Source organism: Mixophyes fleayi, chromosome 12, assembly GCF_038048845.1.
Source record: "Mixophyes fleayi isolate aMixFle1 chromosome 12, aMixFle1.hap1, whole genome shotgun sequence".
Lineage (NCBI taxonomy): Eukaryota > Metazoa > Chordata > Amphibia > Anura > Limnodynastidae > Mixophyes > Mixophyes fleayi.
This window is the reverse complement of record NC_134413.1, coordinates 84322253-84389537: the sequence shown is the minus strand read 5'-3', so window position 1 is coordinate 84389537 and position 67285 is coordinate 84322253. Positions and strand designations below refer to the sequence as shown.

Here is a 67285-nt window from a genome sequence, read left to right as displayed (position 1 = left end):
TCAGCACAGACTGCCGTCACCTCCCCCCAATATTCCCCCAGCACAGACTGCCGTCACCTTCTTCCCAATATTCCCCCAGCACAGACTGCCGTCACCTTCTTCCCAATATTCCCCCAGCACAGACTGCCGTCACCTTCTTCCTAATATTCCCCCAGCACAGACTGCCGTCACCTTCTTCCCAATATTCCCCCAGCACAGACTGCCGTCACCTTCTTCCTAATATTCCCCCAGCATAGACTGCCGTCACCTCCCCCCAATATTCCCCCAGCACAAACTGCCGTCCCCTCCCCAATATTCCCCCAGCACAGACTGCCGTCCCCTCCCCCCAATATTCCCCCAGCACAGACTGCCGTCCCCTCCCAATATTCCCCCAGCACAGACTGCCGTCACCTCCTCCCCAATATTACCCCAGCACAGACTGCCGTCACCTCCTCCCCAATATTCCCCCAGCACAGACTGCCGTCACCTCCTCCCCAATATTACCCCAGCACAGACTGCCGTCACCTCCTCCCCAATATTCCCACAGCCCAGGCTGCCGTCACCTCCCCCCAATATTCCCCCAGCACAAACTGCCGTCACCACCTCCCCAATATTCCCCCAGCATAGACTGCCGTCACCTCCTCCCCAATATTCCCCCAGCACAGACTGCCGTCCCCTCCCCAATATTCCCCCAGCACAGACTGCCGTCCCCTCCCCCCAATATTCCCCCAGCATAGACTGCCGTCCCCTCCTCCCCAATATTCCCCCAGCATAGACTGCCGTCACCACCTCCCCAATATTCCCCCAGCATAGACTGCCGTCACCACCTCCCCAATATTCCCCCAGCATAGACTGCCGTCACCACCTCCCCAATATTCCCCCAGCACAGTCTGCCGTCCCCTCCCCAATATTCCCCCAGCACAGACTGCCGTCACCTCCCCCCAATATTCCCCCAGCACAGACTGCCGTCACCTTCTTCCCAATATTCCCCCAGCACAGACTGCCGTCACCTTCTTCCCAATATTCCCCCAGCACAGACTGCCGTCACCTTCTTCCTAATATTCCCCCAGCACAGACTGCCGTCACCTTCTTCCCAATATTCCCCCAGCACAGACTGCCGTCACCTTCTTCCTAATATTCCCCCAGCATAGACTGCCGTCACCTCCCCCCAATATTCCCCCAGCACAAACTGCCGTCCCCTCCCCAATATTCCCCCAGCACAGACTGCCGTCCCCTCCCCCCAATATTCCCCCAGCACAGACTGCCGTCCCCTCCCCAATATTCCCCCAGCACAGACTGCCGTCACCTCCTCCCCAATATTACCCCAGCACAGACTGCCGTCACCTCCTCCCCAATATTCCCCCAGCACAGACTGCCGTCACCTCCTCCCCAATATTACCCCAGCACAGACTGCCGTCACCTCCTCCCCAATATTCCCACAGCCCAGGCTGCCGTCACCTCCCCCCAATATTCCCCCAGCACAAACTGCCGTCCCCTCCCCAATATTCCCCCAGCACAGACTGCCGTCCCCTCCCCCCAATATTCCCCCAGCACAGACTGCCGTCCCCTCCCCAATATTCCCCCAGCACAGACTGCCGTCACCTCCTCCCCAATATTACCCCAGCACAGACTGCCGTCACCTCCTCCCCAATATTCCCCCAGCACAGACTGCCGTCACCTCCTCCCCAATATTACCCCAGCACAGACTGCCGTCACCTCCTCCCCAATATTCCCACAGCCCAGGCTGCCGTCACCTCCCCCCAATATTCCCCCAGCACAAACTGCCGTCACCACCTCCCCAATATTCCCCCAGCATAGACTGCCGTCACCTCCTCCCCAATATTCCCCCAGCACAGACTGCCGTCCCCTCCCCAATATTCCCCCAGCACAGACTGCCGTCCCCTCCCCCCAATATTCCCCCAGCACAGACTGCCGTCACCTCCCCCCCAATATTCCCCCAGCACAGACGGCCGTCACCTTCTTCCCAATATTCCCCCAGCACAGACTGCCGTCACCTCCTCCCCAATATTCCCCCAGCATAGACTGCCGTCCCCTCCCCCAATTTTCCCCCAGCCCAGACTGCCGTCACCTCCCCCCAATATTCCCCCAGTATAGTTTGCCGTCACCTCCCCCCATTATTTCCCCAGTCCAGGCTTCCGTCACATCCCCCCAATATTCCCCCAGAACAGACTGCCGTCACCTCCTCCCCAATATTCCCCCAGCACAGACTGCCGTCACCTTCTTCCCAATATTTCCCCAGCATAGACTGCCATCACCTCCCCCCAATATTCCCCCAGCACAGACTGCCGTCACCTCCTCCCCAATATTCCCCCAGCACAGACTGCCGTCACCTCCCCCCAATATTCCCCCAGCACAGACTGCCGTCACCTTCTTCCCAATATTTCCCCAGCATAGACTGCCATCACCTCCCCCCAATATTCCCCCAGCACAGACTGCCGTCACCTTCTTTCCAATATTTCCCCAGCATAGACTGCCATCACCTCCCCCCAATATTCCCCCAGCACAGACTGCCGTCACCTCCTCCCCAATATTCCCCCAGCACAGACTGCCGTCACCTCCTCCCCAATATTCCCCCATTACAGACTGCCGTCACCTCCTTCCCAATATTCCCCCAGCACAGACTGCCGTCCCCTCCCCAATATTCCCCCAGCACAGACTGCCGTCACCTCCCCCCCAATATTCCCCCAGCACAGACGGCCGTCACCTCCCCCCCAATATTCCCCCAGCACAGACTGCCGTCACCTCCTCCCCAATATTCCCCCAGCACAGACTGCCGTCACCTCCTCCCCAATATTCCCCCAGCCCAGACTGCCGTCACCTCCTCCCCAATATTCCCCCAGCCCAGACGGCCGTCACCTCCTCCCCAATATTCCCCCAGCACAGACGGCCGTCACCTCCTCCCCAATATTCCCCCAGCACAGACTGCCGTCCCCTCCCCAATATTCCCCCAGCACAGACTGCCGTCACCTCCTCCCCAATATTCCCCCAGCACAGACTGCCGTCACCTCCTCCCCAATATTCACCCAGCCCAGACTGCCGTCACCTCCTCCCCAATATTCCCCCAGCCCAGACTGCCGTCACCTCCTCCCTAATATTCCCCCAGCCCAGACTGCTGTCACCTCCTCCCCAATATTCCCCTAGCACAGACTGCCGTCACCTCCCCCCAATATTCCCCCAGCACAGACTGCCGTCACCACCTCCCCAATATTCCCCCAGCATAGACTGCCGTCACCTCCTCCCCAATATTCCCCTAGCACAGACTGCCGTCACCTCCCCCCAATATTCCCCCAGCATAGACTGCCGTCACCACCTCCCCAATATTCCCCCAGCATAGACTGCCGTCACCTCCTCCCCAATATTCCCCCAGCATAGACTGCCGTCACCTCCCCCCAATATTCCCCCATTACAGACTGCCGTCACCTTCTTCCCAATATTCCCCCAGCACAGACTGCCGTCACCTCCTCCCCAATATTCCCCCAGCACAGACTGCCGTCACCTCCTCCCCAATATTCCCCCAGCCCAGACTGCCGTCACCTCCTCCCCAATATTCCCCCAGCCCAGACGGCCGTCACCTCCTCCCCAATATTCCCCCAGCACAGACGGCCGTCACCTCCTCCCCAATATTCCCCCAGCACAGACTGCCGTCACCTCCTCCCCAATATTCCCCCAGCACAGACTGCCGTCACCTCCTCCCCAATATTCACCCAGCCCAGACTGCCGTCACCTCCTCCCCAATATTCCCCCAGCCCAGACTGCCGTCACCTCCTCCCTAATATTCCCCCAGCCCAGACTGCCGTCACCTCCTCCCCAATATTCCCCTAGCACAGACTGCCGTCACCTCCCCCCAATATTCCCCCAGCACAGACTGCCGTCACCACCTCCCCAATATTCCCCCAGCATAGACTGCTGTCACCTCCTCCCCAATATTCCCCTAGCACAGACTGCCGTCACCTCCCCCCAATATTCCCCCAGCACAGACTGCCGTCACCTCCTCCCCAATATTCCCCCAGCATAGACTGCCGTCACCTCCCCCCAATATTCCCCCATTACAGACTGCCGTCACCTTCTTCCCAATATTCCCCCAGCACAGACTGCCGTCACCTCCTCCCCAATATTCCCCCAGCACAGACTGCCGTCACCTCCTCCCCAATATTCCCCCAGCACAGACTGCCGTCACCTCCTCCCCAATATTCCCCCAGCACAGACTGCCGTCACCTCCTCCCCAATATTCCCCCAGCACAGACTGCCGTCACCTCCTCCGCAATATTCCCACAGCACAGACTGCCGTCACCTCCTCCCCAATATTCCCACAGCCCAGGCTGCCGTCACCTCCCCCCAATATTCCCCCAGCACAAACTGCCGTTCCCTCCCCCCAATATTCCCCCAGCACAGACTGCCGTCACCTCCTCCCCAATATTCCCACAGCCCAGGCTGCCGTCACCTCCCCCCAATATTCCCCCAGCACAAACTGCCGTTCCCTCCCCCCAATATTCCCCCAGCACAGACTGCCGTCACCTCCTCCCCAATATTCCCACAGCCCAGGCTGCCGTCACCTCCCCCCAATATTCCCCCAGCACAAACTGCCGTTCCCTCCCCCCAATATTCCCCCAGCACAGACTGCCGTCACCTCCTCCCCAATATTCCCACAGCCCAGGCTGCCGTCACCTCCCCCCAATATTCCCCACAGCACAGACTGCCGTCACCTTCTTCCCAATATTCCCCCAGCACAGACTGCCGTCACCTCCTCCCCAATATTCCCCCAGCACAGACTGCCGTCACCTTCTTCCCAATATTCCCCCAGCACAGACTGCCGTCACCTTCTTCCCAATATTCCCCCAGCACAGACTGCCGTCACCTCCTCCCCAATATTCCCCCAGCACAGACTGCCGTCACCACCTCCCTAATATTCCCCCAGCATAGACTGCCGTCACCTCCTCCCCAATATTCCCCCAGCACAGACTGCCGTCACCTCCCCCCAATATTCCCCCAGCACAGACTGCTGTCCCCTCCCCCCAATATTCCCCCAGCATAGACTGCCGTCACCTCCTCCCCAATATTCCCCCAGCACAGACTGCCGTCACCTCCCCCCAATATTCCCCCAGCATAGACTGCCGTCCCCTCCCCCCAATATTCCCCCAGCCCAGACTGCCGTCACCTCCTCTCCAATATTCCCCCAGCCCAGACTGCCGTCACCTCCCCCCAATATTCCCCCAGCATAGACTGCCGTCCCCTCCCCCCAATATTCCCCCAGCACAGACTGCCGTCACCTTCTTCCCAATATTCCCCCAGCACAGACTGCCGTCACCTCCTCCCCAATATTCCCCCAGCACAGACTGCCGTCACCACCTCCCTAATATTCCCCCAGCATAGACTGCCGTCACCTCCTCCCCAATATTCCCCCAGCACAGACTGCCGTCACCTCCCCCCAATATTCCCCCAGCACAGACTGCTGTCCCCTCCCCCCAATATTCCCCCAGCACAGACTGCTGTCCCCTCCCCCCAATATTCCCCCAGCATAGACTGCCGTCACCTCCTCCCCAATATTCCCCCAGCACAGACTGCCGTCACCTCCCCCCAATATTCCCCCAGCATAGACTGCCGTCCCCTCCCCCCAATATTCCCCCAGCCCAGACTGCCGTCACCTCCTCTCCAATATTCCCCCAGCCCAGACTGCCGTCACCTCCCCCCAATATTCCCCCAGCATAGACTGCCGTCCCCTCCCCCCAATATTCCCCCAGCCCAGACTGCCGTCACCTCCTCCCCAATATTCCCCCAGCCCAGACTGCCGTCACCTCCTCTCCAATATTCCCCCAGCCCAGACTGCCGTCACCTCCTCTCCAATATTCCCCCAGCCCAGACTGCCATCACCTCCCCCCAATATTCCCATAGTTTAGACTGCCGTCACCTCCCCCCAGCCCAGGTCAGGAGAGGCGATGGGCAGAGCGTAGTGGTCCGGTGACAAGGTCAGAGATATATGGGGGAGATGAGGTTGGATACTAAATGCCGACACTTTCATTCCGGTGACAGCTTGAAAATGTTGAGTGTGTGTTGGTGAGGGCTTTGTAAATAGGGATCAGGAGGTTGAAGTGAATTGTGGAACAGATACTGAGAGTAAAGGGGATCTACGGAGAGGATGATGCACCTACTCACAGCATTCTGGATGGATGAGACATTATGAGCAAGTGGAAGAGGCAGATTATAGTAATGTCACAGAGACTTGACGGGGGCCTGTAAAGGCTTTCTGATCATATCATATTCTCCCTAGACAGCAGCAATTACGGGATTTACTCTCTGATTAACGGGTTTCTGATACCAGCTACTGACCTTGTATATGAGCTTCACTTGATGGTGTTTTGTTAGTCTGTTGTGCATTACTTTCCCTCGTTGTCACACGTATCTGATAATACCCGGTCATTGGTTATTACACATCTAATGTGCGGCATATAACGGACATGCTTTATACACCCCTAAACTAGTCCAGCATGTTTTGTGATCGTCAACATGGACTCGCTTCTCTGCATTATTTTAGGGTAGTGGAAAAGTCTGAGTGATAAGCTTGCAGTAACCTAGGTAACAAATGCCTCATACACGTTGTTGGATTCAGCCAGGGTTACATTAAGGATTACTGACATGCTATGCTTTACCATTTTGCATTTTTCTCTTGCATTAGCAGCAACCTTCATTTGCTCTGTAAGAGCCTCGTTCACAAACATGATATGATCAGCTCTTTCAGACGTCCGCACACGCTTGTGGCTACCTTCAGAAAACAACGTGCACTAAATGTACCACTGTTTATATGGAAGTGTTCTCCTTCCATTACAGATGAAGCAAAGGAATTTCCCTACCTTACGAATACGGTCTCCAAACTAAGAATCCACGTCTGATTTTTGTGGTTTTATTTATTTTATAGATTAACAGCATTTTATGAAAATCACAGCCAAAGCAGTTCATTAAAAAGATCAGTCTGATATTTATTCTCTGAAAAGTGTCTGTGCATTGCATAGGTGGAAATTTGCCTTCATAGAAGACAACGAAGGAACCACATTAATCTATTTACAGCTCGGTCGGAAGGGACAATTGTACACCTGCTATGTATACGTTGATAGAAGGACCGTATACAGATAGCGATAGATATGTCTATATACAAACACCGTCCTGTCCACCAGGGAGAAAGCCAGCACTGTCCGGAGGTCCGCGCTCGGCCCAACTACGCCTCCACACTCTCCTGACAAGGTTTAGGTGATGAATAGAGTTCTTCAATGTTGCACAAGATGTTGTTGGTGTTTGGGTCACTCCTGGCCGAAGGACATCTAAAATATTGCATTAATAATCATGTTGTACCTGGGGGACATCCTACCATTGTCCATCCCTGTGGCTCTTGCTTCGCACAGGGAACAAGGCAAACCAGGGACCGTTTCTGGTCTGTAAAGCAGGGTAAACTTGCACCAATCGTCTCTCCATGTTTACAGCCCATATTGTAGACAACCCCCAAATCATCTTCACTTCTCTCGTTATTTTCTCTCAAAATCAGACGTGTGACATTTTTGTTTACAGTCATTGTTTTTTCTTGTTAGTTGTAGTATCCTTAATAAACACCTTTTTTTATCCCACTTTACGGAATACCGCCCATTATATGACCAGGATTATGTGACCGATTTAGGGACATGTAGAACAGTGGTAATTTATTGTAGTGCAACTTATAACTAAATTGTAACTTAGTGTTGTCATTTAATTAGGTTCACATTAACAGTACTGTCATGTGTGTCTGCGTGTTACACGTGTCCCCTCCATGCTGCCCCTAAGGGGTCTCCCTAAACTGCGGATGATTATAGTTGTAGTGTGAGTGTGAGGCCATCCATTCCTCACGATGGCAGCACTGAGGGATACGGTGCATCCCGGAGTCCATAGACAACGTAACTCAGTCCTGGGCTCTGGCCGCAGACACTTGGATGCAGTCCTACTATCCATGGCACTGGGTCAGTTGGGTGTTACAATATATTCGGTTAGTACACGATTGGCACCAGAAGAGTGGATAAGATTACTGGGGGTGGGAAGAGGGGGTTACAGCTGCACATTTGGTATGGAAAGGGGTTTTGCTACTGTGCTAAAAACGCACTTGGGCCCATTAAATCCATGAGGTCTTGCAGTCCACCGAGCGAGAGATCAGACGGTAATGAGATACGAAAAGGGGACAATGTATCACAGGGAGCTGAGAACGTGTCCAGGCAAGTGAGGAATGTAGGGGGAACAGTAAGGCCGACTAACAAGATGGGCTGTTGACACCCCAAAGAGGGCGTAGGCACTCAAGAAAAAAATAAAATAACCAAACAGCCCAGTTATGGCTGCCACGTCTACATATGGGGCTGTAACTGAGAAGTCCATCTCCTGGGCCAACGTGGCAGGAGGTCACCGCTGCCCCCACCTTGATGAAATCGCTGGACAGTGTCCACTGGTGTCTTGTAGTGTTCTAGTGCCACAGGTAGAAAACACGGAGGACAGGAGGTCGTCCTCATCAAGCGGTGATGGATCCTGCTCCGTACCGAGTTCTTACTGTGGAGTTTGTAGTCCAGTTACAAGGCTTCCAGCCATAGGAAAACTAAGACGCCAAGAGTGTCATTATAAGGAGACACACGGCCACAGTCAAATGTAAGTGTTCCCGCTTCGGACTCGTCCCACTGATGCTCTTCTCCAACTTGGGGATTTCTGGGTTAAAGTTACCTGAAAGGATAGAGAGAGATGGTGTTAAAGTCTGACGTATGAACTGAGCGCCCTCTTGTGGTGTAAGTGATAATCTCAGAGGAACATCTGCTAATTCCTATACATGCAATAGCGTTGTGCTTTCATGAAGGGGGAGACAGGAGATTCATAGACTAAACCTGGCATTTAAGGCTAATTTTTACTGAAGTATAAATGCTTTCAAGTTACATTTTAATACACTAAAAATGCTTTATTATATATTGTCCTCTTAGAGAGTTAGATAGAATTATATACATATACAGAGCAAGTTATATTGTTCATTCTCAAAAGCCTGAGTTGAGCCAGAATATGAGAATATCATGGGAGATTAATGCAAGTAATATTGTATGTTATTTTGTTACAAGATGTCCAAGCCTTCCTTGAATCTGATACTTGTGTCATTATTTCCATCAATTCACTGCTCTTACTGTAAAGAACCCTTTTGATAGCTGGAGATGAACCCTCTGTTCTTCCAGCTGCAAGGGGGGGGGGGTTACCTCATTTTCTGGGTGAGAACCTTCTACGGACTGTTCATAGATGGATTATATCCTTCCGTTGACTTCTCTCTAGTGGAGTGGTTCTTCTCGTATAACCCAGATATTCTATACCCCGTATCCCTGTATTCATCTCTGCACTCTCTCCAGATCATCCATCCAAAATGGAACAAAAGTCAAGGAGACTAGTGCAGTGTAGGCAAATATCTAGTCATATCTCAGTCATTCCACATGCAGTCTCCCACACTGATCTAGTTGTAGATCATTCATTCCCCATCCAGTCTCCCACATTGATCTAGTTGTAGATCATTCATTCCCCATCCAGTCTCCCACACTGATCTAGTTGTAGATCATTCATTCCCCATCCAGTCTCCCACACTGATCTAGGCATATCTCAGTCATTCCCCATCCAGTCTCCCACATTGATCTAGTTGTAGATCATTCATTCCCCATCCAGTCTCCCAAACTGATCTAGTCGTAGATCAGGCCTGTCCAACCTGCGGCCCTCCAGGTGTTGTGAAACTACAAGCCCCAGCATGCTTAGCAGGTAGACAACCAGTTGATAACTGGAAAGGAATGCTGGGACTTGTAGTTTCACAACATCTGGAGGGCCGCAGGTTGGACAGGCCTGTCGTAGACCATTCATTCCACATTCAGTCTCCCACACTGATCTAGTCGTAGATCGTTCATTCCACATCCAGTCTCCCACACTGATCTAGTCGTAGATCATTCATTCTCCATCCAGTCTCCCAGACTGATCTAGTCGTAGATTATTCATTCCACATCCAGTCTCCCACACTGATCTAGTTTTAGATCATTCATTCCCCATCCAGTCTCCCAGACTGATCTAGTCGTAGATCATTCATTCCCCATCCAGTCTCCCAGACTGATCTAGTCATATCTCATTCATTCCCCATCCAGTCTCCCGCATTGATCTAGTCGTAGATCATTCATTCTCCATCCAGTCTCCCACACTGATCTAGTTTTAGATCATTCATTCCACATCCAGTCTCCCACACTGATCTAGTTGTAGATCATTCATTCCCCATCCAGTCTCCCACACTGATCTAGTCATATCTCATTCATTCCCCATCCAGTCTCCCACACTGATCTAGTCATATCTCATTCATTCCCCATCCAGTCTCCCACATTGATCTAGTCGTAGATCAGGCCTGTCCAACCTGTGGCCCTCCAGGTGTTGTGAAACTACAAGCCCCAGCATGCTTAGCAGGTAGACAACCAGTTGATAGCTGGAAAGGAATGCTGGGACTTGTAGTTTCACAACATCTGGAGGGCCGCAGGTTGGACAGGCCTGTCGTAGACCATTCATTCTCCATCCAGTCTCCCAGACTGATCTAGTCGTAGATCGTTCATTCCACATCCAGTCTCCCAGACTGATCTAGGGAAGGACTGGCTAACCTGTGACACTCCAGGTATTGTGAAACTACAAGTCCCAGCATACCCTTCCAGCAATAAGCTGCTGTATATTGGCAAAACAAGCTCGTAGCTTCACAACACCTGGAGTGTCACAGGTTAGCCAACACTGGGCTAGGGCCTTATAAAGGGGAGACTGTATTGCGTATAAAAGAGAGAGACGTACAGTCTCCTGGCTCTGGAGAAGCTACAATCTACAACTATACCTAAGCTCATTGTCCGTCACATGGCCATCCTGGCTGTTGTTAAATATGTTTATTCCCCAAAGGAGTCGCCTACATTACAACCTCATCCGCTATGTTTCTGCCCGATCGCCCAACTCATCCACTTCCATCTTCTACTCTAACCAATCAGCTTTACTATACTGTAACTCTTATTGGATTTGACGTAGTTCGAGTCCTGGCAGTTTGTCCCTATTTTCATCTATGCTTAGTGGGAACAACATTCATTTTCATTTCATTCTTCTCTACTTGTTCATCACAGGAATTAAACTGGTAAATGTATTTCTGGTAAAGACTTCCAGTTATGTTTTGTTGCCCTTTCTTGGTCTACGAGCCGAGCTAATGACCTCGGCAGGGGGGAATTTGCCTTCTTGAAGTTAAGTGTTTTTGTCAAACCAACATTCGCTTCTTTCCTGGAGATTAAATCAAAGAGGAGACTAAACACCGAGCGCTAGTCCCAGGTTCTTCTGATCCCAACAATACAAAGCTTTTTACTCCAGATCCAACAAAGCAGCTTTCATAGTTGTAACTTCTACCAAGTGACCCATGAAATTGTCCTGCCGAAGCCTAATCACTTTACCCCCTGTGGTGTGATGGGGCGCTAACACTGCCCATTTCAACAAGGGGCTTATAACATACTCCAGAAACTGTCCGTTCACTAACTTACTTAGTAAACATCGGCACAATGTAACCGTTAGAGACATTTACGATGAATTGGAGTAAACAGCAGCTTACAGCGATGAGTTACATCCAATCTGATTCTGTAATTGTGGTTAGAACGTGTTATAATAACCTTCCCCCCCGAACACCTGCTTTTATAAATAAACAACCTCTTACACAAAGCTGCAGCCCCCGTTTCAGGGATAGACATCGGAGAGACTAGGCACAGAATGTGGCCGTAGGGCCCTTCCCACTTAAGAGTTCCGTTAGATACACACGGCTAGAGAGTGTACCCAACACAAAAAGTCAGACAGGGACTTCTAATCACAAAATTCCTTTGAGCCTTATAAGTCCAACATATGGAGGAAGGATGAGAAGCCAAAAGAGACTACTGGTTTATTGTATAGAAACTCTTCCTTCACTTAAGGAGATCGGGGCAATTGAAGGTCCAGAAACATTTTTATCCTTGGGAGCAGTCGGTTCTCTTAGACCCCAACAAAATGACAGTTCCAAGTCAACCGGGGAAGCCACATTAAACGTGATAAGAGGGGAAATAGAGGAGGTGTTGGAAGACTGCCGACTCCAACAAGCTCCAAGTGTGGGTGCGGTTCTGACCCTATTGTAGAGGAAGGAGAATTAGATCCCACATACCAGCAATTTTTTCACTTCTTTTCAGAAGAGCCCACGTCTTGGTAACACACTACCAAACCTGACTGACGCAGCACCGACTACCACCCCCCCTCGATTTGGCTGCAATCATCGAGAACAGAGAAGCTGCACAACTGACTAAAGTCCTTCAACTCCTTGACTGGCAACGGAAATAAAAGTTTCCTGAACACAACACTGTAGAATTTACGCAACACAGACATGTTTCATGTCCATTTACAGCGACAAATCCAGGCCTGTATGAGAGAGATGCCATTATAACAAGCTAACTTGCAGTGAAAATGTTATATTCAGAGTTCTATGTATCATCTGCCCTGGTAAGTAATCTACTTCCTGATCCTCCTACTGAAGAAGCGTTCTGTACCTGAAGACTGCTGATGTCAGAATCATAACTGCGACACAACGTTTCTGGTATGTATACCCACTAGAAAACTAATTCCCCCTCTCATTAAAGTGCATAACGTTACTGCATGAAATACCTCTTCCCAATGAGTGCAGTTAGCTCCTAAGTACCTCCAAAACTGTACACCTTTCATTTCACTGTGTTGCCTGTAGGTGGCGGTATGGGCCTTGCTATTAACATTTAAGGAAAAGGAAACTTTCTATAGAAATTAGCAAACGGCTAAATGTCACAGGCCGAAAACAATACGTGTTACTAAACTGGAAATTTCCTCTTAATGCAAAAATTCACGTTTCAATTAATACTTTTACAGCATCAAATAAAAACAAGAAAAATTTGTAAATGAAGATAGTTTTCAGGGAAATGCCTATTCCCCGATTGTCCTGCAGAGGGAGCCAGATCAACACAAATGTTCACTTACCTAGATCCTCGATCTTCACCTCAGGTTCTATCGTGAACTGGGGCAGCGTAGGAGACTGTTTCTCCCCTGAATGAGCTGCTGCGCAGAAGAAAAAGCATTGTTACTACTGCCGAATATCTATCTAACAACACCAAACACAAGGAATTACCCCCATAGGCTTCTGAAATCCTGATCCATCCCCCTCCTCCTATCTTCCGTATTAAACACTGGAATTACCCCGTATGAGTGATAAACACCCTAGTTTAAGGCCCCCTGTTTTACAGACACTAGATACCCAGCAATACTCACTGGTCGCACAGCAGACAAACACTTTCATCTTGAGGCAGGAGTGCCGGTGGTTGTGGGACGGAGTGGCTGAAACAAACAAGACGACAGTCAGGGCAGAAATCTGGGATTTACGTTAAGCTGCTCCGTATTCTCCGGCAGTTTTGCAGATCTCCGCTGGGCCAGCTGCACCGCATCCTCCAGATACGGCCTAACCCAATCACGGGTCACAAATTGGGCATCATTAGGTTTGAACTGGGCAAGGTGCAAAGCTTTTTGCCACACTGTTCAATCCATGGATGCCGGGAAGAGGACGCAGCAGCAGCGTTCACCCTGTGAGGAGCTGAAAACTGCAGAAGAGGAAAGGCTAGATACCCTCTAGGTCAGTGTATCTGACTAGAGTCAAAGGGTTTACTTTGAAATATCATCATCATCACCATTTATTTATATAGCGCCACTGATTCCGCAGCGCTGTACAGAGAACTCACTCACTTCAGTCCCTGCTCCATTGGGGGCTTACAGTCTAAATTCCCTAACATACACACAGAGACTAGGGTCAATTTTGATAACAGCCAATTAACCTACTAGTATGTTTTTGGAGTGTGGGAGGAAACCGGAGCACCCGGAGGAAACCCACGCAAACACGGGGAGAACATACAAACTCCACACAGATAAGGCCATGGTCGGGAATTGAACTCCTGACACCAGTGCTGTAAAGCAGAAGTGCTAACCACTTAGCCACCGTGCTGCCCAAATATAACACCTATTCTGTTTCTTTTGCACATTTATATACATATTTATGGAAGGAAATTAGTGGTGATTTCTCTCCACTGCAGCAGGCTGCCATGTTAAGAGGGAGCGGCTTCACTAACAGCAGCTTAAATAACTGTAATCTCAACTTTAACCTGTACAAGATATTAGGACATAGCTGTCTGTAACTGAAGGAAATGACATTATACGTTGTACCAGAGGTATGTCAGGGTAACATTGAACAGTGTAAATTACCTATCTGAAAATGAGACATGCATTGTACATATTACTTGGTCATGCAAGTCATTTGTTAATGCAAATAATGGATAATGCAGCCAATTTGTATATTTGACACTGGGGGGAGCTGTTGAGCAGAATGGCAACATTAACTAAAGGGACTCCTCAGATTTGTCTAATGTGAATTACTGAGGGATAACGGCATACAAATATTCTATGACGGTGCTAGTAACATCATGAAAGTAGCAGAAGGTAAGAAAGCAGAGTGGCTGGTGCCGTACTTACAGATGTAGTAGTACTCTTGCCCAGCGTGGAACTCGTACCCCAGGGAGAAGGCGCTGTAGCGCTGGAATTTCTCTGAGAATTTGATGGGGCTGTGAGGCGAGTGCGGCCGGTTACACTCCCAGCGTTTGAAGCCCTGTCTGATGTCGCAGGTTCGGTATCCCTCGTAATTCACCATGTACAGAATGTATTGCTCCATCCTGTGCTCCGCCATCGTCTCGTTGTAGTGGGGACAGTAGATGTCTAGGTAATCGTTGACATTCACTTGTACCGTGTAACCATCGCGCCGCAAGCTGAAAACAGACAGAGAAGAGACATCAGTACAGGGCCACACTAAGCGCATCCGCTCCAGCGGCTCCACGCAGTACGGCCAACGTTCACCAACAACAACATTCAGGATCCCCGATAGTCCCACATTATAAACTAGAACACCACAAGCTCAGCCTGGCTTTCCATGGAGTCTGATGGAAAGCCTGGGATTGGCTAAGCCTGGTCACATGCGTCAGTCAATACGTTGCACGCACGGCTGATCTGTAATTTGGGTTTTTTCTCTAATCTCTGCTCTCGAGGCTAAGAATTAATTAGGAAATATCGAGCTGGCCAAAAGCACTTAGTAACGTTCACGTCCTCCCAGTAACACACACCCATACTGTGCCAGGACATCCAAGGGATAAACTAATCAAAGGTAACAGATTCAATTAAAACAAAAGGAAAGACACCTGTGAGGTTTATATAGCACAGGACACATGAAAAGGAGACCTGTGAGGTTTATAGAGTGCTGGACACATGAAGAAGAGACCTGTGAGGTTTATATAGTGCTGGACACATAAAGAAGAGACCTGTGAGGTTTATAGAGTGCTGGACACATGAAGAAGAGACCTGTGAGGTTTATAAAGCGCTGGACACATGAAGAAGAGACCTGTGAGGTTTATATAGCACAGGACACATGAAGAGGAGACCTGTGAGGTTTATATAGCACAGGACACATGAAGAGGAGACCTGTGAGATTTATATAGCGCAGGGTACATGAATCATAGACCTGTGAGGTATATATAGTGCTGGACACATGAAGAGACCTGTGCGGTTTATATAGCACAGGACACATGAAGAGGAGACCTGTGAGGTTTATATAGCACAGGACACATGAAGAGGAGACCTGTGAGGTTTATATAGTGCTGGACACATGAAGAGACCTGTGAGATTTATATAGCACAGGACACATGAAGAGGAGACCTGTGAGGTTTATATAGCGCAGGACACATGAAGAGACCTGTGAGGTTTATATAGCGCTGGACACATGAAGAGGAGACCTGTGAGGTTTATATAGCGCTGGACACATGAAGAGGAGACCTGTGAGGTATATATAGTGCTGGACACATGAAGAAAAGACCTGTGAGGTTTATATAGTGCTGGACACATGCAGAGACCGTATAAACACCGCACTGTCCCCTCCGGAGAGGCGTGTACCTGGGTCTGTATTAATATAGTGCACTGTCCTTCCTTCTCTGGTCAGCAGGATAATTAGTGTTGTCCTTGTGAAGGACAAGACATACGTGATGGCATATGGAAAGCAGGAGGCACAGATCTGTAATGTCCAACCTTGCCCTCTCCGGCTATAACTCTTCCCTCCAGGCATTGCAATCACAGGGCCAGACCCGCCGCAGGCACAGATGCAGCGTAGCCGTTGCCAGAGGTCAGGATCGCTCCAGTGCAGACACAGGCTGGGCCTGACCTGTTATAAGGAGTCATTTAGTGTGCGCACTGCCAAACAGCTGGGATAGCGGAGAGAAGACCCCAAAACATACTCAAGAAGAATGGATTTCACCAACATGCCATATTGTATAAATGTGGCAGAAACACGGGATGTATAGGCCATGCCGAGCATTCAAAAAGACTCCCGACTGCACCTGCCTCCCGAAATACGCAGCTCCCACCTCTTCAATTCAGAACATTGTATCCCGCCAACGCAGGGGCTCATTTCTGCATTTGGTGCAGAGTCTACAACATAACAGTGTCTCGCCCGCACAGCCCCGCGGTTAGATCGGTACCCCCATCAGAAGCAGCAATGTCATGTTGGCACAATAATCCCGCCAAGTACCAGCATTAATGAAAGCAAAGGGCAGATGTAGAAGCCGGGCGTTGGGTAAGGAACGCCGCGGTTATATATGACCTATCATACAGCGCAGTCCTGGCCATGTTGGTTTTAGAAGGGAATGTTTAATATGGCAGAGATTGGCGCCTTTGTGAATGGAAAGAGCCGCACTGGCGCTGCAGGGGTAGAGACATGCCCTATTGACATGTTCCAGACAGAGACAAGAGACAGCTAATAGAGAGGCAGTTTGTCAGGATTAATGTAGACTTTGCCTAGAGGAATCTCTTTAGCCGGCAAGCGACATTATAAAAATACAGCTGTCAGAGGCGCTCTGCTCCCAGCCACTAGATATTTTTAGCAAGTGGGTCCCATTTATACTAATTAAGAGGCAGCTCTCTGCACCCCCACACAAGCAGACAGCTACTTCAGCCAGCCCCAGTCACTTACACGGATGAGTCGAGTACACCAGAGAGAACTGGATGCCGCACACTTCATCCTCTGCTCCCAGCTGTCACATCTACTGGATCAGCAAAGTAACCAGTCTATCAGCTTCACCGACCTGTGTACTGTGCTGCCGTGCCCAACACCCACCACTTCATGTACCTGTGTACTGTGCTGCCGTGCCCAACACCCACACCCACCACTTCATGTATCTGTGTACTGTGCTTGCCCTGCCCAACACCCACCACTTCATGTATCTGTGTACTGTGCTTGCCCTGCCCAACACCCACCACTTCATGTACCTGTGTACTGTGCTGCCGTGCCCAACACCCACTACCCACCACCCACCACTTCATGTATCTGTGTACTGTGCTTGCCCTGCCCAACACCCACCACTTCATGTATCTGTGTACTGTGCTTGCCCTGCCCAACACCCACCACTTCATGTATCTGTACCTCTCATCTCAGCAACATCTACCCCCCCCCCCCACGTCTCCTCCATCATTTCATGTATCTATGCATCTCTCACATCAGCAATGTCCCCCCCCCCAAGGCACTGCCATCAATTCACGTACCCAAACACCCCCACTTCCAAAGAGCATCTCTAATTGTAGGCACTACTACCCCTATTATTGTGCACTATCATCTCTATGCCACAAACCTACCAGTCTCACTTTTGTAAACTTCTTCCCAACCGCCGATAGATACACACACCCCCCACCCCCGCCCAATTCAGTGCAGCCTTAGCTCACTGTGTAATATTCTACGTCTCCTGCCTTCACCACTAACTAAATAATACTGCACAATACTCCCTCCTCCATGCCAGTCACACACCCTTGCACATTGCCACCATCCCCAGCCCTAGACCACCATCCTCTCCTGGTATGCAAATATCTAGTCCAGCTTCATCTCTGCAGAGAATCACAGCTGGATCGGATTTTCCATATATGCCCAAGAAATTCCTCAGCAGAAGTAGCTATTTAGTAGACGGGCTTATTAGGAAAATAGTTAACGGTAGTAGTAGATTCTGGGGATAGCTACTGAGCAGAGGTGGTACGGTGTTCAGGAACAAAGCTTAATGCTGCTTATGGTTAACATTTGGCTGAGGGTTGATGGAGAAGATTGATTGACGGGGCCTAGTCGTGATCATCTGGAGTCCCATCAGATTCTATGCAAATGAGAGTTCTACAGGCAGAGAAATCCTTCTCCCCAAACTCAGCATCTGTCCTACATGAGAAGCCAAGAGAGCGGAGAACAGAAGGTCTGCTCCGCTCCCGGCAGCAACAATCACCGTGACGACAGCGAGAATAACAAGGAACCAGGCGCGGACAGCAGGCCCTAGGCTATCGGCGTGACATATCTGGGACAGATGAGAAAAGGCGCTGGGGTGGGGGCTTACACGGGAGTGGGGTGAGCAGTATGGTGAGACTAGCCACCCCAGAGAAAATCTGGTCACACCACTTCATCAGTGATATAGGGAAGCCAGGGGGTGCGATGAGAGGCGTTTGTACGACCAGTTACGACGTCGCCCAGGACCGACATGGCCATGCTAACATCTAAAGTGTGATTCAGGGCATCAGGTTATATGACAAGCACATGCAGTATTAAATATGCATTTTTTTTTCCACACAAGATTTAAAGGAAATAAGACGGTGTGGGCAGAAAGGCTTACTATCTAAACTGGGACCGTCAAAGTTCAGGCAGGAGGTAATTGTATTTCCCACAGAACTGTAGCGATGCTTCACACACACACAGCCCTGGTCCCCATTTGTCAGAGAGGTTTTGCCTTCCTTCCCAGAGACCAAATCCACTGAGATTGCTCCACGTCGCCCTCCCACCAGCCCGTCTGCCATCTCCGCAGCCTCCTCCCGGAGACGCAGGCTTTTCAGTGGGACTAATTTCAGCCGGCAGGCACACAAAGCTGCACATGGCAGAGGAAATGGAAGGCTTTACATGAGGCAGGAAGAGAGAAGGGAGAACAATAAGGAAATAAAGAGAAGGACATCATAGGTATCTACAGAAAGGGAAGAGTATGGAGACCGGTGAGATAGAGAGGAGGTACAGTGAGGTATAGAAGGGGGGGCCTAGGTGAATATAGTCCAAGGAGAAGACACTTATAAGTATAGTGACAATGAGGATTTATAGTGTGATGAAGGTGCGAGACTCACATCACTAGGATATAACACTATTATATATATGATAAACCATTGCACTCTCACATCTCCCCGGCACTCTATACACACTACCAAATCTAATGCTCAATGTGGAACCCTAGGCTGGTGGAAGTACCCCGGGGTCACAGGATGTAGTACAGGTTGGGGTATATATGCAGGGGTGACTTATGGAAGACTGGGTGTCTGTGTCCTAGATAAGACAATCCACTACACACAATACCGCAGATCTCCTGCGCTCCAGCAAACACTGAACTGGCCCATAAATAATTGAGAGAGCATTAGACGGACGATACATCAGCCAGGCAGCTGTGAGCCTGAATGACGCGCTGAGGAATCGTTCAGGACGGGAGCATCAGCTGAAATGGTCCCAACACTGCTGACCCCCTGACGTCTGAGAGACAGCGTGGTCCGCCTACAGCTGCGGCCACGTGTCTAATGGACGGATGGATAGAGAAAGCCCTCACCCAGACAACACCAATTATCATAAACACAGAACGTAGAAAACACATCCGTAGGGGTGGTTCATCTGACCTTCCCAAGGCCGGGTGACAGACTAATAACAGCACATTTTACTTTTGTTTATACGCTACAGAACTGCACAAGCCTAAAGTCGTCTGAAGAGAACCAGAATCAATGTTGGTCTGAGGTCATAAAACCCATGTTCGGCCCACAACAGAGACGCATTCAACAGAGGTCCCATCTTCTGAACATTAGAGACACCACAGGCAGTGTGAACGACAATGCCTAGATCATGTGGACCAGGATACCAGCCATGCATTGGGTTTGTAGCTGAAACGGTGACTGAGGGACCCCAGAGTGCCCTCCTCATATACCCCACCTTCCCTCCGGGTAGTGACGTACCACCACGAGCAGGTCACGGGCCGACAGTGAGGAATCTTTGGAGGCCTCGGCCTGGTACATACTAATGGTTCCGTCTTGTAGAACAGCGTGTAACAGGCTCCTGCAGATGAGGGGAATCCATTGTACAGAAAATAACTATTGTCCAACTGTCAGGTGCTATCGATTGGCACATCACGTGTATTGTGGAGGCAGAGGGCTGTGATCAGCATCACAAACACGGCTCCATCTGAGCGAGCCCAGGACCACCAAGGCAGACCTCCGCATTACTATAGACCTCTACCTTAGGAATAAAAGATCAGCTCTTCTGCTCAGTTACAGCAAGCATTCCCGTGAGGGGGGAAAAAAGAACAGATTACATCAGCTTCATAATTATGGAGCCTCACAGACCACATTGTAAGGAATGAGCTTCTCTAGCACATAAATCTGACCATTGTATCCTGAAGAAAGCGCCTCGGCAAGTTATGCACCGCCAGACGACTTATTTCTAAGATCATGGCCGAGGTGCGTTACATGTTCCGTCATCGGACACATGCTAATAAAGTCCACAGGGTTACAGGCGAGTGCATTACCCACCCCCGCATGAATTGTGCTCCGGCAGCGTTTCATGGATATGATGCGTGGACACAATGTAATCAGTTCTGGTGAAAGCTGGATACTCAGCAATATCATGGTACACAGTGGTCTGCAATGAACACTACGGCAGGGGTCTTATCTGTGTGCACTACAGCCTGCGGGACAGACATACAATCCTGTTTAGGGTTTACTGTTAACTAATCAGAGACAAAAATAGAAAAGCGCAAAGACAGTTTCCTCCACTCGCCCCTCTCTCTCCACCCTGCAGAGAACTCATCAGTGATTTCTGCTGCTGGAAATAGACAGATATAACATTAGAAAGCTTTATTTATTGTATAACTGACAGGCTGTGGCCTCAATCTGTTCTCTTGCTTCTATTGTCCCTGTGAAAGCAGAAGGGGGAACAGAGATGGTGATCCGTCTACTGGAAGAAGCCATGCAGAAAAGTGACAATTTCCATAGTAATATTAGCCAGCAATGTCCACTGACCAGAAACATCAGGGGATACTCTATTGGCGGGAAGATTCTCCGAGACATTCTAGTCTCATGCCTCAGGGAGCCTGAACCGCTGGTGTCACGTCCTCACCTCCAGCAGAAAATAGCTGGCCCTACTATCAAAGCATCTGGACCAAAGCTCGTCACTTCTTACTCTATGATATGGTGAACCTGTACCAGGAGGGTGTTGGGAGGTAAGCGGTAAGAAGTACGGCAGGAGAGAAGGGCGAGAAGTAATAAGCGATGGTAGCTATAGCATCCAGCTGCATTGTACTAGATTCACAGTGTGGTTTATACAGTTTGGATGTAACCCTAATTGTTAATGCAATGTCCATAAACACCAACAGTGGAGTACCGATTGTGCCCAGAAAGCTTCTTGTAGTATTTATAAGAGGCATCAGTTTTACCAAAGTTAGGCGGGTAGCAACAGTAAAGAAGGGGCAAAATGGGTGAGCAGGATCTTTAGTAGGCAGCGAGGAGGATACAGCCAGAGTGACCATCAGTGAAGACTATACTTCCAATATCTGGGGGCTCCACATTAGTGGGCAGTTGATAAGTCTGAGTGGCTGGTTACCTGCGCCATGTTTGACAGAGGAAAGGGGTGAGCAGAAAAAAAGAGACAGAAGGATAATGTGTAAGGCAGGAGAAAAAAAAAAAAAAAAAGAGACAGAAGGATAAGGTGTAAGGCAGGAGAAGGAGACAGAAGGATAAGGTGTAAGGCAGGAGAAGGAGACAGAAGGATAAGGTGTAAGGCAGGAGAAGGAGACAGAAGGATAAGGTGTAAGGCAGGAGAAAGAGACAGAAGGATAAGGTGTAAGGCAGGAGAAAGAGACAGAAGGATAAGGTGTAAGGCAGGAGAAGGAGACAGAAGGATAAGGTGTAAGGCAGGAGAAAGAGACAGAAGGATAAGGTGTAAGGCAGGAGAAAGAGACAGAAGGATAAGGTGTAAGGCAGGAGAAAGAGACAGAAGGATAAGGTGTAAGGCAGGAGAAAGAGACAGAAGGATAAGGTGTAAGGCAGGAGACAGAAGGATAAGGTGTAAAGCAAGAGAAGGAGACAGAAGGATAAGGTGTAAAGCAGGAGAAGGAGACAGAAGGATAAGGTGTAAGGCAGGAGAAAGAGACAGAAGGATAAGGTGTAAAGCAAGAGAAGGAGACAGAAGGATAAGGTGTAAAGCAAGAGAAGGAGACAGAAGGATAAGGTGTAAGGCAAGAGAAGGAGACAGAAGGATAAGGTGTAAAGCAAGAGAAGGAGACAGAAGGATAAGGTGTAAGGCAGGAGAAAGAGACAGAAGGATAAGGTGTAAGGCAGGAGAAGGAGACAGAAGGATAAGGTGTAAGGCAGGAGAAGGAGACAGAAGGATAAGGTGTAAAGCAAGAGAAGGAGACAGAAGGATAAGGTGTAAAGCAAGAGAAGGAGACAGAAGGATAAGGTGTAAAGCAAGAGAAGGAGACAGAAGGATAAGGTGTAAGGCAGGAGAAGGAGACAGAAGGATAAGGTGTAAGGCAGGAGAAAGAGAGAAGGATAAGGTGTAAGGTAGGAGAAAGACAGCAGGGTAAGGTGTAAGGGAGGTGATGAGTGATTAGGGCAGGAGAGAGATATCAATACAGATAAAAGCCAGGAGAAAGAGAGATGGACTAAAGCAAGAGAGAGAGAACAAGAAAGAGGGGTGGATGGCAAGAGAGTGACGGAGGAAGAGGAAGCTCCTATTCAACGAGACGCGGGTGTGACAGAAGTGGGTATTTATAATAATAAAAATAAGAAACCATCACAGTGAGCAAAAATATATAACAATGTTTGTCCTCAAGTCCACCAAAATTAGAGAGCAGACAGCCCGGCCACTGTCCAGATGGCCTGAACTCAACAATGTACTTTTTATCATCAATACAACACGCCCAGTCTGTAAACTGTGTAGGTTTGGCCATATCAATGTGGTGGATTTAGCCTTGTGATTTTACAACATCCCTTGAAAGGAGATTGAAAACCTGGGTAGAGCGAAGACAGACGCAATTAGTTATCAGGTGTAAAAATCAGTATGGGGAATAAACATCTATACAGAACATAATCTAATATCTACAATGGTTTAGCTGAAACAAATATGCATACATAGGAAAGCAAAACTTAGCTCGGTGTTAAATCACAAAAGTAAGGTGGATATTTTGTTGATAGTGTCCGTTAAAACATTATACATGTAGGACCTCTTCTGGACCCAAAACTTAGAGGAAAGGGATGTCTGGAGCAAATATTAATGAATAAGGTTCCTCTACTGCTGTATATTCACATTGTCCTATATGACCTTCAGTAGCCTCTCACTTTGTGGTGGAGTCACCGGGGACAGCAGGAATAAACTCTTCATCGGATGGAGCAGATTCTGCACTTTTAAAGGTTGTTCTTTCTATTATTACATTGCACCTGGCTTTGAGCAGCACAAGACCATTGGACGCAAATCCTTCCTGCGAGTATTTCATCAGGTCTCTATGATCGCAATAACCTACTGAATAAAATATCGCTCTATATCATACAAATCCTACCAACGCCGGGTGCATAATTTTACTTTCAAGGTCCGGAGAATATCTGGCCTCCGACATGAAAATATGACAGTAACTGATGTTCATGACACATTTAATAATTTATGTGGACAGCTCTGGACTTAATAAACAGAATTTAGTGAAGGCGAATAGTCTTCGACCTTCACTGAATCACAAGCTTGTAAAGAGCAGACCAAAAACCCTTCTCAGATACATATATATATATATATATATATATATATATATATCACACAATGACGCACAGATGGACGATTAGTGGGGAGCAGTGTGGACGTTCGGGATGGTAAATTGAAAGTAGGCGAAAGAGAGAGGTGAAACATAGAAGACTTTCTCCTACACGGGGCAGTTTCCCATGATTTTAGATATACAAAGAAAGAAAAAAAAATGCTGGGATGAAAATATATTTGCGAAGCAAAAGAAGAAACCTGGCACTGACAGCAGGCTTATACCCCAGGAAAGAGCACGGCAGGCGGCTGCCATCTTTAACACAAACTCATTACCCTGTTGGCACGACTTTAGGAGACAAATCATTGCCAAGTCGCTCGGATCTGTCAGACAGCTCTCGGAGAGCCTCCCCGTCAGGTGTTCAAGACAGACGTGGAGAATCCTCCCGGGAGGAATCACAAAGTGAGCGAGCAAAGCATCGGTGGGAGAGACAAAGGGATTACATCCCAGGAGAGGGAGCTGGAAGATAGGAGGGAGCTTCCATTTTTATCACAGTCAAGCTCTCCCCTCTCGTTGCGACGCCCTCACATTATCACTCTACAGCTGCCTTTTTATTTTTTCTTTCCCCAAACCGATATGAATCCAGGGAAAGGAAAGTCTGGCATGTTCAAAAACAAGAGTAGTGGATATTGCCGTAAATCTGGATAGAACTTCTGCCACTAGAAAAGCAAAATAAGGTCTCAAAAAGGCAGAAATATCTTCATGAGCACATAGGTCTGGTGTTGGATCGATGGCAGCGATGGAATTAGGCCTCTCACACGTGTCTTACAGCCACTGTCTACTGAGAGCAGGGTTGGGGATGCACACGTATGGGGCAAGATGCTGTCCCTCCAGTATACGACCCAGGACGACATCCACCATTAACCTCATACTGTGCAGACCATTCATCAAGAGAAGCGAGATCAGGCAAAATATAAACATGCAAATTTATTCCTTCCAGCAGATCAATAACACATTCAGTATCATCACGGTATCGAGTTACAAAACGGTACACGAGAGATTTACGACATAACAAGATCCATCTGACAGAGCAGCTCCCTAGTTTGTCTCATCCCCATCTAGGTCATCTACCCCAAGCGCCCATCACATCGCCGACCCTTTTATCCCAAGCAGCCGCTATCCATACAGCCTGTGGGCAGTGTGCAGCCTTCACTCACCATCCAGCCTAAAGTGTTAATATTCATATCATATATTTACTTGGAACGAGGGACATCATTAAGGCACAAAGCAAAAAGTGCCTTATGCCTCAATAAAGTCCATAGGGAACAAATAGGCTACATTCTCATAAATATTAGGTTAGTCCACAAAATGGCTACCTCTACTGTGCAAATGTACACTTCATTTAATAAGCAATTAGGATGAGATGCGCCTACAGAACCTTACAGGACAGGATCTATTGCCGACCTGAACTCTCAGGAGGTTGGAGACTTCACCTGGGAAATTCTCACAGACGACCGTGCAGCATAACCTTCCTGAGCACCTTACAGCTCAGCAGCCCTGCCAGCCATCGTACCAGCCAGATGTGCATTTATTTAAGCAAAACGGTCTCCAGAGAAAGAACAGAAAACTGCACATTATGCCAATCCTATCAGAGGTCAGCGAGCTCAGAGATAAATATATTCAGTTATTCACTGCAGGAAAACTCAGAGTTGAAGACAAGTGATGCGGCAGCCAGTCCTCCAGATACGAGGCTTGCTTTATCTTACGCTGATTTAACGCATAGCCTGGCCTAGATCAGAAACATGACCTTCCATGTACAGAGATCTCAGCTGCACAGACCATGCACAATGTCCCCGATTTTAATGATAAATTAGCTAGTTGTGAACCAGTACAAGATACTGGATTCTAGTGATTAATGGGTGAGCAGAAGACAAGGGGAAGCTTCCTCTGCTGGCTCACAGATCAGAAATATTCCCAAAGGAATGGTGTTTATTCCCAACTTCCCAATTAAATCATCACATCAGTATTCAGCAGAGAGGAGCGGGGTCATCAGAGAAACCTCTCTTAATTCAATCAATCACAATTCTGACCAACTCGAGGGCTTTTTCAGAAAGACTTCAGTTTCGCTCTTCCCCATCCAGCCCTCCATCCTAATGAGTCCGTTCATCCCATTCATGTAGCCGGAACAGCACATAAGTAAAATCATTCACAAATAAAAACACAGCACAAGATATAATGTGCTTTATATCAATAATGTCATTTATATAGTGTCCCAGTATTACACAGCTGGTTCTCAGATGTCTTCTTACAAACCCCTCATCCCGCAGTAGATGGAAGATTGGGTTTACCCATCAGAGATGGAGAATTAGGACACAATTTCAGGCCTTGCATCTGTGTATATGGAGAGAAGTCTCTGGCTAAACAAATTCACGTGTGATACCATTAGACCCAGCTAATTGCTATTAAGCCAGCTCCCCCCAACGACTCCCCATACTGATAAGAGGACATCTTGTTGATCAGAAGGTATCACCAGCTGCTCGTCACTCCATCGGCAGCACGCCCAAATAGCTCATCACATTGCTTGACAAAACCAAACCCAAAGACAGATGTAATATTCTGCCATTTCTCAAAGGCCAGAGGAAGAGGAAAGAAAAAAAGGGGAAATGTCTTATTAATATGGGTTTGGCCCCCTGGGGGACAAACATGCAGCAGATTAGGCAACTTGTTGTCAGGTCTCTGCTCCCACAGGAGACACTGCTGCCCTGTGAACAACAAGAGCTTCCCTCAGGAGATGCACGGAGCAGATGTGACCAGCTCAAACCTCCGGGGGGTTAGAATTATAAACAAGGAAGTCCTGGAGCCAGTAAACACGGGTCAGGTGTGAGCAGCATTGCATTGGAACCCGAGAGCCCGGGACACTGGGGATGGTAACTTTGAGAAACCTGGTTATCTTCAAGAAACTTGTGCGGCTCTGTATCAACAGGTTAGATTAAGAGAAAACATACAACGCACACTCACATCAGACCTCCATGCCTTATACACCTTGTGTTTCAATCTAGTTTCCATCTAAGACTCGAAGTTTTTATTTGTATGGTTCCTACATGCTTGTTTGAATGCTCTGTATATATAAGTTTATACTCATAATAATGCCATAAAGTCTTCTTCTAAGTCAAGGATACACCTCATGCGTCTCGCCGAGCCTTTACCTGCGCCCCCCAGCTCCTTCCTGCTTTATTGTCAGATTTGTTTGTCCACCCCATGACGTCGTTCAGACAGATCTCTCCCCATCTCTTTGATACCCCACATGCAGTCGTAACCTCTACAGAAATCTGTAGGATTGAATTGTTTCCGTTACACACCACGATTCTCGTTTAGTGGTGAATTAACAGGAGCCATGTCTCCTGGTTTTCCACATACTAATGAGCCTCTGAGTAAAGAGCGTATAGAAAGAGGATTTCTCGCCCTGTTAAAAATTAAATCCCTTTTTATTTCCTTAATGCCGTAAAGGGCAGCCTTCCGGGAGCGCCCAGCATTGATTAAGAGCTTCAATCCCTTCATATCTACTAAGCAGACAATCCCAGGGCTTCCTAATCGGGAGTGAGACTGAATAGAGGCGTCTGATCATTGCTGGAGCCTGTGACCCTGCGGTCCTGCTCAATTAATTATTAACCTGTCTTTCAAGCCTGCTCGGAGAGGCTCCATGCTTCTGTTTGACTCCTCAATTAAAAGCCAGTTCAATGTTTTGCTAAATAAATGAGTGTATATTTCACGGATACATTCTTAAACGTGGCTTACACAGAGGACAGCTGGTCTTTCGGGATGTCCCGTGGGCTCGTCTCCAGCTAAGCGAGGGCTCGTATGTCTATACTGTTTGCCGAGAGAACTCTGTGTACAATACTTTTACTTTTAACTGTAAGATAATACTGCACAGGTTGTGATCTCTTTTATTGGATAATTACCGCAACCACTCACACAGGGGTTATCGTGTCCTTTTTGGAATCTGACCCAATTACATGTCAAACGCCTCAAACAAGCTTGTCAGGAGAGATCGTGCTGCCACCGCAAAAGGAGGACTACGCGATCGCTATCTACGAACTTCAACATGGCAGCGGCAGAACATGGGACTCTAGTAATAAAAGAGAAATGGATATATTATACCAGATGTGGCTTATCAGAGGTGCTGGATGAGGCAACATATTGCCAAATTGCATCGAGTCTGAAGCACAGCATTTGAACCGAACTAGAGAACATCTACAGAGCCAAAGTCACGCTCTTCTTCCGTGGGTCAAGACATGAAAAATTGGAGCTCCTGCAAAATCCTCACATATCCTGGAGTGATACAATCTGAAAGATGATCACAAGCTCTTTAGAAATGCTCTCACACAAAGTCATCGCTGTGCTCCATGGAGCGAGCAGGATTTGCACTGCGTGATGTGAGCAGACAGGAAATAAATGATGTGATGGCTTATCAGAGGGTTGGGGAGGGCGAATCTAACCCTGAGACAGGACAGCGCAGATGCCTCACCTAGGGGACATAAGTACCTCCTATCTCAACTCCTGATAAAGCTTGTAAAAATGGCCCAGAAATGCCACAACACACACTGATCTCCCAAGTGTCAGGGAAGACGCTCTACTGCTCCATTCCATCACCATAATTTTTCTGCTGCAGGGGGAGATTGCTCCATCCAAACATGGCGACTGTGGTCTCCAGTTGGTCCTCTCACACCTACTCTGTAGCCATTTTTATGTGGTCAACTTAGAAGTTTTGCTGAATCTATATTAAAAGGAATGGAAGAGCGCCCAGGAGAAGGAGCCGGTGATTTATAATGGTGGTAATGTACGTTCCTCCATGAGCAATAAACTTTGGATAAGTCCAGGTTACCATGTTCCCAGACACAGAAACCAGCATGTTACAGATATGAGCATTGAGATTTTAATAACACTGGAAGCTGAAGCCTATGTATCCACAGACAAAGAGCCCTATTACTGCAAAATTGTGTGTTTTCATAAGTAATGAAGTTCGTTATCGCACTGCCTGGTGCTCCAAATGAGTTACGACCGGGAAATGTCATTGGCAAAAGCGCCTATTTATCAAGTATAATTATTTCCTCAATGCCCCTTCTGGCGTTATCAGAACAAAATGATTAAAGGAAACGCCTTATTTTAGTTAAATAGTACTGCAAAAACATGCTTTATTCTACTGACAAAGCGATTATTTCTGTATATAAAAAAGTATTCTATAGAAATTATATATATATATATATATATATATATATATATATATATATATATATATATATATATATATTGTATGCAATGTTGTTTAGGTGCATTCTGTTTATTAATTATTTGCTATTGAAAGCCCAAATTGCCTTTCAATAGGACCCATCCTCCGGTAGAGATCGGAAACTGCAATCAGCACGTGATGTAATAACACAGAGCGAGGCTACCTGTCCGAGTACCTCAATCTCTCGGCCACTTTGGATCCTTTTTAAAGGAAATTCAAAGCCTTAACCAAGTCCCGTTCCTGTAAAAGCCTCTCCTCGTGTCACTGAGTTTCCCTGTCAGTCACAGCTGGATCCGGCTGAGCGATATTTCCAATTGGATGAACAAATAAGAAAGAGAGGGGACCAGTCGGTATTGGCAATTCAAATGTGCATGCACCATGTGTAGTGTTCCACCCGACGACCTTCCAAACATGTCACTCTCCGGGTAAACCGAGCAGAGAGCAGGCCGCAGTACACGGCTGGCACCGAGCGGGCGAGACATCTCCACACGCATGCGATATCTGACCCGGATAACTGCCAGAAGCCTATAGTCCATTATTATTTTCCAAATAACCAGGCTTCACTGATACACCTTAGAAAGGGCCCACGACCCTCGAAACATATAGTCTCTCACAGTCCTTGGATTCATCTTACTCCTGGTGGAGTTTAACAGTGTCTCTGCTTCTGTATAGTAGAACATAAAATAGGACTGTACAAAACGTTACCAGAAGTCAGCAATTTTCTAAGTGACAATGTGCGAGTTGCACGAACATTCTTAGAGGTGGAGCAATGCAGACTGGCAGCCAATAGGATCATGCCGAACAATGACCAGCCACCGATTGCTGCAAATACTTATTATAAAGCCCAATTGACTAGCATATAACATCCATCCTGTGCCCTACGTTATACACACACATCACAGACTGCTCCACGGTGGGATACACCACTTTGTGCAACCACAAAAGCACACAACAGCCCTTGTGTCCTCCAACACTAGACTTTGCCCTGAAAAAACAAAACAAATTAACGCTCCAGGCTCTGCCCCCAATACTCTCTGTTAATCGCTGCTTATAAAGCGTTCAGTACTGCTGATCGTTACTACTGCAGTCACAGAGCGTCATGTACACATCCCTGGACAGAGAGGGCTGTGGACTGGTAAGGAAGAGATGTCAGTCATGTACACATCCCTGGACAGAGAGGGCTGTGGACTGGTAAGGAAGAGATGTCAGTCATGTACACATCCCTGGACAGAGAGGGCTGTGGACTGGTAAGGAAGAGATGTCAGTCGTGTACACATCCCTGGACAGAGGGCTGTGGACTGGTAAGGAAGAGATGTCAGTCATGTACACATCCCTGGACAGAGAGGGCTGTGGACTGGTAAGGAAGAGATGTCAGTCATGTACACATCCCTGGACAGAGGGGGCTGTGGACTGGTAAGGAAGAGATGTCAGTCGTGTACACATCCCTGGACAGAGAGGGCTGTGGACTGGTAAGGAAGAGATGTCAGTCATGTACACATCCCTGGACAGAGAGGGCTGTGGACTGGTAAGGAAGAGATGTCAGTCATGTACACATCCCTTGGAAGTCTGTGTCCTGCTCTCACAAGGTCGCCAAGTCTCCTGTAATATCCATGCAAATTACCTTGGAGTCATTTAGATTTAACTGCCTGGGATGAGAGGAAGAGTCGTGTGTCTTAATTGCAGTGGATGAAGTGCTGATTCTAGACTACAGCAGCCTGTGCGGCCTAACAGCATGCAAATCACACTGGACAGCCAGGGAGCAATGCAAGGAGAGTGCTATAATCAGCCAGGGCACGGGACACATCAAGGTGACCCATTTTCCTAAACAACGCCCTGAATTTCAAGCAAAGCTGATGTCAGATACACATTTAATATAAAAGAAGTGCACGATTCTGTGTGTGCGTAGAGATCTCGGATACAGAACCATCATAAAGGTTATCTCTGATGCTCCTAGAGACCAGCCCCTATTGTGCAACAATTAAATCTCTCTTTCCATATTAGTGAAGTCTGCAGTAACATTATTATTATCCTTTACTATAGATTTTAGATACCCTGAAGGAGTAAATGAAAAATCGAGCTTCTACTTGTAGAGAAACCAGTCTAGATACACGAGTCCTTCTTACGTTGGCCCCATTACCGTAAGGCAGGAAGGGTACACAGTGTACAGACAGGCCCAACAAGAAGCTGTTAATTAACCCCTTGAATTTCCATGACTAATGAGATGAACATGACTAATGATTAATTAACAGCAGGCGACGTGCAACAAGAGTAGGTTTTTTTTTTCCAGGAGAGAAGACAAAAAATAAATTAAAAAAAGAGATGAGATACAACTGGCAACGTGAACACTGCCGCTCACGAGTCCCAGCACACGAGACCCCGCTGTCCCCCGAGACCCCGCTGTCCAGGGCCACATGAGCAGGAACTGTATCGATATTGATGTGTACCGAACGGCCACAGGACTGACACTAAGATGATACACAGAGGAGAATAAAGACAGGGACTGTTCATTTGGATGCCTCAGTCACGTTGCTTATTATCCAAACATGTCAGCATGGTCTGGGCAGCACGGTGGCTCAGTGGTTGGCACTTCTGCCTCACAGCACTGGGGTCATGAGTTCGATTCCCGACCATGGCCTTATCTGTGTGGAGTTTGTATGTTCTCCCCGTGTTTGCGTGGGTTTCCCCCGGGTGCTCCGGTTTCCTCCCACACTCCAAAACATACTAGTAGGTTAATTGGTTGCAATCAAATTGACTCTAGTCTGTCTGTGTGTATATTAGGGAATTTAGACTGTAAGCTCCAATGGGGCAGGGACTGATATGAGCGAGTTCTCTGTATAGTGCTGCGGAATTAGTGGCGCTATATAAATAGATGATGGCGTGCACCTTGTGTGTGACATGTTACTGTAGAGATGGGGAGAATTCACATGGCAGGAAGGTCCCATTTGCAAGTTGTTCAGAACAGGGCTCTTGTGCGATCAATGAATTGGGAGGATCTCCGATAGAGGTGCAGTTTATGAGCTGGAAGGAGAAAGCCTGATGACGAATAGATAAATCGTATCCTAGTAATGAAAACAGCGATTTCTGACACAGACGTTCCATAAATCAGCTTTATGGGGTCATTTAGAAGCTGGCAGAGATTTGCAATTCAAAGTAATTTGGAAGGAGTTGGGCATTTGATGCCAGAAGAAGAGTTTTTATTAGGGAAAAAGAGTCCCTCACACCCGGAGAAAGTTTACACCTCAAGCACACAGTGTTATCTCAGGCAAGATGCAGATTGTAAGCTCCGGAGGCAAGGGCATAGTCGACATTGATTAGAAGCCTTCCTGCGCAGCCGGAACAATTTCCAAGTGCCATTGTACAGGGACAAGCAAAAAAATCTGGGTTAAAATATTCCATTTCTAGTTCCTTGTTATAAATAATTCATTGGGGGATTCGTTTCTGCATTATTCACAAACATCAAAGCTGCTAAGTCAAGGTACCAAAGCCCGGCAGAGGAGCAAGGAGCCCTCGACCTTTCAAGTGCGAGTCTTTGATGTGCCACACAATACCATAATTAAAAAAAAAAATTTGCCCCAAAGACTTGGGAATAGATAGATTTACTAAACTAAAAAGGGAAACTCTGTCTGCAAGAAAATCCATTGTTAAAGACAAGAGTGGAAACCTCTCGGAGCGAAAAGGGGTAGGGATGGTCGTGTTGGCGGCAATAGAGAGAGATACCATGGTCGTATGGTGGGCAAAGACCACTCACGTTTGGGGATGTTAACAGTTAAATGTTACAAGGTAGACAGGAGATCCCCACCCGACACTTATAATGGGATATAAATGAGGCAGACATTGTAAAAATAACCCATCATTAAACACTCATATTCCTTGAAGCATAGCTAGACTGACTGGATATTTGTGCTCCTACAATATACTGTCAACATATTGTAAGTCACCAGTACACAATATGGAATCACACACATAGGACATACAGAAAACGTGTGTCCTGCTCCATCCCAATCTCTCAATGCTGGACATGGCCCCATACTCCGGATTCTACAGAGGTTTCATGCCGAATGCACGCATCCCAGCTCCGATGTCTGTGTTCCTCCTCAGAGATGTCTCACTTAAGGACTAATCCGCACAAAATAGAAATAGTTATGGTAATAGCATTCGGAATTACAGTCATTAAGTCCCATATCAGCGCCTCCCTCAAAACAGTGTCAATAATGGTAATTATTTAGCTGAATAATCTGCACAAACGACAATTTCATTCTGAGGAGCAGGTGACGTTACAGCAGCTCAGGCTGGGTGACTTCCTGCACCTTCTCCACCAAGGACTCGGGCACTTCCCAAGAGGACAGTGGATGCATTATTGTTGCACTAGTCAAAGATACTAATGCAACGTGTTCCACTTCATTATACAGTGAATTAGTCTTATTTTCACCTTTCGACTTAAAGTGAAAACTTGCTCTGCGTGTGGAGAAAGTTAGCACTTTGGTTCAACCTTTACTATACCTAGTAGATAAATAGGAAGACATAATATTACCTGGGGCACACACGATTACCAGCCTGAAATATTTAGGAGGTACTTTGTAATCCATTTCCATTGAAAATAAATGCATCATTTTGATTATCATTATATGCCTGTGGATGGTGCTAGATTCAGCCCATACCAGAAAGTGACGCTCCACAGCACCACCTATAGGCTGATAAAAGATACTGCATGCTATTCCACTGCAGGAAATCTATGTTAAAGTTGGTTACACAAGGGCACTTCTCCATTGAAATCTATGGGCGATACTTTATCGCACATTAATACATTAGGTTACTACATACAATTAAGAAAAATCCTCTTTATAAAATTATACAATAACCTCAGGATTAAAAGACTGGTTCTAGGTATTGTACTACTAGATTGTGAGCTCAGTGGCACAGAACGTACCATTATAGCAGTAAAGTTCTTAGGGACAAGGTCTCCCATCACAACATGTACATAAATGGGGACAGGGAGTTTATACCATCCCACCACCTAATTATATGCCCATGGAAAATAAGAAATTTATTTATATTACCAGGTTGTGGCTGAAGACTTAATACTAAGCCAGACAAGAAGGCTCTTGGGTCAGAGTATTACTGCACTAAGGTACTTGGTACAATGTGGCCTAGTAAGAATGCTAGACTGTAAGCTCCTATGTTTAAAGACCATTATGCCATTAGGATCCGCCATATTGTTTTGTCTCAGTAAAACAGGACTGACTCCAGATTATTTGCGTTGAAGAGGTGGCAGCGACTGTGTTCAGCCTGCGTCCAGTGAGTGACAGGGAGGGAGATTTCATAACAAGGACCGGTGCCTTGTAAGATGTCTGCATCTGGGAGGGATCACTAGACAAGTAATGTGTTTACTGACCTTCCCGCTGCTGATCGGGCTCAGGACACATTAAGATAAATCTGCTGCCCGTGGCTGAGAGAGGAGGTGACAGCGGCGCACAGCACCTCACAAGCAACACAACTTGTTAGTACCCATGATAAACCGTGTTGGCGCAGAGACGGGTACATCCTGGCAGACGGGGACCAGCCTCGGACACCTACAAACCCATTGTTCTCCGTGCCACCACTGCAGAACAGGATGCTATAGGCCAGGGAGGGGGCTCCTGCCATAGAGTGCAGAACAGGATGCTATAGGCCGGGGAGGGGGCTCCTGCCATAGAGTGCAGAACAGGATGCTATAGGCTGGGGAGGGGGCTCCTGCCAGAGTGCAGAACAGGATGCTATAGGCTGGGGAGTGGGCTCCTGCCAGAGTGCAGAACAGGATGCTATAGGCTGGGGAGTGGGCTCCTGCCAGAGTGCAGAACAGGATGCTATAGGCTGGGGAGTGGGCTCCTGCCAGAGTGCAGAACAGGATGCTATAGGCCGGGGAGTGGGCTCCTGCCAGAGTGCAGAACAGGATGCTATAGGCCGGGGAGTGGGCTCCTGCCAGAGTGCAGAACAGGATGCTATAGGCCGGGGAGTGGGCTCCTGCCAGAGTGCAGAACAGGATGCTATAGGCCGGGGAGGGGGCTCCTGCCAGAGTGCAGAACAGGATGCTATAGGCCGGGGAGGGGGCTCCTGCCAGAGTGCAGAACAGGATGCTATAGGCTGGGGAGGGGGCTCCTGCCAGAGTGCAGAACAGGATGCTATAGGCTGTGGAGGGGGCTCCTGCCAGAGTGCAGAACAGGATGCTATAGGCTGTGGAGGGGGCTCCTGCCAGAGTGCAGAACAGGATGCTATAGGCTGTGGAGGGGGCTCCTGCCAGAGTGCAGAACAGGATGCTATAGGCTGGGGAGGGGGCTCCTGCCAGAGTGCAGAACAGGATGCTATAGGCTGGGGAGTGGGCTCCTGCCAGAGTGCAGAACAGGATGCTATAGGCCGGGGAGGGGGCTCCTGCCATAGAGTGCAGAACAGGATGCTATAGGCTGTGGAGGGGGCTCCTGCCAGAGTGCAGAACAGGATGCTATAGGCTGTGGAGGGGGCTCCTGCCAGAGTGCAGAACAGGATGCTATAGGCCGGGGAGGGGGCTCCTGCCATAGAGTGCAGAACAGGATACTATAGGCTGTGGAGGGGGCTCCTGCCAGAGTGCAGAACAGGATGCTATAGGCCGGGGAGGGGGCTCCTGCCATAGAGTGCAGAACAGGATGCTATAGGCTGTGGAGGGGGCTCCTGCCAGAGTGCAGAACAGGATGCTATAGGCTGTGGAGGGGGCTCCTGCCAGAGTGCAGAACAGGATGCTATAGGCTGTGGAGGGGGCTCCTGCCAGAGTGCAGAACAGGATGCTATAGGCTGGGGAGGGGGCTCCTGCCAGAGTGCAGAACAGGATGCTATAGGCTGTGGAGGGGGCTCCTGCCAGAGTGCAGAACAGGATGCTATAGGCTGGGGAGGGGGCTCCTGCCAGAGTGCAGAACAGGATGCTATAGGCTGGGGAGGGGGCTCACTTGCAGGGGGCTCCTACTATAGAGTGCAGTTCATCTCTCCCCGTAGAAACCGTGTTTTGTATGGAGAACTGTAAATGTACATCCCACAGTCAGAAAACAGCAGACCGGACACGTGTTCCTGGAGCTCAGGCCAGACCATTAGACCCATATCTATCAGTCTGCTCCCCCCACCTCCCCCCAGCTGTCAGAAAGGTTTAAAGCAACAGAGCACGGCTGCTCCATTTGAGCCACTCAGAGAACGTCTGAGTCCTAAATTAGCAACAAGCTCTCTGTGCGCCTCAGACAAAGCTCTGCCTGATCTGTGTACCAGTTATATTTACCGCATGGCTGCGCACAACACTCAGCCCGCTCCAGCGGATGCTACTCCCATCCGCTCTCTCACCATTCACTTACACACATTATCATCTGCTGATTCCTGCAGAGACGTGGAGTTTGTACAATTACACCCCCTTCCCCCATACTGCACCTCATCGTACCACACTGCACACAGCATAGCGTCGCCACCCGTGTACTGTATATGAGACGATAGCCCCTCAAGCTCCCACACGCATTATGTATGTATGATGTCCCAGCTGGATGGCTGCTGGTGTCACGCTCCAACAGTGCGGACCGCTCATGCCTGGAAGGACTGCGCCTCCATCCAGCACATTTCACCCACTTCACGACCCCCAAAATGCATCTGCGCCTAAACTTGTGGTTTCTCCTAAAGAAATGCGTTGAGATATCCGGTGGGAATAAAAAAAAATTATTAATGTTTTGTTTGTATTATTATCATCATCATCATCATCTGAAAATGAGGGGACGCGGTTTTTTTTTTGGTTTTTTATTACAAATGCGCTTTCCCACAGAAATAAAACTAGGCCGATTGCACGCCCACCGAGCTCCTTCACCCGCAAACCCCTGCGCTCCCCGTTACACTGGGTGCAATAGCAGAAACGTGGGCGATTGATGTCACAATACAGCATTTGTGCTGAAGCGGGATTGCACTTGTTGTAAATGATCTTTCGCTGGAAAGATGGTGCCCAGCCTGCTGGATATACAACACTAAAAGGGAGATTATAACCCAACACACTTTGGGCCAAATTAATCGGTGGGAGAAGATCAAGAACAATATTAATATAATCACTGATAATAAAACCCCTTAATTCAACATACTCACATTAAGTGATTTTTAAAGACCTCTACGGTCAAAATGAAAAAAAATCAAAGTTAAAAAAATTAACCCTCAGAAAAAGAAACTTCTATATTTAATAACATTGGTGTATACGTATGACGTAGATGAATCAGAACGATTACAGTACATTTGTGTCACTAACACCAAATTCACAAAGGTTGTTCTCAGTGTTTGACTTTGGCTACGAGAGAGAGAGTAATTTTTAAGATGAGAAATACAAATGCAATTTGGCCATGTTTGTATAAATACGGGCTCAGAATATTCACCTCTCTGCATATGGAGGAAGCGGCGTGTTCACCACCGCGCACCCCAGTATCGGATATGCCGCAAACCTACACCTACAAACTTCTCGTAGAAATTTGGGTGCTCCCCTATAATACCTGACTGGGAACAAGATACCCTATTGGGGCCCCTAAATGATTACAGGACAATGGTATAATCCAGGAGCCATCTTTAGCGTCCCAATATGCTACAACTCAGCACCTACAGACGGCAATCTAGAATGTACGGCGCAGGGCTCAACGGAGACAGACTGCAGTATGAATCCATATTGGAAGAGTACTAGGGCGTCACAGCACGGGACTCTGTATCCTGGAAGGACATCTCTTTTACGCAGCAGAGAAGACACTCCGTATCATCTGCATGACTGGTTATGTAGGACAGGCTCTGCCATATAACACCTTAGCGACAACTGCAGGCGACTCTTCTTTACAGAGCCTAATCCGACCCTATAGACACAAAGAGCCAACTAATAGAAGCTCTACATAACCAGGACAGTAATCCATCAGTCGTATTGTCCAACAAGGACCCGTAAGGTCCGATGAGGTCCTCAAACTCCCAGCTTCTGTAATAACCATGACACAAACATGTAGATTAAAGCCAGTGGCCATAAAACAAGGACAAGTATAACACATCTCCAGTCATTTGTAATTTGTCGACACCCACACAGCCAATATTCAAAGTAAGGGCAACTCCATCAGTCTTACACAGAGGAACAAATGTCGCTCACTTCTGTCCCTCGTACGGTACTGGACTCCACGGAACAATCCCGTCTAAATTTAATCTGGCAGCTCAGAGGTTAAACCGGTAATGGTTATTATTATAGCTTATTTATAAGATGTCATATTATGAATCGCTGTACACTGGGATCATAATAGACATAAATTACCTACGACAGGAAACGAAAGGTAAAGATGACCCTGGACAGATGAGCTTACAATCTAAGAACATGCACAGAAACAAACCAGCAGCTTATCTGTTGTACTCACTACTCCCGGCATCCTAATTAAACAGGTTCTTCAGTCACATCTCTTTACAAACTATTGATAAGGGTGTGGAAGGAGCAAATCGCTCTAGACCTAAATCTTAAGGGACCAACAGTTACCCCCCTTATGATGGATGATTGTCAGCAATAGGGTGACCACAGCAAATAGATATGTTTCTACCAGGTGTATCTGATTCTAACTGTAATGCAATCAGTGGAACCCACAAAGATTTATTTTTCAGAGGCGTCCCCCGATTCATGAGACTACAGGGTGGATGTGTCTACATGAATATTCAGTATCCTTCCTGCAAGACAGCGTTGGTCACTGGTACATGCTGGAAAAAGGAAAATTAACGATAACAGGGACACTAAAAAGAGGTTTTACGCTTTTGGACAACCCCATCTTAAATGGGACATTCCGTTGCCTGAACCAGAGAGCCAGGAAGCAGCGAGTCTGTCCTGAGTACACTGCAGGCCGTGTACAGCTAAACAGCGTACATAGAAGTCTTTAGGGCGCTACAAACAGACTCAGACCGTTAGCACCGAGTGCAGAGACAAGAGGGCGGGGTGCCTAGGAGGAGATGTCCAAAAGTGGACAACTCCTAGAAGATATTTTGCAATATGAATTTAGACTACAACTACTTAAGTCTCTTATGAGGGAAATGTAGCCCTGTAAACAAGACACGTTCCTTAGCTCAAACTGCATTTATCCAATTCAGAAACCAGGACACCCACAATTCTCCCCCCTCTACACTAGTTTTCCATGTCTCATGTGAACACCTGTGAACAAGCATTGTGACATTTTTCGAGCAACGTTACTCAACTATTTCTTCACTTCCTTGGAAACACTAAGTCCTGACCATTATTCCTATTAATCTCTTTATGCAGGGTCAAAATATTACGCAGCGCTGTATCGAGAATAGCGAATCATTCAAATCAGTCCCTGCCCCAGTGAGCTTACAGTCTAAATCAGGCCTGTCCAACCTGCGGCCCTCCAGATGTTTGTGAAACTACAAGTCCCAGCATGCCCTTCCAGCTATCAAGAGGTTGTCTACTGGCAAAGCATGCTGGGGCTTGTAGTTTCACAACACCTGGAGGGCCGCAGGTTGGACAGGCCTGGTCTAAATGATCTAACAGACACAAGGGTCAAATTCTTAAGAGGACGATTGACTTACCAATATGTTTTTTTGTTGAAAGTTGTTGCGCTCACGTCGTTGACATTTTCCTGGCCGGTTGTAATCTCTGTAAGAGCCCCGACCATTGGGGATCTGCTAATGAGATCGATGGTATTCTAAATTGGGTTTTAATTAAACAATCAATCTACGTCCGTTTATTCAATTAGTGGCCCCAATGATATTCAAACATCACAAAAACACTTGCTGCTCCACAAAGAACAACCTGTGGTAAGATAACAGGGGATAAATAACCCTTTAGAAATATACAGGCTCCACCAGACACGGTCCTGCTGTATCCCAGAGCTCTGCACGATGGACAATACAGACACGTCTTAGTGTAGTAGCTGCCATCACTCCACAACCCAACTAAAGTTACCTTCAAACATTGACGAAAGTATAGGTCACATCAATTCAAGCACTTCCAAATATCAATGAATGCGACCTCTTAGCCTGTCCACCAAAACCTGTGTTGGGAATCTCGCTCTTCCGTTGCTTGGACGTATTAGCCATAAATCTGGCCATTAGGCAATTTGGAAGAATGACTGCACAACGGCCGAACAAACCAGATCCGGGCCCAAGCTGGCCGTGCGCAGACAGGACGCACAGATCTGGTGGTTTAGTGGACGCACAGAATGACTGCACTGTGAGAGACATCATCAATTCTAGCCTCACAATTAACTCATATCTGTGCTTATGTGTTTAGCCGACCAGATTATTAAATGTGCCCAATAAAATAACGTCAGCACATGTAGCCAAATTTATTCCAGCAATAAAACAGTAAAAATTAGGACTTCAGTGCACAATGACAACACATAAAAAAATATAACAGACGCCCATCTTTGAACTCCATATAGAGTATGTAAAATTTTAGCGATAGCTGTAACCCGTATAAGTTCAGAGAAATATAATTACTGCAAGAATGCTTAGTATTTATACTCCACCACAATAAAAGAGGGGTACTGAGGCGTTTGGCGATTATAATTTACTTTGATCACGTTTATATTTCAGGAGAAACTTTTCAGACAGGACCTACTTTCCTAAGGACACAAATTAATAAATACAATTAATCGGCCGTATAGTACTGCAGTTTCTACATTACTACAAGTAGACTAATATTTGTATGGTACTGGTTAGAATGTGATCGATACATTTCAAATGTGCACAGATATGAAGACACTAAACAACATGAAATTTCTATCCATGGGAAGCAGCCTATTCACATGGATCTATCAGAAACTCGTCATAATCAGGACGTCAGCTGAAGAATGGGTTCCCCGTCTTGCGAGTATTCTGTGTAGAAACTGCAGATGAAATAATTACAGAAAATAAACCCTTCATAGCATTTATCTTCACACAACAGTTGCATCTAAAATATGACTGAATAAATCACAGATCTACTGAGCAGAATGGATAGATGATAAAACATATGAGAAATGATTATATCCTGTACAGACGTGTTGGCGGAGGATAAGTGGGGTCTACCAAATCAGAACTATTTTGATTTAAAACACAAGATAAAACACCACCTAGGTCGTCTAGACTCCAGTTACGTCAGCGTTCGATATACTATATCACTCACTGTGGTCATTCAACAGTTTCCCTCTAGAACAGACCATTAACGATCCATGGCCGGTTGGAGTATTGCAGAAACAATGGACGTCCAAGATAGGATATGCGCTGTAGTTATGCTAAAGAGTCTGCTTGGACAAGGATTGCCAAAAGATTGAAGCCCGGGCCGCTTATTATGTGAGTCCATTCTTAAAAGATGCATTTTCGTCGGCCCCACATGCCGTAAAGCATAGGGATCAATAGATCCCTATCTGGCATTATTTTACAGAGGGAAAACTTGCAACAGGAGCCGTTTACAAAAGGGAATACCCCCCCCCCCCCCCCCCTCCATCTGGACGAACCCTTAAAAAAAAACTTAAACAGAGGATTAATTCTAAAAAATATAACAACTGTGCTTATCGGCTGATTGCAATCTCTGTTTCCGAGTACAGACAGATCAATAATACCCAAACAGACGTCCACTTCCAAGTTACGGATTGCTGTATTACCCAGGGGGAAAAAAAGTGACTAAGCTGGTGACAGAGTTTGGAGAAGACGGGGAAGGAGACGGAGAAGAAAAGAGGATGGTGCCTAAGGACAGGATAAAGATGACCCCACTGTGATCACACACAATGCCGCCCTCTCAGAACTAGCTCCTGTATCTCCAGATTAGATTACAGAGAATTTCCTGGCATCGAGTTGGTGTGACATGACCACAGCTGTTTCACACTGAGACCGTATTTGCTCTGACAATTCCCAGCCCAATCACCGCTGACATATGCCTCCATTTAACTGCATCGAAGAAAAATGAGGCCTGTGGAATATTAGCAGCAGATTTTTATATTAAATTTTATCTTGTTCCCAGCCGACACAATGGATAAGAGGAGAGGAGAGCGAACGCTGCGTCACGCGCAAGGGGCACATCTGTGCGTAAAATAACAGGACGTTATTATTTATGACAACTGTATGTAGTTTAGGATTATATTCTCATTGGCGTTTTTGAGGTTGCTGTAGCCTTCACAATGCGTTTACCTGCAGTAAGTGCAAAAAAATAAAAAAACAGTGATCTAAAAATGGTAACACAATAATAAAAAATAAAGCAAAAAAACCCCAGTGGGGATGATATCAGACACAATGTGTTCTAACGTGATAAAAATGCATGTAAAAATTATTTCAAACATCACCATTGGGTGCAAGTCGGTACACACCAGTATAATCGCTTACTCATCTAACACATTCTTTATATCGAGGCCAGAACAGACGACCTTCTCATTAGCTATATTAGAACCAGGCAGGAGTGACGGCCTTCATGTGCAATTCACTACCAGGGAAGCAAGTAGGAAAATACATATTACTGTAAGGACAACACCGAACCACAACAAGACTGTTCTCCTCCCTCTGCAAATTTGAGGGGGGGGGGGGAAAAAAAAAACAACTTGTGCAGAGTTTGTAGTTTAATTGGGTTGGTGCCTCAGAGACCAACCTTTACGACCTTCAGAGTTATTTCAGCAGCGGGAATTTCCTCTAATTTAAACAGATTCACTCGCTGAGCAGCTCCCTCTGCTAACGAGACATCCTTGGTTCTCCAGCATAAACTACACACTCAGGACGGGCCTGCTTCCTGTGACACGGGGTGGGCCTTGGTCTCTCATCCGGCCCTTTTGGGAGAAGACGTGAAACAGTTTCCTAACCCATGGAGCAGGCTGTTGTCTCCTGTTGTATGAGCCATACCAGGCCAAGGGCCACCTTTTAAAAAACAAAAAAAGGTTTCACTAGACCCGCAGATAGCCCTGGAGGTCACTGGCGACCATCCCCCAATCCTAGATCAATTAAAGGATGGATTCATTCCATCCAAGAATGGTCTATTTCAGGGACACTGGGACCCCTTGGTTACTTCACAAATATTCTGCAAAAAATATTCATTTCTACAGTAGTCAAATGCTTGTCTCAAAAAAAAAACACAATCACAGAGGCATTTGTGCCGCTATGTGGACTCTGTGGCATTTATATAAGTGTGGCCTTCCTTGTCACTTCCCTGCCACCACTGTTGGAGTATATCGACTGATCTTACCTTCTGATGTATTACGTCTGTAACCCACCTTCCTCTCACTTACCGGCTAATAAAACTTTCGGTTAAATTTGGCTGACTCGCTTTTTATTTCGTAGTGCAGAAGGGCAAGTACTATACACCCATTTATATACCATTTAACCATTTCCCTACCATGGACCTGCGCAAAGGGGAATACGGAGGCCCCAGTCACCGCTGTACGGCGCAGGTTCCCACAAAGAGCATAAAGATAAACCACTCTCCTTTTATACGGAGATGCGAGGAATTCCTGGTCTGTGAATGGATCCGTTTCAAGGGCCTTTTTTTTCTTCCATGAGAGTTCTTGATGTGTCGCCATTAAAAAAAAAAAAAAAAAAATCATAATAAGAGACTATCTACTCTTGAAAGCAGCTGAGACGGACAATGAGGCTTGTGACAGACGCATTCACCCTGCTGACTGATCGCTCCGCCAGGAGAGAAGGGGGTCTTCTCCGCAGTTCTCCACATCCTTTCATGCTGCAAATATAGGATTGAAGCAAGCGAAGCGCGGCCCTTAAAGAGGTCCTCTTCATCTTTCTCTGCCCTGTGACAGGGTGGAGGATTAACGTCCCTAGATTTCACGCTGAAAGTTCACAGGCTGGAACAAATTATGGAATTTTCACAACCTCCCGAAAGGGGTAGCTCCCCTCCCCCTTCTTTATGCTATGGAAGGGCAGGACGGAGCCCCAAACACTGGATATTTTACTGGAAAACCTCAGTACATTGTTATCCAGTAAGTAATAAAGATATTATTCCAACATGGCACGTACAGACCTATGGTAAAGAAAGGGGGCATTAATCACCGCACCTTGGTCTTCTGTCTATAAGAGGTATATTATATATTGTGTACAAGAGGAAAGCACCTAAAGGCTCTACAGCTCACACCTGGCCCAACATAGTCATAGGTATAATTAGTTCCGCATGACACAGTACAACCTAATAAAGTGTTGCCCTGTTCTAAGTGCTTGTCCAGCTGTAGTAAGTGAACAGCCACACTCGTTGCATCACTATGGAAGTCAACATGACAAATACACAGACAATGCAGTTCTCACAAGAACCTGTCAGAGCCAATCTTCATCAGAAGACTATCTTGCAGAAGCCGAGCAGATTTCACCAATATCACAGACTAAGGCTGGGCACACACTACAGGTTTTTCACCCAATTGTCGTGACCGTTAGGTCTGATATTGCATAAGTGTGTACACTCCCACGATCATGTTTTATCATTCCAAAGTACATCGTATCGTTTGACTTTATAAATGGTCTAAAACTCTCCGTAAACATTGGAACGATGTCTGGTAAATTCTGCAGTGTGTACACCAGTGGATCCCAAACTTTCTCAGTTCGAGACACCCTTAGTGTCTCCATAATTTTTTTCAAAGCACCCCTAAGCCAAAATATTTACCAAGAAGATCCCCTGCCTTGCCTACAAACGGCCCTGGCCGAGGCACCCCTGTGAGATCGCCGTGGTACCCCAGGGAGCCACGGAAGACAGTTTGGGAACCACTGGTGTACACACTCATGACCAGCAGTGTAGGCAGATGTTCATAGACTTTACAGAGTCACAATCTTTTCAGCCTGACGGTTAGGACAGATGAAGAGCACAGATCTGACGGTAAATCGTGTAAAAAGTGTATCAGCATGATCATCGGGACTTTCAGTCATTGATAAAATACTTAACGATATTCCAATCGGGAGAAGTTTTCTGTAGCGTGTACCGAGCCCAAGATGCAATTTAGCTCCAGGCTACAAACTCACAACCAGACATACAAAGACAGACATGAAACATTTCAAGTATTCAGTGAGGGGGGTAATGTTTGGGGCGACTTTTCTAATTTTTGTTAAAAGCTTTTATACCCCGAAACCTCTTTAAAGTATATGAAACGTTCCAAACTCAAATGGAGGATCTTATTAACCTTATAATACACTCCGATGTGTCAGGGTAATGTCACTGAGCGAGAACGTTTATTCGGGAGTATGATGCTGCTACATAAATATTATTAATAAAATGATCAACAATTAAGAATTGTTTGCTTATATAGAATAGACACTAGCAAGAAATCTCGTCAATATAACGATACCAAAACCACGGCAACCTCATATCTCCTCCCTCCAGCTCAACGTGCGAGAGCATCCATCGCGCTCAGCCTACAAGCTGTGTGTGGGTAGTCGGCCTTCGTCTTCACTATGAGGTCGCAGCCATGTTTAAGGTCCCAGTGGTACCCTTATCTTAGCACAACTTCATGTTAGCTAATGCAGCCCTGACAGGGAGATCAATTTGTGGCAGTATCAGTGTGTTCTCTTACTGATCTCTGATAACAGAAAACAAAAGTCGATCTACCGGTATGGTGAGGAGCGGAGGACCGGACGGTGAACAGAGAAAGGTGGTTTTAATAAGATTATGAAAGAGAGAATTCTCTCAGCACACGAGAGTAACAGCAGTGGACCAAATGGCCAGAGAGGTGTCTCATGTGACTCACAATGTTACAAGGCTTGCAGTACAAAAATGTATATTCATACCTCCTTCATAAAAAAAATCCCTTTGGAAAACATTGAAATGAGGGGTCAGAGCGCCTTAAAACTGCGGTTTCCCAACCTAATAATAACCAAACTACTTTCAGCCATTCAGCTATTATTCCAAGGATATTTGGGGAGCCCTAAACCTCAGTGAGCCAACCCAACGGGGCTAGCAGTACTGGCCCTTCTTTCAGGAACACAAAAGTCCCAGGCTATCATTAACGACTCACTAAACCCAATGAGTTTATTGAAACAGAGGAGCCAGGGGGGAGTTCCCACCTCATTCTCCACTGTTTATCTGCAAGTATATCACTTCCAGTTTGTTTAACAGAGTAGCATTCAGATCCCCCCACCTCCTCATCACGAGGAGACTCCCAACTTTCCATCTATTGAGAAGGTATTAATGCACCCCATGCAGAGTAATTTAACCGAAGCCCCCTCTCAGTGAGGAACGCGCAGGAAAACAGGGTACAGTTCCCACCCTGGAGATTTCTGGGGCAGCAGGAATATGCGTGTGAATCAGGGTGAACTTGGACAATGGTCAGCTTAGCTTCAGCATCATTAGGACTGGGGAGAAAGGAATATATTAACTCCTTACACACGAATAGCCAGGGCACGAAACACATTCAATGTAAGATTCCAACCACATCCTGGAACTTGTCCACATCATACCCATTATATAAGTACATTTCACCACCTCTGTATTATGCATCTCCAATTTCCTGCTACACACTTGGACTACCACATTGTGTACCCTCCCCAGCCTTGATCAGTACCCCCCTTTGTGCTATACAAGTATGACTGCCACAAACCTGGTTTATGAGACTGTGTGGAGAACACTTCATAAGACAGCCACAATAGGGTTAATTATGCAATTATCATTCCATCCAAATGCTTCCAGAACTTGGGGCCCACTGTTGTGGTTCCCACCAGGCCCCCACATAGATATATCTTATGTGTCACGTAAAAAGTGGAGTTGTGTGAATATGGTCACCTGGATCTCTATATCAAGTCACCCCTAACAATGGCAGAAGTGCCGACGCAAAACATTTTCACCGGAGACCAGAAGACCAACGCCACCAGGACTCACCTGCTTCACGCTGGCACGCGGCCAGGATTCTACATGATCAGGGCCCAGGGACAACTAACCAACAAGGTTAATGTTCTGCAAAAACCCTGTAGAATGCCAGACGGAACACAAGCAGAGTGGAAACGGTCTGCAACACATAAAAGAACATTCTGGACCTAAAACCTGAAATTGGATTCTATCAAAGCGGCTAATGAACAAAAATGTACTTTCTGCCTGTACACCTCAAGATATCACACTAGTCCATTTCACCGTGTAGGAAAGTGTTGGCGAAGACGATGGGCAGACCCTTTACTACACATAACCAAATGCCCATAGGGAGAATCCATACCGGCTACCTGTACACTACAGAGGCGGCTGGTCAAACCACATGTACACATAAGAGGGGGGGGGGGGGGGGGTCGGAGATCTCTCCTACACACAGAGGAGACAGATTACAGACAAATATCACCTATATTTTATGATTACTTGCCCACATACGGGGGGGAAGCACCCCTGTAAATACCCGTGAGCATGAAGGCAGATAAAGCATTGTGGAGCTGGTGACAGATCATGAATTAATCAGCACATGCGATTTAGATCTTTACATGTTCTAAAATAGAAAAGAAAACAAACATATTGAGCCAATAAATTAGGCTCACACCTCATCTAGAGGTGGGTGCGTATGAGCTTAGAACGTACATAGAGAAGATGAAAGTTAAAAAAAAACAAAAAAAGAGCATTTTTACGTGTATATGTTGAGTCAAGCGCACGTAAAGAGGTCTCCACTCAATAACACAAAGCGTAGCACCAGACGGACGCCTCACGATAGCGCTGGGTTGAGGCTTGACAGCATTATTAGTAAATGCATTACCCGATAGAATAGAAATTAAGTGCCATAAACACAAGACACTAACGTCCCGACAGTGATATAAATATAAGCGAAAGTCGCATTAAATACAAACATTTGTTGTTTTTCCTTCTTTAAAGTCTTCTATCCTGCAGTAGTCTGAATGGAAATGATAACGAGATGGCGCTAACAGACGCCTGCGACTTCAAAATAATATAGCTGCTAAAGATTTAAGGACTCAGATGAAGCGGTCAGTGTGCAAGAAGCAGCTAGAGAGTGCTGCAGTCATAACCTCTGTGTATCGTGGCACCGTGGGGTTTTCCCTTTTAATGTATGATATCGGTAGGCGTGTGGTTCTTTTAATAAAAGAGCTTTTAAAATATTTCAAATATTTGAACGTGGGCCCCGTTACTCTCCCACCGCTAACATCTTCGTTATCGCTAACATTCCGTGCGTCAGATTATATACGAGCTGCACTAATAACCTGAGTGTCTCACTTTGCACACGTTTCCCTCACCAGCTATAAATCAAAGAAAAATGCCTCAGTGTTATTTTACATTTGCTACCTACATACTGCGGCGATACTTCTGGCTACACATCCTGCATATAACAGCGCTGGATTATGGCACTGCATTGTGGAAAACTACAGAAACACTGGCAGAAAATAACACATTTTCCTATACAACCTATGTAATATATAATGTATGCGTTTCCTTTACTAACAGTTTGGATACATTCTGCTGAGATTTTTCAAGGTTGTGACAAGTAAAGAGACAGTTTTGTGTAGTACACACCAAATATACTTTTATACTGAATAGTCCTCTGATATCCGTGCTGGCAACGTACTTATGCGGCAGAGGGTTCCGTTTTGGGAATAAAAACATATTTTCTCAAAAAATATATATGTTTAATTGTTAGTACTTTGTCTCCCGCTAAATAAACACAAACTATGGGTACTAAAGGCAGCCCTGCGGCACCGCACGCACACATGTTGTTGCATGGCTGAGTGCTATCCCTTGTGGCTCCAGGTGACACTTCACTGTTTAACCGAGCCTCTTATCTCCTGCTTCACCCTGTCTCTAGTGACACAATTATAGAGAACAGCCGCAGAACTAGATCACAGGCAGCGAGATGGATTGGAAACTGGGAAATGGAGCATCTGCTGCTGGGGAAACAGAACGCGTACGCTCACTTGTGAGAGATGTGCAAAGCTCGTCTTCATCTAGCCGGTGCTCGATGAAGAACAGAGCGCGCACTCACTTCTGAGAGGTCGGAGACGTTTCTATCTGGCATACAGTGTGTGATGGAGACAGGGGTGGATGCGCACGCTGGTGACAAGTGTGGAAGACTGCTGTTTATATAGAATTCAGTGTGTAATGAAGACAGGATAGTGTGCACTAGCCGGTGAGAAGAGTGCAAGGCTGGTGTGCTCAACTGAGAACAGAGCACGTATTTACTTGTGAGAGGTCGGAAACGCTTCTATCTGGCATAGCGTGTGTGATGGAGACGGGAGTGTGCACTGGAGGGAAGTGTGCAAGGCTGGTGTTTATGGAGAACATGGAGGAGGTGTGCAAGATTTTAATCTAGACACCTCCTGTTACATTGCTGAGGAAACAAAATGACGTACACACAGCACGGTGACTCAGTATATAAATGTGCAAAAGAAACAGAATAGGTGTTATATTTGGGCGTTAGCACTTCTGCCTCACAGCACTGTGGTCATGAGTTCAATTCCCGACCATGGCCTTATCTGTGTGGAGTTTGTATGTTCTCCCTGTGTTTGCGTGGGTTTCCTCCCACACTCCAAAAACGTACTAGTAGGTTAATTGCCTGCAATTAAATTGACCTTAGTCTCTCTCTCTGTCTCTGTGTATGTTAGGGAATTTAGACTGTAAGCTTAGATGGGGCAGGGACTGATGTGAGTTCTCTGTACAGCGCTGCGGAATTAGTGGCGCTATATAAATAGCTGATGTGGCATGCATGAATATGAAAATATATATATTTTTTACTATCTCAAGAGCAGGTGACACAATCATGTAGGAGAGAGATACCACAACTACGGTTACTCCGAAATAGAGTGCTACCCTAACATACAAGAGCGAGTCAATCACAGAAACCATCACCACAGACAGCCCCATACACAGGCAAGGAGCCGGCCGGAGTGTTGAGAGATTTGAAGCAAGCAGAAGAATGCCCAATGCCCCCCGGGGAGGTCAGTCTGTCTCATACAAAGCGGGGACAAAGGACAGAGGATAGAGGCCAGATCTCCCTCAGAGGCTGCTCACAGACACTGCTCTCTAATTACTTTCTACCAGAAAACTGATAAGATCGCTTCTTCTACACAATTGGCCTCACTCCTCAACATGTAATTACAGGGCCCACCGATAGCATCTCTGCCTGGCCTGGGTGGGACTGCGGTGCTGGCATTTTATTAGTAATGACCCCAGGTGACAGAGGTGAGGGAGGCAAAGGGTGATCTCTCCATCCACATTTAACCCTTTCGCAAGCATTAATCCACGCCGAGGAGCTGATGTGGCCCTTTCTCCTCACAGATTCCAAAACAAATGCTGCAAACCTGTTATAGATCACATTAACAAAATACTACAATGGTTTGTAGTTGGCCATTTAGATTGGAATTATTTAAAACTGGATTTTAAATAAAAATTTTAAAAATGCGCCAACTCGAAACATAACCAATGAAGATGCTAGTTCAGCCCTAAGTAGATGCGACAAGTTGATCAACAGAATATGTAGTCCTTACCGAGATCTGCTCGGGTCTAGGGGTCAAGTGAGTTTGACCAAAATATAACAATGTAAAACCAACTACACAGAAATTACACCACTTACAAGGCCCCCTCCCAGTCTACTGCCCCTTATATCTCTAACCGCCTCTCCATTCACACTCCCGCCAGCTCCCTGCGCTCAGCCAATGATCGCCGCCTCTCCTCCACTCTGATCACCTCTTCCCACTCTAGAATACAAGACTTCTCCCGAGCTGCCCCCCTTCACTGGAACGACCTCCCTCGCTCCATCCGTCTCTCACCCAATCTGTGCTCCTTCAAGCGGGCACTTAAAACTCACCTGTTCCTTAAGGCCTACCAACCATCCACTTAACCTCTCACCTCTTCTGTTTCTCCCCTGGCTCCTTTTTACTCTCCCCTTCGCTTCACTGGCTCCCTCTTGTGCCTGATTTTGTCTACCCTCCCTTAGGATGTAAGCTCGTATGAGCAGGGCCCCTTCTCCCCTCCTGTCTCCACACCTGTTCTTCCGCTCCGTCTTTACAGTATTTTCCTGCCTGGAGTTTCTGAAGTTCTGGTACTTTGTGTTTATTGTTCTGTATTGTTTTACCCTGTATAGTCTACTGTTTATACCATGTACGGCGCTGCGAATACCTTGTGGCGCCTAACAAATAAACGATAATAATAATAAATACCTGTAAAATACAAAGTGGAATGATCATTGGCACATAAGGATGGTAAAGTGTTAGGGATGTTGGTGACGACCCAAAGCACCTGAGCAGGTAACAGTTGCCAGTAGTGCACAATACAAAACACCCTCTCCCAAATTACATGGCGTTCTGTTCGTCCACACGGATACACGCCGAGTGCCAACAAACTCCGCTCTAACTTCACAGGGTGATAATAGGTCTCCTGTTGATCAAGTCCACAGGGAGAAGGAACGTTATAGCATATTACAGTATCACGCATGTGCTAGCATCCGTCACGCACAGCAATATTAGCTCTGTCTCTGGTGGGATTTTGGATCTTAATAAAACCTCAAGTTTGTAGAAATTTGATCGGCGGGGGAGATAGAAAGAAATTTACTTTAGTGGAACGCAGGACATGTACAAGTGATCAAATGGATATGGGATGCCGAACAGCGGCATGAACGCAACTGCTAGCACCGTGCGTTCTGCTGTAGGCTCCTCCCATATCCTCTAGCAACGAGCATAGAATAGTCTCCTCTTCATGGATGGCGCCCATGATATGGCCTGAGACACATCTGTAAGTGTCTATTCTCAAGTGACTGGTGCCAATGACTTCGTATACAGGTGCAGAATAATATATAAAGAAGCGTAGATGTTAATTTCATTCATATAAAAAAAAAAGTGAATCCATTTATTGTTTGCAATACATTCTACTTATATAAAGCAACAGATCATCATGTGTTGCCATCACTCTGCTTCCCTGCATTATACATGGTTATAAACCTTGTGCTTCATCCGACAACGGCTCCGGATGTAAAGAACAGAGGTTTCGGTGAAACATCCTCCACCAATCAGGATTTTTAGATAGAATGTGCACTTGTTTATGCAGTATGTTTCAGAGACACTCCTTTCTTTGTTCATTGTAGAAGTTTAATACTCAAAATGTGCAACCAAGCTAGTGATTTTACCACCTGTATCAACCAATGGAACAGCACCCCCGGTGGCCGTATCAGGGAAAACGCAGCTGCATGGCTTTGCGGCTGAATCTTTAGCAGGAATTATTTCCCAGACGTGGAGAACCCTCTTTATTCCCCAAATCCAAAAATGTCTACGGAGATATTAACCCATTCACTGCACACAGCAAATCGCAGACTCCTTGGCAAACGGTTTTAAATTAGGATTACACAAGTCTGCAGCCCTGCATTGTATAATACACCAAGGGCTATATAATATATTATAGAAAATATTGATTTTGGTGCAAAACAATACATTGTTAATATAATAGTTATTGCCACAGGAAACAATGAGTTACTCATATGTGAAATTACCATTTTACACTAAAAATGTATAAATATTATACATATCTTACACCAAAGTGTGAAGCAGACGTCCACCCAGGCCACTGCTATGGTGTTAAACTATCATTTAGACGTACCAATCGAATCACCCTTCAATTCCAGAGAACTGTACCAAGCTCTGAATTACGCGTTGCCGACCCAGATTCCCAGCCGGATGCCCCCCGCTCTGTATACATATTTCATAGTGTTAGTCTAAGGTTCACCTTACAGCTCAGCCACGTCCATATATTATGTATAATTGTGTGCGCGATAACATGGTCTGTGGACGTTTTCTCCACACTCCGAAAGCAGAAAATAATAAAAAAAAAAAATTCTTTAGTCCAGAAATCCTTCAGAATGAGTCGTCCATAATGTGTGGACAAAGCACGTATCCAAGAGCGGATTTAAACTCGGCACATCGATCCCAGAGTAACACTTCTGAAACAATTTGCTTAGAGAACCGACTGTATTTTACAAGACGCTCCATGCAAGGCCTGTGGTGGCGATTCCCGGCTCCCTAGGGGCACAGAACATGGGCAGAGTTGAGGAAGTGTGACTGGCACAGTCCCACACACATCGAGGAAACAAAACTAAGGAAATCCTCCTGAAACAACGTTCAATTTCAATTAAAGGAACGAACCAGTAAAGCTTTAACCAGCGTTTTACAACCAAAAGGTAACAGCACAGCAAAGGGCATTTGTAACTCCTCAATTACCCCTCTTCACCCCTGCCCCAAAGTCCATCAAGTACCACAAACCGCAGGGTGCTTGACAAGCCGTGTCTGAGGAGTTCAAAAACCTGTTAAACAGTGTAAGGATTTTGTAAGTAAATTGAAGTCGTCCCTACCAGCTGTTCTCTTTTACATATTAGCACCAACAAAAATGAACATATAATTTTTCCAGGCAGCATACGCATGCAAGGTGGGATTCTGTGCAGAATTATCTAGCCCTAAAAACCAAAACAACAAAAAAATAGTGTGTGTATAACAATACCAGCAGAAGACACAAAGCAGATTTCTACATCGTGTGAGACAGGTTCTACTAGAACTGTACAGGTTAAATTTCCTCATCCCTAAACCCCCCTCTTCATGCCAACAACTTGTGGCTTCTGTCGTCATCATCATCAAATTCTTTAGTTTGCTGGTTGGGACATGTACGAGATTTACAAGGAATTTATATCACTGTTATCAAAGACCAGGGAGACTGGTAGCGGTACGAGTCTGGACTTGAAATGTCCCCATGGACACCCCAAAAATAAAGAGCTGTAACCTAACACATCAGCGGAAATCGTATCTTGAGAACAAACCCTCAAATCTGGCGTCCCATCCTCCTTAATCACATTCCATCTCCATTAAGAATCACCCATGGTAATATTGAAAATAAACCCCACTAAGTCAATATTGGTTAAACAGGACACGGCGGTATTGTGACAGACATGGAACAAGGTACTGCACCCGATAACAAGCCCCAGGACGAGTGGGAACATGCGTGTGTCATGCAGGCATCCATCAGTTGTCCAGGCCTCAGTGGATGATTATTACATAGAAAGTGGGGATGATGGATGCAGCGTGAGGAGGTACAGATGTTTCGTGGGCTCCCCTGCTCTCGCTGCGCGCAGCTGCCCCACATTAAATCCTGATACCTAATTAATAACTAAAGCAATTGCACTGCACTTGGCCTGATGGGGAAGTGATTTATCTGCATATCCGCCGTTTTGCATGCCTCTCCAAATGGAAAACAAAATGATAAGATTGTAGAGGCTAATGTGACAAGTGTTGTGTTTGTGTGGGCTGAGATCAGATTGCACGCAAACGCCTCACACACACAATACACTCTGATTACACTTTGCAATCTCAAGCAATCACACAAGGATAATAGAGTAGCCAGTGTATATGGAATTATTTTCACACACACACACACACAACTTAATGTGTATAGGATTATATTCGTACAGGACCATAAAGATTTGCACAATCTGACACACAATACACTGATACCAGGATGGCAGTGCAGCAAAGATATTTCGGCTAAGTTACGACTAAACACACAGACCAGATTTAGTGTACACTGGTTTGTAACCAAATACAACGTTGCCAGGATTTTTCACACGCAAGTACAAACGAGTGTGTAACCAGAAACACAACATGTAGTCAAATGATTTACACACCAACTAGAATCAGTACGTTGACACAAATCCAGGATTTTTTACACATAAGTACTAATGAATGTGTAACCAGAAACACACAGAGGATGCATTAAGGAGTTTTTGCACACTAGAAGAAATCAGTGTGTCATCACAAACACACTGTGCAGTCAGAATTACACACAAGCCCAGCTGCATCAGATAACTGGAAGTGTCACTATATGACTGTGATATGAGATTATACACATGTCCTGTATAATCACAAGCCAAGGGGTCTCTATACACCGCACAGTGACAATGTGAGTGTTGGATGCTCCGCACACTGCAGTATACATCAGCTCGAACACAATTCCAGGACCTATTCATGCATGTACCCCAGGGGATAACAATGCCACCTAAATGAAGTCTCCACAATATCACACCGTACAGCAGACTTACCCACAACCTGAAATGACACATAAGTCTACTAAATAGTCCTGTGTGTCCTTGTAACCCCCCCACCACACACTTCTAACAAGACATACTCCGCAGCCCATAGCCAACAGCACAGCCTTCTTCACAGCTCTTACCAACATCTTTATCTGCAAGATTCTATATACATACCCCAAAATCACATAGCACATCAAAGGCAGACAGCCAACTCCATGATGGGCTCTGCCCGCACAGACCCCCCCAAAACCCATGATGGGCTCTGCCCAAGCGGACCCCCCCACCTCATGGTGCCCTCTGCCTGTGCAACACCCCCCCCCACCTCATGGTGCCCTCTGCCTGTGCAACACCCCCCCCACCACATGATGCCCTCTGCCTGTGCAACACCCCCCCCACCACATGATGCCCTCTGCCTGTGCAAGATCCCCCCCCCACCACATGATGCCCTCTGCCTGTGCAAGATCCCCCCCCCCACTACATGATGCCCTCTGCCTGTGCAAGATCCCCCCCCCCACTACATGATGCCCTCTGCCTGTGCAAGATCCCCCCCCACTACATGATGCCCTCTGCCTGTGCAAGACCCCCCCCCCACTGCATGATGCCCTCTGCCTGTGCAAGACCCCCCCACCACATGATGCCCTCTGCCTGTGCAACACCCCCCCCACCACATGATGCCCTCTGCCTGTGCAAGATCCCCCCCACTACATGATGCCCTCTGCCTGTGCAAGACCCCCCCCCACTGCATGATGCCCTCTGCCTGTGCAAGACCCCCCCCCACTGCATGATGCCCTCTGCCTGTGCAAGACCCCCCCACTGCATGATGCCCCCTGCCTGTGCAAGATCCCCCCCACTACATGATGCCCCCTGCCTGTGCAAGATCCCCCCCACTACATGATGCCCCCTGCCTGTGCAAGATCCCCCCCCACTACATGATGCCCCCTGCCTGTGCAGACCCCCACTACTACATGATGCCCTGTGCAGAGCCCCACTACTACATGATGCCCTGTGCAGACCCCCACTACTACATGATGCCCTGTGCAGACCCCCACTACTACATGATGCCCTGTGCAGACCCCCACTACTACATGATGCCCCCTGCCTGTGCAGACCCCCACTACTACATGATGCCCCCTGCCTGTGCAGACCCCCACTACTACATGATGTTCCTGCCTGTGCAGACCCCCACTACTACATGATGTTCCTGCCTGTGCAGACCCCCACTACTACATGATGTTCCTGCCTGTGCAGACCCCCACTACTACATGATGTTCCTGCCTGTGCAGACCCCCACTACTACATGATGTTCCTGCCTGTGCAGACCCCCACTACAACATGATGTTCCTGCCTGTGCAGACCCCCACTACTACATGATGCCCTGTGCAGACCCCACTACTACATGATGCCCCCTGCCTGTGCAGACACCCACTACTACATGATGCCCCCTGCCTGTGCAGACACCCACTACTACATGATGCCCTGTGCAGACCCCACTACTACATGATGCCCTGTGCAGACCCCACTACACTACATGATGCCCCCTGCCTGTGCAGACCCCACTACTACATGATGCCCTGTGCAGACCCCACTACACTACATGATGCCCCCTGCCTGTGCAGACCCCACTACTACATGATGCCCTGTGCAGACCCCACTACACTACATGATGCCCTGTGCAGACCCCACTACACTACATGATGCCCTGTGCAGACCCCACTACACTACATGATGCCCTGTGCAGACCCCACTACTACATGATGCCCTGTGCAGACCCCACTACACTACATGATGCCCTGTGCAGACCCCACAGCAGACTCACTGGTAGTTGGAGCTGTTCCAGTGCACGGCATGCCGGTTGGCTCCGGTCCCGGGGAGCAGGGAGAGCAGAGGAAGGAGCAGACATATCACAGCCATCCTAGAACTGCACCGAGCAGCGCACTGCCACTAACTGCACGGGAGCGCGCTGCTCGCACCCCACAGCCCCGCCCACCGGCCGCCAGGACCGCCCATAACACAGCGCGTGAGTGACTGCCGGGGCTGGGGCGCGCGCCGGTCTTCCCGCCACTCTCACGCGACGGGGACGGTGCCCGGACCGGGGACACTTACCTCATACATCCCTCATACCGGGGACACTTACCTCATATATTACACTTACCTCATACAGCCCTCATACCGGGGACACTTACCTCATATATTACACTTACCTCATACATCCCTCATACCGGGGACACTTACCTCATACATCCCTCATACCGGGGACACTTACCTCATATATTACACTTACCTCATACATCCCCCTTACATGTCCGCCAAGTGTTTACCTCACATCACCCTACACCTACCTCACACATACCCCTTACTGGGGACATCTACCTCACACGTCCCCTTACACCTACCTCAAATGTTACAGTTACCTAGGACATTTCTTCCCTATCCTTTCCTCCCATAACCCCCATTCTGGGGAAACTTACCTCACATGTCCCCTATATATTCTCATAGTGCCCCTTTATCCTCTCCTCCCACGTCCCCCGTGCCCTCGCCTCCCACGTCCCCCGTGCCCTCGCCTCCCACGTCCCCCGTGCCCTCGCCTCCCACGTCCCCCGTGCCCTCGCCTCCCACGTCCCCCGTGCCCTCGCCTCCCACGTCCCCCGTGCCCTCGCCTCCCACGTCCCCCGTACCCTCGCCTCCTACGTCTCCAGTACCCTCGCCTCCCACGTCCCCCGTGCCAGGGACACTCACCTCACACATCCCCCAAATGTTTACCTCATAGCCCCCCTTACACGTAACCTCGCCTCCCACAACATCCGTACTGGGGACAATTACTTCACACGTCCCCTGTGCTCTCACCTCCCACATCTCCCGTGCCCTCGCCTCCCACGTCCCCCGTACCCTCGCCTCCCACGTCCCCCGTACCCTCGCCTCCCACGTCCCCCCTACCCTCGCCTCCCACGTCCCCCCTACCCTCGCCTCCCACGTCTCCCGTACCCTCGCCTCCCACGTCCCCCGTATCCTCGCCTCCCACGTCTCCCGTACCCTCGCCTCCCACGTCCCCCGTGCCAGGGACACTCACCTCACACATCCCCCGTACCCTCGCCTCCCCCGTGCCCTTGCCTCCCACATCCCCCGTACCCACGTCCCCCATACCCTCGCCTCCCCCCGTACCCTCGCATCCCACGTCCCCCGTGCCCTCGCGTCCCCCGTACACTCGCCTCCAACGTCCCCCGTGCCAGGGACACTCACCTTACGCATCCCCTGTATCTGGGACATTTCTTCCGCTCCCTTACATCACGTCACCCGTACCCTTACCTTACATACTACATAATTCTGTACACATCTTATTCTTACCACACATATATCCGCTATATACTTCTGATACCTGCATACAGTATCTGCTGCTGATATCTGCTGATACTTTACTTTTAACCGATTCCGCACATATCCTTTCACAATGCAGGCCTCTCATACCACATACACTTACTTCTCATACCACATACAGACTCTGTACATGTAACTGGATCAGTGTCCAGATATCTTCAGATGTTGATCAGGATTTTGGACCCACACACAGTGCTTAGAGCCCAGTTTGTTTTAAAACTGCCAAACTGGCCGTCAATTTACCCTTTACTCCGTGCGGAAACCGATATCGGTTTCATAAATGAAATCAAGCACCTTGCAACTGGGTCTGTGTCCAGTTTGGGCTCCCAGAAGACATATTGGGCGATTTATTAAGCTAGTTGGTAGGTCTTGGTCAGTTTACTTGCATGGACAGATAATGTGCAGATTCATAAGCGCTGGACAGGCTTCAGCCATTATTTTCGCTGCTGGAACAGAAATCCGTTGCTTAATTCAGCGGGAGAACAAATACCAATTTTCTATGCAGCAAGGGTCACTTAGTTTATTCAGCAAGGAAGCAGATAGTCTTTAGTTTATTCAGCAAGTGGTAAGATATTGGATGGGTAATTAAGCAAGAGAAAGATATTGGTTTAGTCAGCAAGAAACAAATATAGGTTTACCCATTAGTTTATTTATTCACAGGAATAATTGTAAGTGGTTTAGTCAATAAGGGAACAGAAATTGGTTCAGCAAGTAACAGATATGTTTGTTTAGGGGACTGATATTGGTTAATTTGCAGAGGAATAAGTATAGATTGGTTTAAGCTAGTAACACACATTAAGATCCAAACTTGATTGTTGAATTCCAAAATCTTCTTTGGCCACACACTTGAAATGCAGAGTTTCGGTGGACAAGCTAAGTGCTAGGTCTTATGGGGCCCCATTAATGTGATCTGCTGATGACGTCGGACAACAATTGAGCCCCTAGCTGATTGGGTTTTCGGGCATGAACTTTGGGTGCAGTTACACGCACCACCCAGAAGAGATTGGTTTCACGTACCGGTGTAGGAGCCTGTTGGTGAATGACTATTGTCTTATTACTAAGGACACCGCGTTGATACGCCGTTAAAAGCGCTGGTAAGTGACTGGTATGTCCAAGTGGTATTAGTAAAATTGATCGTTAATGGCAGTTTACGGACCATACAATCTAAAGCCAACAGTGGCAGAGTAAGCCTACCCTGTTACCTTTGTTGTCTAGATAGAATAATGAACACGTTTAAATGGGATGGTAAACCTTGGCAGCAAACTAAAGAAGGCTTGAAATGCTCATTGCAGAAATAAAGCATAGTGTCTGAGTGGAGCGTGCATCTTTCAGGAGAAAACACGATTAAAACCGCGGCTATTTATATGCTGATGAGAATCGCTCTCACGCTGAGCTGGAATATTGTACATTACAGGTGACTCAAAGAGTTTTTTTCCCCCTCCTGACTCATAATGGGACGGAAAGGTTCGGATCCAGAGACAATCCTGCAAATTACACATCCAGTATGTGAGCAACATCCCAAAATCCGGCAGAGGCGGGTAGAGAGCTTGATATGCACAGTTACTATAATAACAATATCACAGTCTTTGGGAAGAATAATGTGTAATGTGAGATCTGTTCTTGGCCAGAGAAATGGGCTCTATTGTGACGAGAATCCTGTGCACTGAATAATAAAATATGAAACTAAATTGTTTTCATAACAAAGAGTTATGAATACGGAGCAAATGAGTTGAACAGCCTGGAAATCTGCAGTCTTTGGGGACTAAAATGTGTTTATATCCATTCTACTTTCTAGCACCCAGATTTGGTGTTTCCAAGTCAATACAGTTTAACATATTGTCATTTGCAGACCAGTGACCTGAAATACATATAATTTAAATATGACAAAGCTTGCTAGTTTTGTTTAGCAGCTGATAAATATATGTAAATGAAGCAATATGATTCTGCACATCAGGCAATCTTAAATCAGATGAATTATACAACAAATTGCACTGGATTATGAACGGGGTGAAACATGTGTCTTGTTGTTTAACGAGAACACTTTCTCGGGCTAAATAACAGAAAGGGACATATGTTTAGAGAGCCACCATGCAAGAATACCAGCATTTAAGATGCCCTTTCCTGGGTTCAATATAAATATGTATTATATGTTGGTTATAATACATTTTACTTTACAGTTTTAATATGGTAAATAGGATGGTTTTATATTTTTTTTTTAATCAAGCTCGATGATTGGAGATGTTCCTAATTTTGGTACTTTATTTGAATGGGCGTCCTATAAAAATTGTCCAGCACCGTTTCAATGTGAACATCAGTCTGAAGTTTCCTATTTTTTGGATGCCTAGCACTGGGGTGGAGATGACCGATCCCAGACTTCAGCACTGGAAAGGAAAAGATACATCAGAAGAGCAGCTTGCTGGTGCGAGGCACTTGGACAGCTCATCCTCCCTGCGTAGATCATTCTCTGCGTCAAATGGCGTTCGTATAATTAACAAGTGGATACATTTCTTCTGTCTGTGGCCCAATGCAACAAAACAGACAACACTTGTGTATCCATATCTCCTTTATGTCGTACAACACAGGGTCTATGGTTCACCACTTATATTATGACTGGAGATCATTTTCATAATATAATGTCATGACATACAGCACTGTTGTGTTTGGTGACTGCAATACTACATTTGTAATGACGCAATTAAGAAGGCCATGTTAGCTGAATTTATTGATGTATGACGAGGATACTGTTGACCTCCATATGGAGTGATTAACTACAGATGTTGAAGCTACACAACAATTTCCGTTTTTTTACAAGCAACAAGAAGATAACGGGCTGCTTTCTGAGGAATGTGATCTGTCTGTATTTGTTTCATAGAACAGAATGCTTCCGATACCAAACTGTGAAGTGTGTCTGACACCTCACGTGCTGGAGAGGGAGATAAGCTGGTGGTGTTCTGGCACAGGGAGGGTTAAATGACCAACCCACCTGCCCAGAAGAAGACAGATTATTTTTCAGTCAAACCACAGCAGAGAGAAGCAGCTGTGATAACAGAAGAAGACAAACAGGCAGTAGACACAATGATTGATATTAGGCCCTCTGTTATCGGAGACCCAGGATGCTTCCAATGTGGCACTGGGCCAAGGGGTTGCCCGTTATTATTTTAGGGTTCATTCACACCACTTTGTTGTAAAGTTAGTTTTATAAATGCAGTAAAATTGGTTTTATATTGGTCTTCCAAATTTGCTTTTCACACCAAAGAGTTTGGAAATCTTAACACTGCATTTAAGACTTGAGGATGCATCCTGAACTGTTTTTAATGCCCAATTTTGTGTTAATTTCACAATGGGAAGTATTGAAACCATGTTAATTAAAGTGAATGCCTTGTTAATTTGTTAATATTCAGTATATATTAAAAGTGGGTTGCATTTCCTGTGTTTACAGGCAGAGAAACACTGTGACAGACGCGTAATTGTTTGACATCATGCTGAAATTCAGTAAAGAGGAGTTTGCATTGACCTTATGTGAAGCTATTGGCAAGCTGAGTGCACCCAATGTTCAGTTTATATTCTGCGCGCCATTATCAAGAACAGGTAATGCAACCATGATACATGATAACTTGCTGATTACTATGTAAAGTTAAATGACAACCAGGATACACTGATGTCATCAAAGATGCATGCAACTATGAAACTTTTTTGTAATGTTTGCTATTCAAAAGTGCATTTAAAATGCACAATCACCTGCATATAAATTTGTTTTAAAATGAATCTATATAAAGTGAGCAGCAGCCCTTATGTGTGTGCCATAACCGTAAGTACAGTATATAATCACTGGCCATTGCCACTGGTTTTGGCTTTGCAAATTAGTGGTCATATTTTATTTTATGTTGTAGTTGTGCATATTACATGGTTTGGTGGTGTCCAAAGTGTTGTGTCCTCGAAATCATAAATCATTGACCAACTATATAAAAGTTTATTTCCAGAAAAATTAGGTCTTCACACATTAAAGCATTTTGATACAAACACAGATAAAGTAAAAGTGTCAAGGCCAAGCTGTGGGGGAATCACATAGGCAGAAAAAGTGTTTTGTTTTTTTTTCTTTTGGGGAAGAAGCTAAAAATTGTCCCATAATATAACTAAGAGGAGGTTGGCAGATTGCATACAGATTCCATCGCGTAGGCTGGGTACACGCTACAGGCTTTTCAGCCGACCGTTGGGTCAGTCGAGCCATAAACGATCGTTCAGGGCAATATCGCATTATACCCCTTTCTTACCAAATCCCGACTCAGACACGGGATAATGGAGACTGGTTCAACCAGTGTTGCAACCATTCACACTGCACTTTGGTCTAGGGTATATCCCAGGTTGCTGCCTGTCACACTGGACCTGTCTGCCCTGCATTTTCACGTTGAGCCCCTACAATGAGCTGCTTTTAGCTGAACCCAGGTGAAATAACCCGGGAACACCTTTCAGACAGCAGCGTATATATGGCTCCAACTCTGCAGTAACGCTGGTCGCAACCAGGGTTACATGACGAGTCGTCTCATTGACACAGACACACAACCTGGGGTATACCTGGGTCCATGCCGCTGTGTGAAAAGGGTATTAGTGTGTATACTTGAACGATAGTTGTTCCAAAGTGCCAATCGTCATTTCATTTGATTGTTCAGCACAACTATAAATCTGGTTCCAATCCTGCAGTGTGTATGCACTCAGGATCTCCATAGAGTTTACAGAGTCGTGATCTTTTCAGCCAACGGTTATGACAGTTGAAGAGCACAGATCTGAAGGTAAATCTTTTAATACATGTATATTATGTACACCTGAATGCTGATTGTTTTGTTTTAGTTTTTTGTTTTTTTCCAGTCTTTGGTACAATCGTAGATAACACATTGGTCGGAAAATTCAGTAGTGTGTACCCAGCCTTACACACCTCTGTTACAGGAATTGGAGTCACATGTTCCATATCAAATGCCAGACCGTCGTAAAGACTGTTCTTTACTAAACAGAGTCACATAAGTTATACCATATGTACAAACTAAAGGAGATGACCACACATCTTCGTTTCCATAGTTAATGTAGCCTTTGGTTTTGTGGTAATCTTGTACTCTGTTTGAATCTAATTTGGATGGGATCATGCTCCCATTTGTTTGAGGTGCAGTTCAATTTGAGAAGCAATGGTGTAAACAGTCTTCAGGGCCTAGAACAAAATATGCAATCAGCACCTTCTTAACTCTGTAACTCTTTCATGTATCAGAGGGCCATACATTCAGATGTCAGAATATAGTAACTAATTTACATGGAGTCCTGTATAAGTCCTGTCATTTGGATATACAGGAAGCAATGCCATAGATCAGATGTTAGTGTATGTCAGCAGCTGAAGCATCAGTCCTTGGAACCTAACGTAATTTAGGGTTTAATGGAGACTTTGTCAGAATTGGGCATGAAATGAGTTCAGAACATTTTCCACAGGTGTTACACTGGCATTGAATTTAATTTCCTCAATGAACTCGGGCAACGTGATGATAGGATGACCCACAAGAACATACTGTTATATCTCTTCTTCCCTGAGATACAGATCAGCCTTCGCAGGTCCTGTGACAATGAAGTGCATGGTATCGTGGTGTTATAACGGAAATAATGAGCCTTGTTAAGCTGTACAACAGAGTGTGCTCGGTATCCTTGTTATAACTCCAGCCGATCCTGCACAGACCAGCGAGTAAAGTGGACCTTGAGTCGGAACTGTGAGGGAATCAGGAAATGTGTCCCAGATTTATGGCCTGTAGTGAAGAGCATTTAAAGTAATAAGATAAGACTGCAGTCTGCAGTCTCCTAATGGTCTCTTAATGGTCTTAGATGAGGAGGGGCACTGGAAATTAGAGGGGTCTTCACTGCACAAAGAGTCCCTGTAAACCAATGTGTGCAATCGATGGAGCACTTCCTTCTACTCTAATCCCAGAGTCATTTCTATGAGTTTTATTGTCTTTTCCAAATACTTCTGATTTCTCCCAAATCTGCTTAACGGGTTACAAATACAGTAAACAATTTATTCAGATTTCAGGGGAATGTAAACACAGGAAACATACAGTACATTTCCTTGTCTTATATCAACCACTTCCCTGTTTAAGGAAGATTTTAAAAAAAATGTCAGTGTAAGTTTTGTAAATTCCTGATCTCCTATCCTCAATGAAAACGCAGCTAAAGTTGCCTATACATGCTGAGTTTGTATTGGCTAATTGCGACATTTTGGACGTACCGGATGCCGGTTGGGACAATAATCTGTAAATGGGTCAGACTTCTTAAAAATTGTTGCAATATCACAAGTTTTTGCCACAATAATTCTCAAACATGACATTCTTGTTTAATTTGTTTTTCTCACCAAATGCTATCGCCGCAAAAAGTATCTGCATTTCCCCCACTTGTTCCTATCTGTTCCACAAAGTGTGTTGAAGCTTTTTAGGAATATACATGAATCGGGCTCCCGCAGCAGGCGAGAGTGTGGCAGATTGTGTGGGCATTATCTGCTGTCAGATTCCATTCAGATATGTACACTAGTTTGTTTAGGAGGCATCTTATGATGGAGTAATAACATAGAGTTGTTCTTTCACTACAGCTAACACTGCCCCGGCTTTCTAATGTGTTTTTTGAGTGTAATTACAAATCTCCAGGGGTCTTCTGCTGTATCTCCCACCCCCAGTGTCATTCACAAGATATGTGCCAATGTCAGTTACCCGATGAGTGACAGCAAACATTTGTTTGGTAATGTCTACCCAATGGACTGATAGAGCAAATAAAGGAAGAGAGACCTTTTGTTTTATGGCAGTGTGTAAACCCATTAATTCTCAACTACTGTTTATCCTGAAATAAAAAGAGCACATTCCCCTGAATTTGGGTCCTTAAGCCATAAAAATGCTGCCTCCCTCCAAATTCCTTGGAGTTATTAAAGGGAAAAGGTGCAGGTGACTCCAGTTACAGCTGACAACACCTAGTCCTGTTTATACTTTACTGGCCATTTATTATTTTACTGTCATTTTTATTCTGTCGCTATCTACCAACATTTACTATTTCCCCCCTTTCCCAGGCAGCGCACACAGAAAACAATATTAACTGTAAAACTGGCATCTTAATCTCAGATAATATTTTCACGATCCTCTAATGTCACTAAGCAACTTGCTCACAAACTGCCGTTATCCGAGAACCTGTCACGCCACTTAATGTGGAGGATTAGCAGTGTTATTAATCAGAGGGAGGAAAACAAGTAAATAATGAAGCAGGATGAAAATTACAGTTTCATAGTAATTAAAAACATTTCTAAAGAGCAAGGAGTCCGCTTCAGTCTTTTAAATCAGTTTGTTTTTCAATGATAATTTTTGGTGCCTCTTCATAAATTGAACAGTGCTATGTAAATTGCTGACACTTTATAATATGTGATAATATTTCTACCTTAAATTTGGAGTTAATAATGCTCAAATAAGAGAAGCACTCTTTGCAGTGTGTGTGAATCTCGCTGAGAAATCGAACAAGATTAGGGAGACTCTTCACAAGGTGATTTTATAAGTCAAAATGTAAAGACAAATCTGTTTTTATGGGTAATTGTTGTTCTGTGTACACTGATTGAAGGTGATTTCCATGTTGAAATTACAGGGGAATGCCTTGCATTTGAGACTTGCAAATTTCATTAACGGAAACATTTTTAAAAATGTCATAGAGCCAGATGCCGGCCATATCTGTCACTCATCATGTATTGTGCTAACCGAAACTTGTGTTTCAAGTGGTGGTAAAGAGGTTTTACCTTTGAATTTACAGAATGCCAAGTGTTCAGAGGCCAGAGGTCAAGCAGGACCTTACTATATGACCTTATAGCCAAAGGGCACAAAGGAGGGGGTGGGGTGCTGCCTTTAGGTTAATGACCTATTAAACTCATGCTTCCTAAAATAACATGCAAGATGGTGCATCTATCTGTAAGCTCGCTGGATTTTAAATTTGTTTTGAATTGAAAAAAACACTTGCCTGGAACAGAACTTCAGCTAAAATCTCAGGTTATCAATACCACTAAACTAAAACTGAAGATTACAGTTTAATGGGCCAGAGCAGGAAATAACAATGGTTTCCATGGCAAAACTCTGTTGCAGGTTTAAGGCCTACAAAATAATTGGCAATAAGCTTAGTAAATCGGGCTTGTGATCCTAAAAAGAAAATTGTACTGAGCCCCTACGAAGGCAGTCATTTTGGGAGACAAAGACCACTCCGTGACACCCTTATCAAATCGGGAGACGCAGAGCAGGGCACAGATTAATCCCAGTGCAAACACCAGCAAGATGATGCCACAGAGTTTGGCTTTTTGAATGGCTAATTACGGGCCTGTGGCGGGGAGAGATTTTCTTCTGGATAACAAGCCAGACATAGAGAGGGAACTGTCAGGGAACAGAATTCTTGCAGGGATCTGTTTGATGAGATCCCTAATGAAGCTTGTCCAGACTCGGGGGTCACCACGCTTTAAATAAATTCAGGATTATAGAACAGAGTCTCCTTTGTGTCGGATTCCCTTGCAGCCAGTCTCCTATTCTCTTGCCTCGCATCTTGCTTGTGAAATTACTAACAAGCGTCCTGTTGCACAAACTGTTCACCTCTCCTGTGTCAAATACAACGAGAGTACAGAGCTATTTCCTACAACCATTCCAGATACTGCTGCGTTCCATATATTTGTACAACCATGACTATCTTGTCACATTGCTGTGGCTGGAACA

The 67285-nt window shown here is 46.5% G+C and overlaps 1 protein-coding gene across 2 annotated transcripts; it reads right to left on the bottom strand.

Annotated features, from left to right (window-relative positions):
* Positions 1-6881: 6881 nt before the first annotated feature.
* On the bottom strand, positions 6882-57134 carry LOC142109338 (ephrin-A3-like). Of its 2 annotated transcripts, none has more exons than XM_075193489.1 (5): positions 56986-57134; positions 14569-14858; positions 13321-13386; positions 13033-13110; positions 6882-8718 (listed from the first exon to the last, which is right to left on the bottom strand). In XM_075193489.1, exons 1-5 carry the CDS (start codon positions 57078-57080, stop codon positions 8597-8599), a joined length of 651 nt encoding a protein of 216 aa, XP_075049590.1. In that variant the 5' UTR covers positions 57081-57134; the 3' UTR covers positions 6882-8596. The 2 variants fall into 2 exon arrangements, with proteins under 2 accessions (XP_075049590.1, XP_075049591.1); XM_075193490.1 differs by having other exon boundaries at positions 13033-13107.
* Positions 57135-67285: the final 10151 nt, after the last annotated feature.

Coding starts and splice junctions, on each gene's coding strand:
- LOC142109338 (XM_075193489.1), bottom strand. CDS start 57,080: ATGGCTGTGATATGTCTGCTCCTTCCTCTGCTCTCCCTGCTCCCCGGG. Junction 14,859..56,985: donor TGGAACAGCTCCAACTACCA/GTGAGTCTGCTG, acceptor GTCTGTTTTCAG/CTTGCGGCGCGATGGTTACA. Junction 13,387..14,568: donor GCAAGAGTACTACTACATCT/GTAAGTACGGCA, acceptor TGTTTGTTTCAG/CCACTCCGTCCCACAACCAC.